Source organism: Loxodonta africana, chromosome 23, assembly GCF_030014295.1.
Source record: "Loxodonta africana isolate mLoxAfr1 chromosome 23, mLoxAfr1.hap2, whole genome shotgun sequence".
Classification (NCBI taxonomy): domain Eukaryota; kingdom Metazoa; phylum Chordata; class Mammalia; order Proboscidea; family Elephantidae; genus Loxodonta; species Loxodonta africana.
In genome coordinates this window covers 71,282,321-71,354,409 of record NC_087364.1, presented here as the reverse complement: position 1 = coordinate 71,354,409, position 72,089 = coordinate 71,282,321, and the positions used below count along the sequence as shown (strand labels likewise).

Here is a 72,089-nt window from a genome sequence, read left to right as displayed (position 1 = left end):
TTTAATTAATTTAAATTTAAATTGCCATACGTGGCTAGTGGTTACTTTATTGGGTGGCTCAACTCCAGAGAATCTAGGAGGCATGAAAGAGGGAGGGAAGGAAGGAGAGGAGAGGAGGTTTTAGTAGGCGTTGTCCTGGAGTGTGCATTGGATCTTCCTTCATCTTTCTTGAGAGATGCAACTAAGAGAAATTCACTTGAAGTTAGTTTTGATAGCTGGGGTGTATATGCATCTATAACTCAAAGCTGAAGACAGGACACATGGGGCCCTGGTTGATAATACATGGGTAATCATAAAAATTTCCTTCCATTACCGTGATGATAAGTAAGGTTTTTTATGGACCTAAAATTCAAGAGGAAAAGAGGTTATTTATATAAATTCTTTTTATTTTAAACACACCCCCATACCGTACTCCTCATCTGGAACTCGTTGTTGTTGTGGTTAGGTGCCGTTGAGTTGGTTCTGACTGATAGTGACCCTACGTACAACAGAACAAAACACTGCCCGGTCCTGCGCCATCCTCACAATTGTTATGCTTGAGCCCACTGTTGCAGCCACTGTGTCAATCCATCTCATTGAGGGTTTTCTTCTTTTTCGTTGACCCTGTACTTTACCAAGCATGATGTCCTTCTCCAGGGACTGATCCCTTCTGATAACATGTCCAAAGTATGTGAGGTGTAGTCTCACCATCCTTGCTTCTAAGGAGCATTCTGGTTGTACTTCCTCCAAGACAGATTTGTTCGTTCTTTTGGCAATCCATGGTTTATTCAATATTGTCTGCCAACACCACAATTCAAAAGTGTCAATTCTTCTTCATCTAGAGCTCAACATGACATATAAATACTAAATTTAAATATTTGATGTAGGAAGTTGGAACTAACTCTCCATAGCCTTTATATTGTGCATCAGGTTTTGTTTTCTCAAACATAACAATAACAAGAGTCCATTTTCTCTGTAGGAAGTAGATGGTTCCCGAAGGTCCAAGAACTTCCTCCAGAAGTGAAGGGAAATTACGTGTGTGTATTTTTTTGCTGGGAAGAATGTTTCTAATATTCACTAGAGATTGTTTATTGGATATTTGTCTTATTTATTTATTTTTTGTTTCCACTGCCTGACATCTGAAAGCGCTTCCACACGAGTCTCACTGCAGAAGGTGAACGTTCCAGAGAGGTGCCTCCAACCCTCTCTTGCAGCTGGGCTGTGAACACTTACTCCTTACTTTGCCAATGCTTCTGACTTGGAATTTGGAACCAGAGACATAAATATGGGGAATGTCGGGAGGTCTCTGGTGATGGCAGTCAAAGCAAGACTGAGGCCTGAGACAATGGGGACAGTGGCCAGTGGCAGCCCAATGCCCCGGGATGGTGACCCAAGGGTAACCACAGCACGAACGCTCAAAGGCACAGCAATGGTGTCCTCACTGAAAGGGATTCTGCAAAAAGATCTTGAACACTGTTCCTTCCTGTCCGCCCACCCACAATGCTGATGCTTCACCATCCCCGCGTACTCTGTGAACCGCCCGTTATCCCTTTAACGCATGGGGATCTGCTTACATTTGGCAGAATTTGCATCTAGAATCCTAAATGTACAGATACTCAACCAAAGCAAACCTGTTGTCCTTGAGTCAATTCCGATTCACAGTGATCCTATAGAACAGAGTAGAATTGCCCCGTAGCGTTTCCAAAGCTGTAAGTCTTTTTTGGGAGCAACTGCCACATCTTTCTCCCACGGAGCAGCTGGTGGGTTCAAACCACCAACTTTTTGGTTAGCAGCCGAGCGCTTAACCACTGCAGCACCAGGACTCCTACAGATACTCCAAGGTGCTTGCAGTGCCCAATGGTTAAGAACTATTCCAGAAAGCCCCATCTATCACATGACTGGACCCTGGTGGTGCAGTGGTTAAGAACTATGGCACGCTATGGCCGCTAATCAAAAGGTTGGCAGTTGGAATCCATCCGCTGCTCCTTGGAAACCCTATGGGGCAGTTCTACTCTGTCCTATAGGGTTGCTATGAGTCGGAATTGACTCGACGGCAATGGGTTTGTTTTTTTTGTTGTTGTTTTTTATTACACGTCTAGAAGACCATCACAGGTGGTATGAGTAAGACAGAAACACAAAAATCCAGACTCGAGAATATGATATATGCTTCAAATGACGTGTTTGTTCACGAGTATGAACTAGACCAAAAGGTAGACAGAGATGGCACCTTAGAAAGGGAGGTGGGAGGCTTTACTGGTGCATCGCTGGTTTTAGAAGGAGAATATTGAGACTCTGCGTTATCTCCATTTTAACCCTTTCATGGGCGAATTTCTTTTTGGAATTTTTTAGTGATGCCGTGTTTTTCACTAATGGGATGAATGCCTTGGTGCATCGCACTTCCTGGTTGCACTTGAGCCATTAACTATCTTACTCAACTTTCCAAAAATACACACGAAAAACTAAACATCACACTTGCTGCACATAATTGCTATTAGTTTTATTTAGAGCGGGCCACCACATTCCATGAAGCACATTACACACTTGGTACATATCAGTACTATCGCCCAGAAAGTAGATCACAACTGTTTTCACCCCAGAAATAACTCATTTACTTGGAGACTTCTGAATGCTGGTAACTGTACCTTCCCAGTAACCAAAAGACACAGAAGTTTCACACAATCACCCCTCTGGGAAGGATCCCCTCACACGGATGGCTCTCAACACTCAAATGTGGCGCACACCAACCTCCTTGGTTTCAGACAGTTGTGGCAGTATCTATCACTATGCCTGAATGTACTACAGTGGCTCAAATCCCTGCCAGTAATGGCCAGGGGCAGAAAATGGAACGTAAGCGTACATATTCCACGGTCCATGAAAGGGTTAGTGAACAGCTTTATAATGGAAGAACCAACTCCCTCTGTATAAGGGCGCATGGAACCAGAGTGAAATGCTGGGGTTGTGATATTTTCCTTTAGCTCAAACACGTGAATCCAATAGCACTCCGTATCTTCCATCTTCTACTCTCCTGCCTCCATTTTGATACCAAGGATGTTTCTAGTCATGACACTGTAACATTCTATCTGAAAATTCAAAGTATTTAAATATATGTTAACCTCAGTCCACAATTTGACCATGCCTCTAGATTTGTAGAAATTAGTAAAATATGTAGTCAGAGTATTTATTCTTGGAAATTGATACACAAGAAGCGAACTATGAAAGTACAAAATGCATATTTAAATGAAAGTTTCAGTTAAGAAGCAGATTGGGTTAGAATTTGAATGATGCTGGACAGTTTCATCTTGGGGCCAGGAGACTGAGCCACAACTCCCTTCTTCGAAAGCAGAATAATAGCGTTTTATTAAAGGAAATGTATTCTTCCATCATTTGCTCTGTTTACACAACACTGGCACTGCTGAGGAGTAGACGTGCATTAAGGAAAAAATGATGAGCATTCCTTTCTTTTTATACCATGAAAATTCTAAATTGCTGCTTAATCCTTGCTTATGAATAAATTCAAAGATGCATATTATATTTATAATGGAACCACCCTGCACACACGTTCTCAAATGCATTAGAAGTTGAAGCCTCCAATCTTCTCATTCTTTTCCAGAACGCCAAAGAAAAGCATCATGAAACTTGGAAAATTGTTTTTCTTTAAACTTGTATTACGAAAATTCCCAAACATATAACAAAGCAGAGAGAATAACATCGTGTACCCCGATATCCACCAAACAGCTGGGACAGCTGTCCGTATTTGGCTATAGTCACTGCATCTCTTTCTCCAACCTCCCCTCTCCCACCCCATCTTTTCTTCTCTGGTATTTATATTAGTGTTAAAGACTGAATTAGAGTCAGGTTACAACTTTTTGTTTTTTGACCAAAATACCTTGTAAATGGCACCGTGTACTTCAAATTACCTAACTCTGGAGGCAGATAATGTCTCACAACTGTGATGCTGAAATTAATCCATGAGTGTGGGTGATAACACCCTGATCCTGTCACTGTAAAATTCCATCAACGTTTCCCCTAACAACTTTGGCATCGTTGGTAGTCATTGTATGTATCAGATTTTTACTTGGGGATTGTAAAATGTTAAATTTCCAACTCTCTCATTTCTTCTGCATTTACTAGCTGGACTTTTCCTTTACAGTTGGGCTTCCTCTCATCCACTAAGACTATGTAGTTACTCTGTCAGTCTATTTCGGAAAGGCTGGATAAATGCCTAATTACCAGGATCAGTCGCCACTGAGTGGACTCCAACTAATGGTGACCCTATGTGTGTCAGAGTAGATCAGTAGGGTTTTCAGTGGCTGATTTTTCTAAAGTAGATCGTCAGGCCTTTCTTCTGAGGTACCTCTAGGTGGATTTGAACCTTCAACCTTTCAGTTAGCAGTGGAGGACATTAACCGTTTACATCACCTAGGGACTCCAAAAGCCTAATGATTTCTCATTAAGTATTAATTTTCTGAGGAAAGAGTTGGAGTCAGGAAAGGTGTGCGTCAGGGTTGTATCCTTTCATCATACTTATTCAATGTGTATACTGAGGAAATAACCCAAGAAGCTGGACTATATGAAAAAGGATGTGACATCAGGATTGGAGGAAGACTCAGTAACAACCTGCGTTATGCAGATGACACAACCTGTTGGCTGAAAGTGAAGAGGACTTGAAGCACTTACTGATGAAGATTAAAGACCACAGCTTTCAGTATGGACTACACCTCAACACAAAGAAAACAAAGTCCTCACATCGGGACCAATGAGCAGCATCATGATAAACAGAGAAAAGATTGAAGTTATCAAGGATTTCACTTTACTTGGATCCACAACCAATACCCATGACAGCAGCAATTAAGAAATCAAATGACTTATTGCATGGGGCAAATCTGCTGCAAAAGACTTTTAGAATGTTAAAAAGCAGAGACTTTGAGGACTAAGGTGCGCCTGACCCAAGCCATGGTATTTTCGATCACCTCATATGCATGTGAAAGCTGGACAATGAATAAGGATGACTGAAGAAGAATTGATGCCTTTGAATTATGGCGCTGGCCAAGAATATTGAATATACCATGACTGCAAGAAGAACGGACACATCTGTCTTTGAAGAAGTACAGCCAGAATGCTCCTTAGAAGCAGAGGATGGTGAGCTTTCGTCTCACTTAGTTTGGACATGTTATCAGTCCCTGGAGAAGGACATCATTTTTGGTAAAGTAGAGGGTCAGCGAAAAAGAGGAAGACCCTCAGTGAGATAGACTGACACAGTGGCTGCAACATGGTCTCAAACATAGCGACCATTGTGAGGATGGCGTGTTTCATTCTGTTGTGTACAGGGTCGCTATGAGTCAGAACCAACGAATCAGCACCTAACGGTAACAAGAAAACTTCAAAACCCACTGCTAAAGGGCAGAGATGCTAACTTATTATCAACAAGAAATAATTAATGAAACAAATATGCCATTTACTATTAACAGGAAATAATTAAACAAAATATACCATTTATTAAACAAGACATGCCAATAAATAATTAAACAAAATAGGCCAGAAAACAGCAAGCATTTCAAAGATTTTCTGTCTTCTTTTCACCCCCATAATGCAGAAGAGCAGTTGTATATCCTATCATCTAGTTGCTTGGTCCATGCTGGATTCTGAATTCCACTTCGAGCTTCATTAGAAAATTAGCAGTGCTTTTTTTTTTTTTTTTTCCGGTTCTAAAATGTAGCGGAATCGTGCTCAACTCTGTTTTAAAGGGTAACCAATATTTTCAAAAAAGTGTTCAAGTAAGCCTTGACGTTCTAATATACATTCAAAACACTTCCCAGAGCAGGGGACGGGTTAGAATGTAGTAGATTGGAGAATCAGAGTAAACTGTGTGTTGGTGATTAAGTTGCCCCGGATTTTCTGATCGGATGTAGAGGACACAATGCGTTTCATGCCTAGGATCAATTTTCGTCTTTTCCTTTCCCCTCCTCAAAAAATCCTTTTTTTTTTTTTCAGGTATCCTTCCCATTCAAAGCCCTGGGGATAGATCTCAATTAGTCTAAGTGAGGATGGCACCTAGAATCTACCAGGCCTGGCTGTTACTGGTGCACTGGCCCGACCAGACAGAATGCGCGCCTTAGGGTCTCCAGCTGTGGGAGGGGTTTCCTGCCTTCTGCTGGGATTGAGGAAGCTCATCGCTGGAGGTCCTGCGGGCCCCCAGACCTGACCGACCAGGAGGTGGACCAGCCTCGGGAAGGAGGAAAAGCAAAGCCAGCAGAGCGGAAAATGCAGAGTTTGCACTCCTTGTTAGCATCACCGGGCTGCTGAGTGTCTCTGGACTTCCCTTTAGGTAAGCCAAACGTTTTTCTTACTGTTAACGCAGTTTTCACAGGCGTCTGTTATTTTCGACAGAAACAAACACAAAAACAAGCTCCCTCCGACAGAAAACAAAACTCCTACTGAATAAACAGCTTATGAGTATCGCTGTAGAAGCAGTACGTTATTTATTTTTTTCCCTTCAGTCTTAGTTTGACATTGGAATTTTCTTAACCCTATCCGGTCCTTACACCCAGGTCTGGACAAATCTGTCTTCTGAGAACCCCATGGAAGCCGGGGTGCTAGAATTTAGCCTTGACAGGGGACAGTAGAAATTAAGATACAGGACATTGGAGCCTCTCTTCTGGTTTCCTTTTGTGTTTGCTCACTGCCTGGAAAATTTAGTCACTTCAGTGAGTGTTAGTGGTGTTTTTTTCTTTAATTTTTAAAAATGTTTGACTGTACTTCAGTGAATCAGTAGTTTTAAGATATGACTTGGTTATCTGTGTCCAAGGAGGAGTACTAAAGACACTGTAGGCAAATTTACACAATGCAGTGGGAATAACGCTAGAGGTAAGCCCTTGGGCTGTGGAGGAAGTAATACCAACAGTGGGTGAAACAGGAGCCCTGAGGGGAGAATAAGATAATAGTGCGCACCTGAGGAAGGGTTCTTTTCCAGGTAATTTATTCTTGTTCAGACTAGAGTGCAGCAGTCCTAAAGATATGTAATTTTTCTTGAGAAAATCTGTGAAGAAAATGTGTTGGTATCAAGTTGCCCGCCGTCCTCTCTAGTTCCATGAGCGCACTGTCCCATGGGCCAGCCTCGGTTCCCGCTTCCCCTGCTGGCAGGAAACGCCATGATGCTTTTGACCCCTCTCCTGACTCCAGAACCCCTCCAATGTTTGTGACTCAAATCAGAGCTTTACAGAGAAGTTTTTCTAATTCAAGGCATATTCATGCAGTGATCTGCAGGGCGGCACCACCAGAGTGTCTGGGGACAACTGAGAGTAAATAAGTGGTTATCTCAGAAACCAGCCCCCAACCTTTGGTCTTTCATTCATTCTCCCAACAATTGTTTTCTGAGTGCTTTAATGTGGTCCAGCATTTGTTGTATGAGGTCCAGTCCTCAAGGGGTGAAGCAGAGGGAGACAGATCCCCAAAGAAATCATTGTAATGCTGGTGTAGGAGGAAGGTGTGCGTCCCGGGCAACCTGCAGAACTCTCTGTGCTTTGGTTTTTTCATTCTAAAATGGAAACAACAGAACCTCCTCAGAGAGTTAATGTGAGAATTAACCACTGTATGTGAAGGGCACAAGACAGTAAGCTCTTAATAATAATAGTGATGATAATAGCAACTGTTATTAATTATTAGCTATGTTATGGACCCCTGGTGGCACAGTGGTTAAGAGCTTGTCTGCTAACCAAAAGGTCAGCAGTTCAAATCCACCAGCGGCTCCTTGGACACCCTATGGGGCAGTTCTACTTTGTCCTCTAGGGTTGCTATGAGTCTGAATCAACTCAATGGCAATGGGTTTGTTTTTCTTTTGATTTTGGTTAGCAATACTATCCAGTAACTGAAAATTAACATCCCATTTAATAGTGAAACGTTAGAATCGTTCTAACATTACTAATATTTAATATTTTTCTGTAAGCACTCACTGATGCAATTAAAGGACAAAAAGATACAGTATAAAAATTGGAAGAAAAGAGGCAAAATGACAATTATTTGCAGATTATTTGACTACAGATTTAGAAAACTCAGGATAATTAACTGATAAAATATTAGAGACAAAAGGTAAGAATTCATTAAGGTGACGATTACAATATTAATACACAAAAATCAATGGGTGTACAGCATACAAAACCCACAAAATGTAATGAAAGGATCACATTTATAATCACAGCCGATAATATAGAATATCTGCAAATAAAACTTAGAAAACTGTGTAAATTTTCTGTGTGCAAAAAAACCTTGGAATTTCTTATGAGCAACTGAGACAATCAGACCAAATAGTATGAGCTATTATCTTGTTTTTGGAGAGAAACACATTATGGTAAAAAGACGATGACTCTGCCTAAATCAATCCATACATTTAATGTAAACCCAGTAAAAATGCCAATGTATTTATTTTTGACCTAACTAGAGTCACTAATTATAAGGCTCATGTAGAAAGTAAACATGGAAGAATAGGTAGGAAAATTGAGAAAATAATATGTGACAAGGGCGTACTGGTTGTACCAGACATTAAAATGCATTTATTTTATTTAGTGAGTATTTGCATAGTGTTTGCTATGTACCGGACAGTGTTCTAAGTGCCTTACATACATTAAATCTTATCAAGGGATCTTTATAATAAGCCTACTAAAGCCAAAAACCAAACTTGTTGCCGTCCAGTCGATTCCGACTCATAGTGACCCTGTAGGACTGAGTAGAACTGCCCCATACAGTTTCTAAGGGGCGGCTGGTGAATTCAAACTTCGAACTTTTGGTTAGCAGCCAGGGTCTTAACCACTGCGCTACCAGGGCTCCTGTGTTAGCCTACTACTAGGAGGATGTTATTATTATCCCCATTTTACATGTGACGAAAGAGGTGCAGAGAGGTCAAGTAATTTGCTTCAGGTTGCTCAGATAGGAAATGGTGGAACCAGCCTTCAATCCCAGGTAACCTGGGTCCACAGTTTGTGTTTTTCACCAGTACACTGAGCTGCAGTAGATAAAGCAGTTTGGCATGAGCCTAAGAATAAACACAGAAGCAGATGAAACATAATAGAGTCTATAGACAGACACACTCATGTATGAAAATTTAGCATATAAAAAAGCATACAATTTAAATAAGGGAAAATGAATTAGTCAGTAAATGGTGTTGAGAGAGAAAAAAATAAAGATGGATTTCTACTAATTTTTTCACTAAATTCTATGTGGGTCAAAATTTAATGTAAAAAAAGTATAAAAATACTATAAGAAAATATAAACTAATCTTTAAGTGCTAAGACTTTTTAAGCAGTATACAAAATTCAAAGGCCATAAAAGAAAACTTTAATGCATTTTACTGTAGGAAAGTTAATGATTTCCAAAAGCATTTTACTTGTTCAGGAAATCAATCCTTTGTCATTGTGGTACAAGTATTTTCTAAATTTGACGTGGTTCTTTTATAAAAATTAAAGCAAGGTCAAAAGAGAGATTTTTTTGTAATTCGTGATATGTTTAGTGATGTGTATCTAATATGTGTATAAGTCACTCGTGCGTATCAAAAGAAAAACAGCCCCTGCTTTAATGGATTGAATTTCTAGGAATATGCTGTCACTGTTTTTTTTAGTGATTTCCGTTTTTTTCCTCTGTCTCATGAATTAGGAAAAGGTATCCATTTAATGGTATGGCAGAGGGCAAGGAAATGAAAAATTTTAAAAAATATGTCTGAAGCATAGTGGAACAATGGATAAAATATAATATATGAGATTTTAATCAGGTGTGACAATACTTTTTTAAAGTAAAGGATCAGAAAGGCTGAAACTATGTTTTCTCAGTAATATTTAAGAAAACTTGGAATTTACACCATTCTGATTGACAGAAACTCTGTTTATAATATATTCAGAACGTTGAAATGGTAAAATGGATATAAAATATTGAGGAGAAGGTAGACAATAATAAAAATAATAAGAAAACACCTTATAATCCTGCCACTATAACACACACACTATAATTTTGTCATATTTCTTTCTACTGTTTTTTCTTCTATAAAAACCCCCCAAAACTATGCATCAGTTTTATTTTATGGAATTAACCGCAGAATGTACATAAATATTTAATGACAATGATTTAATTTTTTAAAATTTATTCAACAGCCCCAGTGGGTAAATTCATTACTGTTTTTTAATTTTTAGTTTTGGATAACTAGGTTCCTGGGTGATATAAATGGTTTGTGCTCAACTGCTAATGGAAAGGTTGGCAGTTCCAACCCACCGATGGCACCATGGAAGAAAGATCTGGCTATCTGTTTCCATAAAGATTACAGCCAAAAAAAACCGCGTGGAGTAGTTCTACTGTGCAACACATGGGATATCCATGAATTGGAATCAACTGGATGGCAATGGGAATGGGGCATCCTGTATCATCATTCATTAGTCACCAGCCTTTTTTTTTTTTTTTGACCATTCTTTATTCATATTCTTTGTTCTTTTTATCAGTTAGAAACGCGATTTTCTCATCAAATTTTATGATTTTAATGAAAAATAAAGCTGCTTTTTTTCATATTCAAAGTATATACGTTGGATATTTCTAATTTATGGGACTTCAGATAATGTACGTAGTAAAATTAACCAAACAAAATTTTCATCTTTTTATCAGTTTTGTTTATTTTTGTTAAGTTTTTCTGCTGTGAACTATAATAACGTGGGAAAGTGTACAAACGGAAATTTACAGACATGTTTGAGTTGAAATCTAGAGGTTTTTACATGCATCCTGATTCACCAAAGTCATTTATATTTACCTACATATTTTCCGTTTATTTTGGTCTTCATTTCATCCCATATCTCCCAGTTTTCTTCTGGGATCGTTTCACCTTCTGCCTCACTGATATTTTTTTAGCATTTCCTTTAATGTGGTTCTCTTGGTCACAGATTTTCTCAGTTTTTGTCTGAAAACAGTTTTACTGCAAATTCATTCTTGAAGGATATTTTTGCTGAGTTTAAAATTCTAGTTTTGCAGGTGTTTTCTTTTTGCACATCCAAGATAGCATTTCATTTTCTTCTGGTTTCCATATTTGCATAATAATAATGTTATCCCATCTAATTCCTTTGAGGGTACTGTTTTTCTTTGGCTTGCCTATTAGTTGCAATTGCTGAGTAATAAATTCTGACAAACTTAGTGCCTTAAAGCAGCACACATATATTATCTCACTATTTCTGTGGGTCAGGAGTCAAGAAAGGGTTAGCTGGGTCTTCTGCTGAGGCTCTCGCAAGGCTGAAATCAGGGTGTCCGCTGGGGTTGCAATTTTGTGTGAATCTGAGGGTACTCTTCCAAGGATGCTCAGGTTTTTGGCAGAATTCAGCTTCTTTTGGTTGTAGGACTTAGGTCCCTGTTTTCTTGCTTGCTGTCAATAGGCAATGACTGACAACTCCTAGAGGTCACCTTTAGGTCCAAGCCACATGGCCCTTTCACAACATGGCAGCTTACTTCTTCAAAGCCTTCAGGAGAATCTCGCTCCAGTTTCCAACTACAAAATCTTATATAACTTAATCAAGGGAGCCACTATGCCATCATATTTCCAGATCTCACTCAAGGGCAGAGGATTATATACAGTGTGTACACCAGGGAATGGGAACCATCTCAAAATTCTGCCTACCACAGCTAATTTTAATATTCTTTGTCTTTTGTTTTCAATGGTCTCATTATAATGTATCTAGATGTTAATTAGGTGCCCTGGTGGCAAAATGGTTAAAGCGCTCAGCTGCTAACCAAAAGGTTGGCAGTGCAAACCCACCAGCCACTTTGCGGGAGAAAGATGTGGCAGCCTGCTTCTGTAAAGATTTACAGCCTTGGAAAATTGTGATGCTGTTTTACTCTACTCTGTAGGGTCACTATGAGTTGACAACAAGTTGGTGACAGTGGATTTAAATGTGAATTTATTTTTATTTATCCAATTTGGATTCACTGGTTTTTAATCTGTTGATTAAGCAGTTTCATTAGCTTTGAAAAAATTTTAGGTGTTATCTCTAAATATAACTTCTGACACATCCATTTTTTGTTTTCCTACTGAAACTCCAATTACTCGCATGTAACTTGTTTCCAGTAGATTCTCTGTATCTCTCAAGTACTTTTCTATGTTTTCCATTGTTTGGTAACTCTCTTCTTCATTCTAGATATTTTCTTCTGACCTATCTTCCAGTTCAGTAATTCTCTTTTCAGCTAAGTCTAATCTAATGTTGAAACCACACACTGAGTCTTTAATTTCTGCTATTGTAGTTTTTCATTAGAGATTTTCCATTTGGTTCTTTTTCACATCGGCCATTTAATTTTTTATAGTTTTTACTTCTTGCCACAGTTTATGTCCTTGAACATAGTAAGAACATTTGTCTATCTAACTGCGTAAACTGTCTAATCTGTCTGCTTGTCTGTCTCTCTGTCTACCTGTCTATCTAATCTAATCTATCTATTGGCTTAAAACAACAGTAATTTGTCTGGTCACTGTTATGGAGGCCTGAAGTCCAAAGTCAGTTTTCCTAAGCTGAAATCAAGGTGTCAGCAGAGATGCACTCTCTCTAGAGGCTGCAGGGGAGAATCTGTTCCTTGCCTCTTTCAGTTTCTGGTGGATCTTGGCATCCCTTGGCTTATGGCCATATCTCTCTCTGGTCTGTCTCCACATTGCCTTCTCTTCCTTGTGTTTGTCTTCTTCTCTGCCGCTCTTTTATAAGGATAGGTTGCATTGTATTTAGAGTTCACTTGGTAATCTGGGATAAGTTCCTCCTCTCAAGATCCTTAATTTGTTTACATTGTTTGCCATATAAGGTAATATTCACTCTTTTGCCATCAAACCTCATTGCCTTTGAGTCAATTCTGCCTCATGTTTTAAAGTCCATGAGTGATGATTTAATATACAGAGCCCTTATAAGACTTCTTTGGTTTATTATTTTTACTGTTTCTTGTTCATTTGTATTCTCTCCTCATATATTCGATTATCTTTGATTTTATACTTTATATGGTATTTGAAAAATTGTTTGTAGAAATAATTTGAGGCCAAGGATAATATTGGAAACCTTGGTGGCATGGTGATTAAGTGCTATGGCTGCTAACCAAAAGGTAGGCAGTTTGAATCTACCAGGTGCTCCTTGGAAAATCTATGGGGCAGCTCTACTCTGCCCTATAGGGTCACTGTGAGTCAGAATCAACTCAATGGCAGCAGGTTTTTTTTTTTTTTTTAAGGATAATATTATCTTCTTCCAAAGAGTTTTTTTTTTTTTATTGTACTTTAGATGAAGGTTTACAGAACAAACTAGCTTTTCATTAAACAGTACACATATTGTTTTATGACATTGGTTAACAACTCCACAACATTTCAACACTCTCTTTTCTTGACCTTGGGTTCCCTATTACCAGCTTTCCTGTCCCCTCTTGCCTTCTAGTTCTTGCCCCTGGACTTTAGTCTCATTTTGTCTTATGAGCCTGTCTAATCTTTGGCTGAAGGGTGAACCTCAGGAGTGACTTCATTTTTGAGCTAAAAGGATATCTGGGGGCCATACTCTCGGGGTTTCTCCAGTCTCTGTCAGGCCAGTAAGTCTGGTCTTTTTTTGTGAGTTAGAATTTTTTTCTACATTTTTCTCCAGCTCTGTCAGGGACCCTCTACTGTGATCCTTGTCAGAGCAGTTGGTGTTGGTAGCCAGGCACCATCTAGTTGTACTGAATTCAGTCTGGTGTAGGCCATGGTAGTTATGGTCCATTAGTCCTTTGGGCTAATCTTTCCCTTGCATCTTTAGTTTTCTTCTTTCTCCCTTGCTCCTGAATGGTTGAGACCAGTGGAATATCTTCCATGACTGCTCATAGGCTTTTAAGACCCCAGACACTACTCACCAAAGTAGAATGTAGAACATTTTCCCAAAGAGAAATTTTTTATCTGATTCTTCCAGCCTCAGTTAGTTAGCCTTAATAGCAATTCCAGATCATTTAAATTTAATTTCAAGAATGAGATTTGGAGAGCTATCTGTATAATGCAGAGGTGGTCTTCAGTCCATATTCATTCTTGTTTATCTCCGGTTCACCATTACTATTAGGGTACAGTGCCTCATGATTTCTCCCTTAGTGCTTGTTGTATGTCCAGTTTTGGTCCCTATCGCTCTGAGCAAAGGCAAAAGCAGCTTCAAGTGCTGGGCCCATCCTCTTTCCCTGGATCTAGGGCAGGTAATTCTTCACTATTTTCTGGCCTTGCCATGCCTTCAGGCATATGTTTTGAAAATTACCTGGTTCACTATTTTTAAGAATAGAATTCCCCAACATTTATTTCCTGAGAGTATTAAACTTAGAAAGTTCTCTTCTCTAGAGGTTTTACAAACATTCAGTAAAAAAAAAAAGTATTAATATGCTTTAATTCATGTATCTATATCTCTATATGTCTTTAATCCACTTGCTAACAATATTTGGGTATATAATTCCCTGTTAATTACTCATATATTTGACATAGGGGATTACTAAATTTATCATTGTATTAAAATCTCAGCCTGCACATTTCTTTAATTACTATCTGGGGTATTCTGTTATCTCCACTCCCCAATCTCTAATTTAGATATTGTGCATGGTAGTTTAAGTCAGAACTTGGGTTTGCACCCCAGCTCCGTTGCTTACTGGTCAATGAGCTTAGAAAAGTTACATAACCTCTCCCTGTTTTTTAGTTTTCTTATCTGTAAAGATGTCAATAATAATAGCACCTAGCTCATGGGGCTGGGAAGGCTGACTGAGATAGAGCGTTAGTTGCTTGGCAGACTGCCCGGCACTCATTAATATAAACAATTATTTTAATCATTATAATTTAAACATCAAAGCCAAAAGAGACCATTAAGGTACATTGATTTAATCCCTTAATTCTACAGATTATAAAATATAGTTACTGAGCTATTCAGTACTATTTCAGAGGACGTACAATCAAGCAGAAGTAGAATTCAAACTTGGGGCTACAGACTACAAGGGATGAGTTTTTTGTTCTACTACTGGAAAAATTTTTGAATAAATGAAAAAATGGACAAGTGAGTATTGTAAATACCTTTTCCAAATTTGCAAGATAATTTTAGGTATATGAGTTGATTCTAAAATGTAGCAAATGAATCAAGATTTCCTGAATAGGTGAGATTCTGAAAATTTTTAGATTGTCACAACCATGAGTTGTTTAAATAGGGCTTTGGGACACATTTGTTAATTGAAATGTCTATGGGGATAAAAAAGGAGCAGAAGAAAGGTGATATATAACAGTAATTTTGAAGTGCTGATACCAAAACCAAACCCACTGCCATCATGTCAATTCTGACTCATAGTGACCCCATAGGGCAGAGTAGAACTGCTGCATAGAATTTCCAAGGAGCACCTGGCGTATTTGAACTGCCGACCTCTTAGTTAGCAGCCGTAGCACTTAACCACTACACCACCAGGGTTTCCGAAGTACTGATAGTACTTTCTTTATCTTCCATAAGATTTTGCAAAGGTATCCAGGATAGAATTAGGGGCTGGGAGGTTAATTTAAATGAACATTGAATTGGTGGTATGCCAATACTTCCCATCTGAAGAAGGAGATCATCATGTGGACTTATCAGTGCTGACTTATGACATCAGCCATGTTTGTATTCACTAAAATCGCTGGGATTCCATGATATTTCACTGTGCCCCATGGTGCCATTGTCCTTACAGTCTTCTTTAAGGAGCTAATGGAGGGAATAAGTAAGCCCTGTGCTGCTGGGGGGAAGAGGAAAGAGAGTGTGTTAAGAATTAGGGAAAAGATGGACAGAGCTTTGACAAAATAGCCCTGGGAACACCCAAGAAAGTAGCCTAGAGCTTTCTCTAGTTGGTGAACTAATGGAACAGAGAACCCTACTTGGAGAAGAGAAGTGGTTTTGTTGACCAAGGTAATAGAATAATTGGAAAGAGCGGAGTGAGAGAGAAAGTGAAGGGGGAAGAAAAGGAGCAGTTGTGTACTTTGCTTTTAACTTCTAACTTTAAGACCTTAGAGAAGATTGTTTATTTTTTGCATGAATCCACTACCACAGGAATATAAGCATTATTCTTCTATAATCAGGTCATTTAAAGATACACACTAAAAAAACTGGGTAATGCAGATCTCAGGAAGAGGTCCTGTACTGAATGACCAGGGTATTTAGTGCACGAGGAGTTGTGTTATTGCAGCTCGTGGTGAAGACAACACAGAAGAAGACGTGGAGGCTCCATGTCTGTTTCAGAAGTCTCCTTTCTGTTAAATGTCCCTCTCAGGGACCCACTAATCCCAATTAAAGGATAATTAACCCCCATAAAATATGACTTAAATTCTTTGACATAGCAGGAGTGTGTTGTAATGCTGGACACTGTGCTAAAGGTTCAGACGGGCACCATGCCTCAGCAGCTCTATAAAACGTGGGGCATGAAAATAATTTTACTGAATCTTGTACATAAATTGTGAAAGTTAAGATAGGGTGGTATGTTTTGTGTCTAAAAACAAAGTCAAGATTGTTGACTTCTCCCTTGACTCCCTCCAAGTAAGAGATGCCTTCACTCACAACATTCTGCATTCTTTCCTTTCTCCAGTTGGTTCATTCATTGGCTACATTTATTCATTTATTAACCAACATTTGTTGAAGGCGTGCTACCAAGCTCACACTCATGCTAAACTCTGAGGAGATGATGGGAGACAGCCACTAATCCCATGCGTGTAAAATCAACTGTGACATGTGCTCTATGGGGCTAGAAGGAGAGCATGCTTTAGGGAGACCCAGCTCCTTCAAGACCAAGTCAGGGAAGGCTTCTCTGAGGAAGTGATGTTTGAGCTGAGACCTGAGAGAGGTGATTAGAAGGTAATCAGACAAAGTTGGGTGGTTTGAGGATATGGAGGGAAGAGGCACAAAGGGACGGGGATGTTTGAGTTTGGGCAAACCTTAGGTTCTGCATTGCTTAGTGGGAAAACCATGGGGCACACAGTCCATAATGCTTATGAGGACTCTATGCCATAGCATGGCAAAACACCCTGACCTGTGACCTCACCTCATGTATGTATTTTATTGTTTCCTGTGGGCTCTTGTATATATTTTATATGCCAAGTTTATATGCTCCAACTTTGCTGTCTACTTTGTCTCCTGTCCCTTACCTCAACTAAAAATTATTAGTTTTTCCTTTTTACTGTTTGTTACAAAGGAGAGTGCATCATGGAGGTTTAAAATCTAGGATTTTCTGGTGTTTTGCAGGATTCCAGACCACTCAATAGATTTACATATTGTAGGCCCTAGAATTAAACTCTTTTAATCATGGACTCATTTACCCCAGAGATGCACATATTATGTCTAAAACCACCAGTGGTATAGAAAACTGAACATTGAAAATGTTCCCATTCTCTGGAAAAAACTTTTTATTTATTTTTTTTGTTAAGCAGCTCTTTTCAGAATGACCTAGAATTTCTTTCCCTGCTGATTTTTTTTCTCATTTATTTTGTACATTTCAACAATTTCTAAGCTGACTATGGGCCTTGAACTAACAATTGCAAACACTTTCATAAGTCTCAGCTACGAGCTTATGAACCATTATGTAGCTCAGCAAGAAAGACTGTGACAGGGGTGTACAATTACCCTTCCACTGAAGTCCCATTCTCCTGCCTCCCTTCCTCAGTTGAAGGTGAAAAGGCTCTTGAGGTCATCAAATGAAAAAACATTCTATCTCTCTAAAGACAAGGTACACATGTTTCTGATGAAAATGCTTCCCGGCAAAAGTGGAATGAAATTGTTGAAACCATGTTCCATATTTGGTTTAGGTTCTGCCAAGATAGCATTTTCTTTTTTTTCTTCCCCCACAGTGCTGGGGAGGCAAACATGTCGGAGCTAGAAAAAACGAGAATCCCCGCTGGAACCACGCTCAGAAACCTGCCGGGTAATGATGCCCTTTCCCTTTTATTTCTGTTTGAGCTGCGGATAAAGCTGGCAATTCTGAAACACAAAAGCCAGGTTCCTGCTGTGACTTCCCAAAGTGTTTCTCAAAATACCCATGCAGCAGCTGACTCTTAAAAAAATGTCCCCAAATGTCTGGATGGCTTCCTGGACCCTGTCTGAAAGCACGTACCCCAGTTTTCAGGTAAGTTTGATTTATGATGCTCTGCAGTCTTATTTCTCGAGTCCTGATTTTCCTGCGTAGGTTGAAGGTGCATTCTAGCCTGCCTGATGTTCATGGAGCTGGGCATGCCCTAGAAAAATCTGTTCCCGACTTGTTCAGGATTGTTTCCTCGTTGTTAGGTGCTGTTGGGTTTGCTCTGACTCGTGGTGACCCCACGTACAACAGAGCAAGACGTTGCCTGGTCCTGCGCAGTCTTCATGACTGTTGGTGTGCTTGAGTCCATTGTTGAGGCCACTGTGTATTTTGAGTGCCTTCCAGCCTAAAGGACTCATCTTTGCAGGACTGTATTGGACAGTATTCTGTTGTCGTCCGTAGGGCTGTCACTGGCTAATTTTGGAAGTAAATCATCAAAGCCTTTCTTTCCAGTCTGTCTCAGTCTGTAAGCTCTGCCAAAACCTGTCCACTGTGGGTGACCCTGCTGGTATGTGAAGTACGCTGTCATGGCGTCTAGCTCCATAGCGACATGCAAGCCACCACAGTATGACAAACTGAAAGACAGGCGGTGAACTGCTTTCCTATCTAGGAGCTAATCAGGGAGGGTGGGCAGAATCTGCAGAAGCCGTCATGAGTCCATGGTTCCGTAAAGGCTCTGCTGCTAAGTTGATGTTCAGTGCTGGTCTTTTACTAGGTGTCAGCTTTCTCATCTGTAAAATGAACAATGGGGTGACAAGTGTGGAAGCCTGTACGATAGAAGTACAATCAGCTAGAAATCTGCCTTGTTGTCAGAGCCATCTAGGCTACAGAAAAAAGGCTACAGGGAGGGTTTATTCAGGCCAAGATTCTATCAATAAAAATAACTTGAAGAAATCTTTCAATCAAAACTTTAAGAATGCATCATAAGGATTAGTTGACAATGAATGAGAACTATGTGCACGTTACATTTCTCTTAATTAACACGTATAAACACGGGTTTCTGATACCATGGTGGTTGGGATAACCCTTTTTAGTTTCTCCTCTATAAGGAATTTTTTTTTATGTGTGAAAGAAACTAGACTCCACGTTTACCTGTTTCTCAAACCTAAGCCACCTCTGAGATTCTAATGTAAGTCTTGCTAAAAGCTATTCTGGAATGAGATAATACGTTTGGAAGTTTGCTTTCTTTTCTTATTGTTTTAATTATCAGTGGTAAAAAAAAAAAGTGTCGGATCCTATATTATTATTGAAAATTTCCTCCAAATACAAACTTCTGATCTGGGAATTTCTAAGTAATAAACAGAAACCAAAAAACCCACTGCCATCGAGTTGATTCCAACTTGTCTAAGTTATATACTCCGCAGAATGCCAACTACCTGCTTTGTTGGTCTCTAGAAGACTTCCTGTCTGCCCGGTGTTGCTTTGCTGCTTTCTTTGCTAACCACGAATGTTTACTGCGCTGCTGGACTGGGCACTGGACAGGGCGTTTACATGTGTCACTTCATGTAATGGATCTAACTCCATGGATTAGGTATAATAGTTATTCCCATTTTATAGATATGCAAGCTGAGATTCAGAGGTGTTAAATAATTTGCATGGAGTCTCACAGCTAGTAAGTGACTCACAACTCTTACCTTACTCCAAAACTCAAAAGGTGAGATCTCTTTCTGAACTAACCTGTGACCTTTTAAACTTTCTGTGTTTCTTCCTGGGGTTCTGCCTCCTTTGTTTTCTGAGTGCTGTCGTGATAAGCAATGACTTAAAACCACTTTGGGTAGAAAGTGTAACTTCCTGATTAGGGGAACAACTGGAAATAAATTCCGCCATTGGCAGTCCTGTGGCAGCCATGACATTTCCTGTGTAACACCATTAATGGTCCTTCCTTGCTGAAGCAACCACTCAGGATGCTGCTATTTAACCTTTCAACACTCGCTAACATGTAAGCAAAAAGGCACAGTAACAAAAGTCACTATTCAAACGTATAAAGCAGTCATTTTCAAAGTGGGAATGCATCTTACTAAGGGCACTTTTGTATGTCTACCTCTCTTTCTTTTACCAAGCACCACCTACCCTGCAGTTTCTGCCCAAAACTCCTGAGTTAGAAATATCCTTTGGGTTGAGGCCCAGTAACTAACGTGAGTGTTTATCCTTGTGTGATGGGAAGAAGGCTGAGATCCCCTGATGTGTGGCAAATCTTCCCACCACCCTCAGCATAAAAATGAGGTGCACTGGCTGAAACTGAACCAGAGTTTCCCACACGGAAGGTGAGAATTCTTCCACCAAACCATTACTGTCCCCCATTTTATACTTAGGAAGCAGCATATGTCTGCATTAAAGGAGATAGAGAATTGATTGCCTTTTTTGAGGGTGAGAGGGCCCTGAAGAGAATAGGAATGCGATGGATGAAAAATTTTAGCTACTCCCCATCTACCCCCCCACCCCCGTCAAATGTCATATTTTCTTCACAATGACATATATCACAGAGAGACAGGGAGTAGATTGACAGTCAAAAGTTCTTTTCCATTTGTGCATAGCTGCTCGTGTGTTGCACCATCTGGTAGTTCTGAAAATGTGGTGATGCCATGGAGATTGTATGTAAATATATCCACTCCTGGACGTAGGAAAGCAGCAATATTTTAGTAAGAACAGGCTGCATGAACTGGGAAGCACTTTACATGCTAATGACATGTTAGTGCTGTCATTTTATTTTCCTTTTTTTTTGAACAAAGGGAAACGTGACTTTTGCAGCATCAAGGCAGAGCCCAGAGGGTGGCAGAACTCTAGGGCATTGCCACGGTTGACACAAAAGTGCCTTGTGGCTTGGCTGCCACTTCCCCATGTGGCAACCTCTCTGAAGTCACAGCCTTTCTTTCCCAGAAAGGAGGAAGCCATGGCGTCTTTGCCCTGCTGTTCCTTTAGAGCTAAAATCCCTTGGACGTGCACGTTCTGAACCAAATCTTTTATTATCTATGTCCACTGAAATTAAGCTTCCAGGTTGCTCAAAATTTCCATGTCTCCTCTCCTCTCCTCCCCCTTCCCACAGCCCCAGGACACTGTCTACCATCCAAGAAGAGGTACCCATACAAGACTTGTTCTCTGGAGATGGTACTGTCATTACCTGGCAGATAGAGCAGTCACAGGAGACACGTTGTGCTTGTAGGCTTTGGGGAAGAAACCTGTAATGAGCTTTAGGGTATTTTCAGGAACTACTGTATCTATTTCAAGTTTGCTTCTAAAATTACAATGTGTAAACTTGATTTTGAGTAATTTTTTATAGGACAAGCCAATATTGAACACTGGTCAAGTTAGAATTTGACAGTATAAAAAAAAAAATTTTTTTTTTTAAACATAACTTAAAATTCCAACCTGAGGTTTGGAGGAATTTAGTTCAAGTAATTACTAATTTAAATCTTTGGGGTAAAAATAGCTCATTAAATAAAATTAGAAGAAATGCTCATTAATTCTAGATTCATCTAATTTTTGATCCCTAAAAGATTTTATTTTGGTTTTTATTTTTATGATGTGAGATTTAGATAAGTTTAATCAGATTTTTGGATGAAATAATTCATTTCCTCGTACAAGAATTAAATTTCCTCTTGAAAAAACCAGAAGTCATTGAGATGAATTGTCCTATATAAATAAAAATTTTCCCCAGAACACAGTATGAGTAGGAGTACTTCTGGAAAAGAAAAATACTGAATGATTTATGGCTTGGAGGAATATTTTATGTAAATTAACTCCAGCCGCCTATGGGCAAGAAATAAAATTGGGCAGCTGAAATTTTCCCATAGAATCGGTGTGAAAAAACTTTTTCAGTGGCGCTGTTGAAACCTGGTATGTGTGCGGGCAAAATGGTAACAAAATCCGTATCTTGGTAACTTCTTTAAAAATGGTTGCAGTTCTTACTGGGGGTGATTGTAGGACTTGTGAACAATGATTTGATTATAAGGCTTCATTCCCTATTGCTCCGTATTAAAATACGCATTGTAAGAGTTCAGACTGTGTCGTGGTCTTTCGGCACTTCGGAAGTAAAGGATGCTGAAAAATTTAACCTGGCAACCAAATTATACATGTAAAGTGACAGGAACCCTTTTCAATTTGTTGGTCACACAGAATTGGATGCCTTTTAGAGGAACATCGTGTTTGAAAAGGTGGGAAAAGTTTTTTTATGACTGCCAGGACTGTTAGCAAAGATGGTAAAATGAGCTAACTGAGGCAAAGTGAGCTGGTTTTAGACCCGGCCCTGGCTCCAGTGCCTGGAAAACTTGGAAGACACTTAACCTCTTTGGGCTTCATCTGTAAAATGCACGTTCTGGACTTCACCTAAAACAAAAAACCCAGGACTTCACCTACATTATAGGAAAAAAACCCAGTTACTATCCGTGGACTTGCTTTGAAAAATATAAATCCGTTGCTGTCGAGTCAATTCCGACTCATAGCGACCCTGTATAGGTGCTAGAAAACCATATTATTATGTTATTAAGTTAAACCATATTTTATAAGTCAGAAATGGTCAAATAGAGGCAGTATTATAAATGAAGTGTTTTAGTCTGTCGGGGCCATAATACATTATTGCTATACTATATATGGAGTCCCTGGGTGGTGTAAATGGTTAACAAACTCTGCTGCTGACCCAAAGGTTGGCAGTTCAAGTTTAACAAGAGGTACCTCAGAAGAAAGGCCTGGCAATCTACTTTAAAAAAATCACCCATTAAAACCCCCGTGGAGCACAGTTCTACCCTGACACACGTGGGATCACCATGAGTCAGAGCTGACTGCACAGGAACTGGATTTTACACTGTGTGCTTGTTTGTCAGTGTGTCACACTGTGGAGGGTTCCCTGTTGCTGTGCTGCTGGAGACTAAGCCACCAGCATTCAAATACCAGCAGCGTCACCCATGGTGGACAGGTTTCAGCTGAGATTCCAGCCTAGGAAGAAGGACGTAGTGGTCTACTTCTGAAAAGAATTAGCCAGTGAAAACCTCATGAATAGCAACAGGACATTGTCTGGTATAGTGCTGGAAGATGAGCCCCCCAGGTTTAGAAGGCATTCAACATTCGCCTGGGAAAGAGCTAGCTCCTCGAAGTGGAGTCGACCTTAATGATGTGGATAGAGTCAAGCTTTTGGGACCTGCATGTGTTGATAGGGCATGACTCAAAATGAGAAGAAACAGCTGCAAACATCCATTAATAATAGGAATATGGAATGTATGAAGTATGAATCTAGGAAAATTGGAAATCATCAAATATGAAATGGAACACATAAACATCAATATCCTAGGTACTAGTGAGCTGAAATGGACTGGTATTGGCCATTCTGAATCAGAAAATCATATGGTCTACTATGCCTGGAGTGACAAATTGAAAAGGAATGACGTTCATTCATCATCAAAAAGAACCTTTCAAGATGTATCCTGAACTACAGCTCTGTCAGTAATAGGATAATATCCATATGCCTACAAGGAAGACCAGTTAATATGACTATTATTCAAATTTACACACCAACCACTAAGGCTAATGATGAAGAAATTGAAGATTTTACCAACTTCTGCAGCCTGAAATAGATCAAACATGCAATCAAGATGCATTGATAATTACTGGTGATTGCAATGTGAAAGTTGAAAACAAAGAAGAAGGATCGGTAGTTGGAAAATATGGCCTTGGTGATAGAAACAATGCTGGAGATTGCAGGATAGAATTTTGCAAGACCGATGACTTCTTCATTGCAAATACCTTTTTCAACAACATAAACAGTGACTATTCATGTGGACTATATCAGGTGGAATATACAGGGATCAAATCGACTGCATCTGTGGAAAGACACAATGGAAAAGCTCAATATCATCAGTCAGAATAAGGGCAGCGGCTGACCATCAAGTGCTCCTATGCAAGTTCAAGTTGAAGCCAAAGAAAATTGGAACAAGTCCACAAGAGCCAAAATATGACCTTGAGTATATTCCATCTGAATTTAAAGACCATTCAAGAACAGACTTAACACACTGAACGCTGATGATCGAAGACCAGCTGAGTTGTGGAATGACATCAAGGACATCATACGTGAAGAAACTAAGAGGTCCTTAAAAAGATAGGAAAGGAAGAAAAGACCAAAATGGATGTCGGAAAAGACTCTGAAACTTGCTCTTGAACATAAACTAGCTACAGAGAATGAAAGAAATGATAAAGTAAAAGAGCTAAACAGAAGATTTCAAAGGGCAGCTCGAAAAGACAAAGTATTATAATGATGTGCAAAGATCTGGAGTTAGAAAACCAAAAGGGAAGAACACACTTGGCATTTCTCAGGCTGAAAGAACTGAAAGAAAAAATTCAAGCCTCGAGTTGTAATTGCGAAGGATTGTTTGGGCTAAAGAAGATAGGAGGAATACATAGAGTCACTGTACCAAAAAGAATTTGTTGAAGTTCAATCATTTAAGGAGGTAGCATATGATCAGGAACCCATGGTATGAAGGAAGAAGTCCAAGCTGCACTGAAGACATTAGTGAAAAACAAGACTCCAGAAATTTATAGAATACCAATTGAGATGTTTCAACAAACTCATGCAGGGGTGGGAGTGCTCATTCATCCATGCCAAGAAATTTGGATGACAGCTACCTGGCCAACCAACTGGAAGAGATCGATATTTATGCCTATTCCAAAGAAAGACGATCAAACAGAATTGGGAAATTACCAAACAATATCATTAGTATCGCACACAAGTAAAATTTTGCTGAAGTGGCCATGGAATTTCTGTAGACACTTCCAAACTCCCTGAGGGACTGAATTACTGGGCTGAAGTCTGCGGGGACCGTGGTCTTGGGCAACATCTAGCTCAGTTGGCATAACATAGTTTATAAAGAAAATGCTCTACATTCTACTTTGGTGAGTAGCATTCGTGGTCTTAAAAGCTTCTGTACAGCCATCTAAGATACTCCACTGATCTCACCCTGTCCGGAGCAAGGCAGAATGAAGAAAACCAAAGACACAAGGGAAAGATTAGTCCAAATGACTAAGACCGCAAGTACTATAATTTCCACAAGATTGAGTCCAGCAAACTAGACAGTATCCACTGACTGCCCTGACAGGGATCACAATAGAAGACCCTGGACAGAGCTGGAGAAAAGTGTAGAAAATTCTAACCCACACACACACATGCACCCACACACTCACAAAATGGACTTACTGGTCTGACAAAAACTGGAGAAACCCGGAGAGTATGACCCCTAGACACCTTTATAGCTCAGTAATGAAGTCACTCCTGAGGTTCACTGTTCAGCCAAAGATTTGACAGGCCCATAAAACAAAATGAGACTAAATGGGCACACCAGCCCAGGGGCAAGGATGAGAAGGCAGGAGAGGACAGGAAAGCTGGTAATGGGGAACCTGAGGTCGAGAAGGCGAAAATGTTGACATGTCATGGGGTTGGTAACCAAATGTATCAGAAACTTTTTTTTTTTTTTAGCCAAGTTAAAGATGGCTTTCTGAAAAATCTGAAGTTTTAATATGAATTTGGCCAATTTTATCTCTTCCACTTGTCTTCTGCAGTACCCTTAAGAGGGCTCTTCCAAAGGGATGAGTGCAAAAAGGGGCTGACAAACATGGAGTTAGGCCGTTAAGGGGACATCTTCGCAGCACAGAACCTCCCCAGCTCAGCTAGTTTGGACAGGGGTGACCCAAGCCTTAGTGTTTGTATTCCTGCCCTGGACTCTTGACACCACTCAGGTCCATTCTCCAGGGCTCCTGGAAACTAGCCCTGAGTTCTGGCTTCGTACTGAACCACTAACCCAAGCCTAGGGATGACCTCAGGTTGCCCCAAACCAAAACCAAACCAAACCCGTTGCTACTGAGTTGATTCCAACTCATAGCGACCCTATAGGACAGAGTAGAATTGCCCCATAGGGTTTCCAAGGAGCAGCTGGTGGATTTGAACTGTCTACCTTTTGGTTAGCAATCAAATTTTTAACCTTTGTGCTGCCACCAGGGCTCTTAGTTTGCCTCAGATAGCTTCCAAGAGTGGCAATTTAGTTGCTCCCTTGAGTTTTCCTCCCCTCACCTACTGAATGGTTACTGTGAGTTTGGCGAGGAAAAGCAGATACTCAAATCCTTTCATCAGTCCAAGGGGTGGGGTGGGCCTTGTTGTAGGGTCCTACTCTACTGAAATGACTTATTGGAGAAATTAGCTGGTTATAATTGTAAAAAAAGTCAAACAGCTGACTGTCTACATGTTCTGCCTCATGTCCATTGATGCCATCAGTGAAGCGGGTATCTATCTGAAAATGTAATATTTATATGTGGTTTTTAAATACAGCACTCGAGTTTAGCAAAAGGCTAACATGTTTGATTCACTTTGATTTATATCCACAAAGAAATGTAAAGTGTCAGAGACCCAGTTAGTCTTTTGAAAGGGGCTTCCTTTTTTTTTTAAATTTGCTTATTTGTGCTAAGAGGCAAGATTTATAATATTTGTTCTTGGACTCACCACAATGTGGCACTCTAGTAATTTCTATATCCCTGGGTGCTTCTAGTTGCTAGAGATGACTTGAAAATACTGGACTTCTGGCAAGCGTTCTCTGCCTAAAAGTGTGAGTCATTTTCAAAAATCTCCATGTATGAAGTCATGGAAGGCCCAGTTAATTAAATACGTGCACTCCACTTACAAGGGCGTTTCCCTGTGCTTTGCTTAAAACACAAGAGCAAAAACAAACACTCCCCTCCCCCCATATTTTCTTTATTCCTTAACCATTACCCTTTCCATTTCTTTTTTGGAAGGCAGTAAAAAACAAACAAACAAACAAACAAACCAAAAACAAAGACCTTGATGTAGTGACCATGAAAGCAAATCTAAAAATTAATATATGAATAAAGAGGTGTGGTTTGGACGGCACTCTCTGGCTCATGGAAGATACTGAAGTACATAGGAGAGCTGAAACCTTATTTCAAATACAGGAAAGAATAGCAGTGTTATTCCAGGAATTTTGATGGGTTCTCACCGGATGACTAGACACAGAATGGTGGCCTCTTCATGACCTAGAGGCTTGACATCATCACACTGTTTAAAAAAAAAAAAACCAAACCCACTGCCGTCGAGTCATTTCCAACTCATAGCGACCCTGTAGGACAGAGTAGAACTGCCCCATAGAGTTTCCAAGGAGCGCCTGGCGGATTTGAACTGCCGATCTCTTGGTAAGCAGCCTTAGCACTTAACCACTACGCCACCAGGGTTTCCATCACACTGTTTAGGGAGAGTTAATTAAAGAGGCTGGGAAGGCATTCAGGTGGCTAACAAACATGTGCAGAGATGCTCACGATCATTAGATGTTAAAGTGATGAGAATTAAAACTACAAGGAGATACCATCTCACCCCGGCAATAAGGAAACTGATCAAAAAAAAAAAATACAGAAAACAACAAATGCTGGTGAGGTTGTAGGGAAATTGGAATTCTTACACACTGCTGGTGGGAATGTAAAATGGTACAGCCACTATGGAAAACAGTATGGCGCTTCCTTGAAAAACTAGAAATGGAAATACGGTATGATCCAGGATTCCTGCTCCTAGGTATGGATCCTAGAGAAATGATAGCCGTAACAGGATTAGACATACGCACGTCTATGTTTATTGCCGCGTTGTTCACAGTGTGAAAAAGACAGAAACAACCTAAATGCCCATCAGGGGACAAATGGATAAACATACACACAATGGAATACTACGCAATGATAAATAATAACAATGAATCCCCGAAACATCTTACAACGTGGATGAATCTGGAGGGCGTTATGCTGAGTGAAATAAGTCAATCACAAAAAGACAAACATTGTATGAGACCACTATTAAAAAAGTCAAGAATAGGTTTACACACAGAAAGGAACATTCTTTGACGGTTACCAGGGATGGGAGGGAAAAATCATTAAATAGATAGTACACAAAAGTTAGTTCTGCTGAAGGGAAGAGTAATGTACAATATGGAGGAAGTCAGCACAGTGTGACCAAGGCAAAGGCATGCTCTTAGCGGTATGTAAGAAGAAAGGGCAACTATGGTAAACGCTATAACCTATATAATCCTAAACGCTATAACATATATAACCCTACAATAGCAGCAGTAACAAGCAATAATTTGTGAGTAGATATACAGGTAAATATACATGCTGAGTAGGTGAGGAGGTCATGTGGGAGGATACTCGCGTATAGTTATGGTTGTGGATATTTCTACACATGTATTTGTAAATGCTGCATATATATGGTTATATACAGTAGAGCACTTGGGGGCACAGTTATAGAAACTACTTAGACATTGGGACTGAAAGCTAAGGATCATAGTCTCAGGGGACATCTAGGTCAATTGGCAACACACAGTTCATAAAAATGATTTTCTACATCCTTGTCTGGTGAGTAGCATCTGAGGTCTTAAAACCTTGTGAGTGACCATCTAAGAAGCAACTATTGGTCTCTCCTTGTCGGGAGCAAATGGGAATGAAGAAAACCAAAGGCTCAAGGAAGCAATTAGTCCAAAGGTCTAATGGCCCACAGTCTCCTGTAATCTGAGACCAGCAGAACTAGATGGTGCCTGGTGCAGACCACTCTGACCAAGGACCACAATAGAAGGCCCCAGTTAGAATAGGTAAAAAATGTGAAACAAAATGCAAATTAAAAACAAACAAACAAACACCAGACTTAGTGGTCTGAAAGAGACTGGAGGAACCCCCAAGACTATTGCCCTGAGACAACCTTTTAACTTGAAACAGAAGACACTCCCGGAGGCCACCTTTGAGCCAAAACAGTAGATGAGACTGTAGACTAAACAATAACACCCATGAGGAATGTGCTCCTCAGAACAGTCAACTGTACAAGACGAAAAGGACAACCTTTGCCCAAAACCAAAGATGAGAAGGCAGGGAGGCACGGGGAAACCGGACTAATGGCAATGGGGAATTCAGGGGGGAAATGAGGAGAATGATGACACCTTGCGGGGATTACCCCCAAAGTCACAGAACAGTTTGTGTATGAATTGATTGGAAAACTAATTAGCTATGTAAACTTTCACCTAAAGCACAATAAAATGTTAAAAGAAAAAAGAAAAAAAGACTCACAGTAGTAAGTCATCGACATAACCCTTTGTTGGTACTGCTACCTTCATTGCAAAGGAACTTCCCATCTTCTCCTTCACTTTTCTTCCTCACATTTACATGTTTAAAAAAGGAGGTAGAAGGTAGAAGGATGAAGGAAGAACCAAAAGAGGGAAATTCAGAATAAATTTTTCTCAGCTTCTAGAGTTTTAGACTCCTTTCCATTTGTGATCACAAAACTAAAAAGAGTGAAATAGCCAGGATTTGCCAAACCAGGGCAATTACCAGGCATTTCCCAAATGCTGCATTTTAAGAGAAGTGACAGCAAAACAACAACAACAAAACCCAAAACAGATGTCAAATAGGTATGTAGTTCTACAGATAAAAATGTAAAGGAATTAGGGCTTGAAGGACAAACCTCCTTGTCCACACCACTAGCAGGCTGTCCTTAACGTTTCACGACATTTTCTTGAGTATGGACCTTGAGTCACTGGACCCGGCCTGTTCCTCATTGTCAAGAAGCTGTGAGTTACTCTGCAGTTTCTGGCATATTCCTCTTGATTTCTTGCCAACCAACTGTGACTAGGGATGGGCCTGTGCTACATTTCCAACATCTGGAATTAAAAGATTGCAAAATTTCGTATATTTTGAGTATCCACATATTTGACTTGAACATCCTCTTAACTCTTCCATTTGTCTGATTCCAAGCTTTCACCCCAGCTGCTCCTCTCCTCTCAATACTGCGTCTGCTTTTTGTACTGATTCTGACCTCTGGTCCTTTAACATAATTTTATTCTACAGTTTATCTCCTGATGACATTTCACTTCCTTTTCTACCAGGGCTGGACCGAGGAGAGAGTTTGCCTCAGACAACTATGGCCCTCTGACCATGCTTCATATCTGCTTTTCCAGTCTCCAATCACAAGCTTTCTACTTTTCCCAGCAGAATGTCATAAAAAGCACATGGTCAATGAAGTCAGACGGACTCGAATCAAATATCAACTCCACTACTAACTAGCTATTTGCTGTCAGGAAAAAAAAAAAAAAGATTAAATGATTTAATACATGCCAGGTGATGTGTCTGTCACCAACTCTAAACAGTAAAGTACTAATACCTTCTCAGCATGATTATATGGTTTCAATTAGAAGGTACCTGAAGAGCTCCCAGCACAGAAAAATTTGGACTTTTAGCCTACTTCACTGTGAACAAATAAATTTCTCTTTGTTAAAGCCATCCACTTGTGGCATTTCTGTTATAGCAGCACTAGATGACTAAGACACTCTTATTTTGTACAGGGTTTCTGGTCACCAGCAACAGAATCCACTCTATATGGCTTTCTTTCCTTCTCGTCTTCTTTTCTCTCTCTCTTTCCTTCACTCCCTTTCTTTCACAATAAATTGAGACGTAGCATACATATAACCAATGAAGTTTTGCATATGTATACACTCTGTATCCAGGATTCTGACCAAGCTACAGAATAGTTCCAGCAACCCAGAAGCCTATCTTGTGTCCTTTCCCATCCATACTTGTCTTCTGAAATAACTACTGTTTGGGCTTTTTTTTTTTTAATGTATTTATTGTGCTTTAGGTGAAAGTTTACACAGCAAGTTAGTTTCCCATTCAACAATGCATACATAAATTGTTCAGTGACATTGGTTGCTGTCCCCTCAATGGGTTAGCACTCTCCCCAATTCCACGCTGGCTTCTGTGTTTCCATCCCTCCAGGTTCCCCGCCCCTCTTTGCTTGTGGGCAAATGTTGCCCATTTGGTCTCATATAGTTGATTTTTCTAAGGTGCACATTCCTCGTGGGTGTTATTGTTTATTTCATAGGACAACTTATTGTTTGGTTGAAAGGTGACCTCCAGCAGTGACTTCAGTTCCACGTTAGAAAGATGCCACGGGGCCATAGTTTTGGGGGGTTCCTCCAGTCTCTATCAGTCCAATAAATCTGGACTTTTTTTTTTTTTTTTAAGAATTTGTATTTCATTCTATAGTTTTCTCCTGTTCTAACTGGGACCTTCTATTGTGTCCCTGGTCAGACCAGTCCATCGTGGTAGCCGGGTACCATCTAGTTCTTGTCTCAGGATAGAGGAGGCTGTGGCTTGTGTGGGCCATTAGCCCTGTGGACTCATTGTTTCCTTGAGTCTTTGGTTTCCTTCGCTCTCCTCTGTTCCAGATGAGAAGAGACTAATTGTTGTATCTTAGATGGCTGCTCACAAGCTTTTAATACCCCAGATGCTACTCACCAGACTAGAATGTAGAACATTATCTTAATGAACTGTGTGATGCCAATTGACTTACATGTCCCCAGATGTTTTGACTTCTTTCACTAGGGATGAGTTTTGTCTTTTTTTAAATTTCATAATCATCGAATCATATGGTAAGTACTTTTCTGTTTCTCGTTTCTTTTATTCAAAAGTGTCAGTGAGATTCCTCCATGTTGTAAGTTGTAATGTGCGGCAATAGTTTTTATTTTTAATTGGTGTATGATATTTCGTTATATGGATATATCACAATTTATCCATTCTATTTTTGATGGACATTTTGAGTTTTTAGTTTTTAGTTATTATGCATACAGCTGCTACAAGCATTCTTTTCACATCTTTTGGTGGATATGGAGCCCTGGTGGTGCAGTGGTTAACTGCTTAGCTGCTAACCTAAAGGTTGGTGTTTTGAACCCACCAGCCTCTCCTTGGAAGCAGAATGTTGAAGTCTGCTTCCTATAATATTGGAAATCCTATGGGGCAGTTCTACTGTGTCCTATAGGGTCACTATGAGTTGGAATCGACTCAGTGGCAATGGGTTTGGTTTTTTGGTAGATACAGATATACTAATTTTTCTTATGTATATACCTAAAGAGTGAAATTGCAGGGCTATATGTTAGATGTAGTTTTTAAGCTTTAGTAGGTACTCCCACTCTGGCTAATTTAGCCAGGAAGGGATTTATTGAGGAATGTAGTAGTTTCCTAGGGCTGCTGTAAGCAAAATGCTGTAAAATTAAATGGCTTATAAGAAGAGACATTTATCGTCTCACTGTTTTGGAAGCTGGGAATCGAAGATCAGGGTGTTCGCTGTGTGGATTCCTTCTCAGGTTTTAAGGGAGAATCTATTCTATGCCTCTGTCCTAGCTTCTGGTAGCTACAGGCATTCCTTGGCTTGCAACCGTAGGGTCACGTGGTGTCTTTCCTCTGTTTCCCCGTCTTTGTGCATCTTCCCTTCTTTTTTAAGAACACTGGTATCATAAGGAAGACAGAAGAACTGACGCCTTTGAATTATGGCGTTTACAAAGAATATTTTACCATGAACTGCCAAAAGAATGAACAAATCTGTCTTGGAAGAAATACAGCCAAGATGCTCCTTAGAAGTAAGGATGAGGAGACTTCATCTCATGTCCTTTGGACATATTGTCTGGAAGCACCAGTCTGTGGAGAAGGACATTACGCTTGGTAAAGTAGAAGGTCAGTGAAAAAGAGGAAGACCCTCAATGAGATGGATTGACACAGTGGTTGTAACAATGGGCTCAAGCATAACAACGACTATGAGAATGTGGCAGGACTGGGCAGTATTTTGTTTTGTTGTACATACCATCGCTACAAGTCAGAACCAACTCCATGGTACCTGATGACAATAGTTTTACAGGATTAGAACTCAATCAATGACCTCCTGTTATAACCTAAGTGATAACATCTTCAAAGACTCTATTTCCAAACATGGTCATATTTACAGGTGCAGGTTTAGAATTTTAACATATCTTTTTTTGTGGACAAAATTCAATCCATAACAAGGGATATCAGTAGTTCGTGGATGTGATGAACAAACAGGTTCTAAGGCGGAACTTCCAAGTACGTGATCCAGAGGCACACTGCAGAGTGGATCTGGTGAGGACATTGCTGCTGCAGCTTACCCAGAACCGTGCTGCTTCTGAGGCAGTAGGAAGTGTCCATCATTGTCACCAACCCTGGACACTGTTGGGTTGAAGAGGAGGATCACCTTGCTGTGCTGTGTGGTGGAGGCCAACTCCTGCGTAAAGACTTTCAACCAATCTTCCTCTGTTTAGCTTCATTTCATACTCCATGTCTCAGGAGTCCTGGTACTTCCAGTTTCTGAGACTTGCGTAATAAAAGAGTATGAGGCCTCCTTTTTCTCCCAGTATAGGCTTATGTTTCAGCTTTCTCAAAATTTTTAGGTCAGTTACCATTCATCTGTCTGCTTACTACTTTTCAAAATTTTGTTGAATCTCTGATCTTCTCTTTTTCATCCTCTCTAGTTAGCTTTAATCTTGTAGGTTATTGCCTATTTTCATTCCTTTATAGTGTTTGGTAGAGATTTGGGAAGGAAATTTCCTGTATACAGTTCACTATTTTTAGCATTCCTCAAAAGGCCGTGCACACTTTTTCTGTTCTTGTAAATCTCTATGCCACTACTTCCCTCCCACCACGTCTCACGGATGCCCCAGACTGTCTTCTCCATCCACCTCTTCTCCATCTCCAACTTCTCAGTATTGTCATCTGTTTTATGGGCATGAGGAATCAAGATGAAAAATCTTCCTTTCCCAGGCTAATACCTTCCTTCGTTTTTACCTGTGACCAAGTATCCTCCTCTAGGCTCTTGTTCATACCACGCACACCTCTTTTAGTTTGGGATATGCATTTTTGGAAATGGAGGTGCAACTGAATTAGTGTTGTGGTACAGTGGTTAAGAGCTTGGCTGCTAGCCTAAAAAGGCCGGCAGTTCAAATCCACTAGTTGTTCCTTGGAAACTGTATGGGGCAGTTCTACTTTGTCCTGTAGGGTCACTATGAGTCGGAATTGACTTGACGGCAATGGTTTTTTTTTTTTTGGTTTTCGAAGTCCCTATGGTATAGTCTCATTGGAAATTGTTCCCAGCATTGTTTTTTGGCAGAATAACTTCTGTTTTTTTTTTTCAGATTTCCTGAAGTCATGACTACCTGGCCACAGTTTTTTCCAGGTACAGTTCATGTAGTGGGTGGTCAGTCCTCTTAGGCTGCAATGAAGTTTATGAAGTCCTTCCTAATTGTCAGTGGTCTGCCCCCAACATTTACTTGACTTCCAATCACTGCCTTCTGTTAACTTGATCATTTCATTTCCTTGATGGTGTCTGGAGCTGCTGCAAAACTTTTATGTCCATATAACAGCTTGCTTTTCTTTCTTTGTTTCTTTGTGGCAGTTCTAGACTCATTACATTTTTGTCAGCCATTATGGGTCAGAACCATGGGGAGGTCCCTTGATATCCTCCAGAATATAAAAGAAATGTCAAAGAGACAGGCTGTAGTTGACAAACACCACAACTCAGGTAGTTGAGAGAACTAAAACACATTTGATGAGTAGTGGATGGGAGCCTACATGGCTCTCAGAGAATGGAAAGATCTCTATTTTACACAGATGTTTCTGTGTGTCATGTAAGCATGCACACACTTTTAAAATAAATTATTTCAGAGACAAATAGCCTTATAACCTTGAGACCTGTTGAATAGAGCATGTAGAAATTATCTTTCCCTCTCCCCTGGATATTTTCCTTTTGCCTAAGAAATGTTCAGGTCCTCTCTATGTGTGAATAAAAACTTCATCTACCTCTATTCTTCATCTTTCTCCTTTTAGAATTCAGCTATATCATGGAACAAAACAAAACTAAAGGGGCACACAAGCCCTGCGGCAGGGACTGGAAGGCAGGAGGGAACAGGAAAGCTGTTAATAGGGAACCCACGGTTGAGAAGGGAGCGTGTTGACATGCCGTGGGGTTGTTAACCAATGTCGTAGAACCATGTGTGTACTAACTGTTTGAAGAGAAACCAGTTTGTTCCGTAAACCTTCATCTAAAGTACAATAAAAAAAGAAAAAAATTAATAATAAGCAAAAAAAAAGTATAGGTTTCAACTATATCAAAATAGAAACTTGCTTTTCATTTTTATATCCCTTGCTCTTTGACTCCTTGGAGTTTTCCGCTTACACTCTTACTTTCACCTCCTACCACTCAAACTACCTTCACTAATGGCAGTAAAGGCCCCCTGGTCTGGGAATCCATTGCCCTCTTTACCATGTTCACCTCCTTTACCTCCGAGCAGGAGCACTTTTCACTTCTGTCCTCTCCTCCCTCAGGAAAATCTCTTTTCCCTCATCTTCCGTCACACTTTTGAATCCTAGTTTTCTGCATCACTAACTGATGTTTGCCCTTGTTCTTTCTCTTAAATATGTGCTTTTCCAAATCTTATATCTCCTTTCTCATATCCACAGCCCCCTGCTCGCATCCCCCATTTTTCCTTTGTATGCTTAGCCGCACTCTACTTTCTTGTCTTCAACGATGACCTCTGTGCAAACGTCAACATCAGTTCCTACCTTTCTTGGAATCTACATTTTGGTATTTCCAGCTGTTTGGTGGATTTCCCAGTCCCACCCCACAGTGTATCACTACCCTATGTCTGAAACAAATCTTCTTTTGACCCTACAATTAAGTTTTTTTGACATCCTTATTTGGGCACCCCAGTCTCAGAAATTCTAAGTTACACTTACCTGTTCTCTCTCTCTCTCTTTTTCCCATGTTTAATCAACTGTGAATATCCTGTGGATTTTACTTCTCCAAATCACTCCATTTCCTTCTTTCTGTCCCTACTGAACTCTGATGCCACTCTTGTTAATTTTACTTCAGTAAATGGGTATGTTTCTTAACTGGTCTTATTGTCTTCCTCAAACAATGAATTCTAGATAGTTCAGCCTGCTTAACTGCCTTAAAGCATAGATTTAGTTGTATCTTTACCTTGCTTTAAACTCCTGTGTTTAAGTTAACACACTTTCAATGATAGGTACCAGAAACCCTGACACAGTTGACTTAAATGATGATATTTATTTCAATTAATTAGAAGTTAGAGATAGGGTAGTTACAAGGCTGGTTAACTTGGTTGCTCATTGATGGACTCAAGAACTCATTTTCTTTCCATCTTTTTATTTTGCCATCCTCAAGCTGAATCTCCTAATGGCTATGAAAATAGATGACTGCCTCCATACAGGCTTGTTATCTAGATATAACAGCACTCAGCAGAGAAACCAAACATTTCTTGACATTTTTCTTTTTTTGTGTATGTGATGAAAACTTTCCAAGATTCACCCCCAGTAGAATCCATCTCACATTTTACTAGCTAGAATGGCATCCAATGTGGCTGCCTACACAGCTAATTGACAAGGGCAATGGGATTATAATATGGGTTTAGAATAATCAGGATTTGTCTTCATATGACTATGGGATGAATTCCTGAGCAACCTTAGAGCTTTTCTAACAAAGGAAGAAGAGAATAATGGACCTTGGATAAAAATCAACAGGTTTGAACTATCACCACCATCTCATTCCTTTTCTTTCTCTACTCTTCTACTCACCTCCTTTTTTTGATACCATTTCCACTGGTTTTTTTTTTTTTTTTTTTAATTCCTCATTTTACTTTCCTCTTCTTTAGTCTGCGCTTCATAGTGTAACTCTGGCGACAGCCATGTTTGATGAAGTTTCTGATCCATGAAAAGAGTTGCAGGGAGAGGGGGTGAAAGAAAAGGGATTTCTTAAAAACATTATTTTACAATATGTATTTTGCTGTTACCTAATAGATTAGTCAATCAACCACATTCTTACTGTCATCTATCATCCACCAAGCCCGTTCTCTATACCGTAGGGGAAAGAGACAGGAGTAAGTCAAGGTTATTCTTTTCCAGGAATTTGAGATTGAAGTGGGTGTATGTGATATTTACAGATGAAAAGTGTGACCTGAAAGCACGTTTAAATGTCTATAAAATAGTGAGACAACATTGATATTTGACATTCAAATGGGCTGTAGCAACATCTCTCTTTTGAATTGATGGTAGTTGCTGGCAAAATTTATATCAGTGAGACAATAAATTCATGTCCCTCAATCCCTTAGGTGTAAAAGGACAGACAAATTTTAAAGTCTCTTCCAGAAAACAGGAGAAGTAAGGAGAGCTTTAAGGAGAAAAAAGGAAGTCAAACAACCTGGGAAATTTTATTTCATCGTCAAAAGGTAGAATAACCTCAGCTGACATCTGTGTTATACATATAAGCACCCAATTAATTAATTTAGGGGGAAAATGGGACCAGTTTATGACTGCATAAAGTAAAGCAATCTATAAATATCATTTCTCATTTCTCTCCTCTTTTGTTTTAACCTTTGAGAGTAATGTACTGAATTAAAAAAAAAAAAAAACACCAGCTTTAGAATTAGTCTGTACTACCTTAACATTTTACCTTAACATCTTAGCTCTGTCTATACTCGATGTGTGGCCGTTAGTAAATTTTCTAGCCATTTAGGGCTTCATTTTTCTCCAGAGTCAAATGATCATAACAATATTTGCCTTACAAGGGTTATGCAGGGCACAACATCTGGCAGATAGTAAACACTGGATTGTCATTGCTGTCATTGTTATCTCTAGTAATAAATGAGAGCAGTTATTGTGCCCTTACTATGTGCCAGGTATGCTTCTAGCATTTTACTTGATTTATCTCATTTCATACTTATAGCAACACCATAAGGTAAGTGAAAATATCTCTATTTTACAAATGAGGAAATGGAGACAGGATGGCTGGCAACTCTCCCAACATGACATAGTCAGAGTCCAGGCCAAGATTTGAAATGAGCCGAGCCTGTTCTCCTAACCAAAATCTTCACAACTGGACCAATAAGCAACCTCATGATAAACGGAGAAAAGATTGAAGATGTCAAGGATTTCATTTTACTTGGATTTACTATCAATGCCCATGGAAGCAGTAGTCAAGAAATCAAATGGTGTATCACATTGGGCAAATCTGCTGCAAAAGACTTCTTTAAAGTGTTCAGAAGCAAAGATGTCACTTTGAAGACTAAGGTGCAGCAGACCCAAGCCATGATGTTTTCAACACATGTGAAAGTAGGACCGTGACTAAGGAAGACTGAAGAAGAATTGATGCCTTTGAATTATGACGTTGGCAAAGAACATTGAATATACTGTGAACTGCCAGAAGAATGAGAAATCCGTCTTGGAAGAAGTACAGCCAGAATGCTCTTTAGAAGCAAGAATGGCAAGACTTTGTCTCACATACTTTGGACATGTTTTCAGAAGACACCAGTCCTTGGGAAAAGGACATCATGCTTGGTAAAGTGTGGCTCAGTGAAAAAGAGGAAGAAGACCCTCAACGAGATGGATCGACACAGTGCCTGTAACGATAGGCTCAAGCATAGCAACGATTAAGAGGATGGCATAGGAGCGGGCAGTGTTTTGTTCTGTTATACATGGGGTCACTATGAGTCAGAGCATGACGACACGTTTCAGTAACAACAGCAGGAATCATCAGGGTAGACAGCCCTGAGGAGATGGCCTTCAGGTATGCATGGTGGGATCTGCGAAGTTTTCTGAGTCGTGCTCTACTCATAAGCAAATGTAGGGTGTCAAGAATACCTGTTGTTTGTTGGAATGGGAAGGTAACCAATAAGAATGGCAGAGGGCATGTCTAAGGTATTGGTGGGAGTAAAGTAAGAAAGGTAGGTAGGTGGTGGGACCTTGGGCAAGAAATTGGTATGTGTGATGGGGTTGAGATCTGAAAAAAGCATATTGTTTTGAACTCCTGGGACATCAACAGGCTGCAGGTCTGTTGGGTAAACCAGTCGATTGGCTAAAGTTAGCTAAAAATGGTACATCTTGGACCCATGACCCCAAACCTTAGTGGCTGGATGATCTCGTCCTTCAATTGCGCAAACTGAACTTCTTTCACTGAGGACTTACATCTGCAGGTCATGTCGGCAGTTGCTTGGAAGCGATCTAGAACTAAGGACCATCATTTGAGTTATTCTACTTACCTTTTAACAAGAACAGGTGAATTCAGAGTCAGCAGAACACAAAAGATGAAAAGGAGGGAAGTGAAGGAGAGAGCCAGTGCAAATAATCAGTTGGTCCCACAGACAAGCCATTCACATTTCAGTATCTCTAGCTTTGTCCACATACCCCTGACCAACATTCTCTCTGCCCGTGACTACTTTACTTTTCTGGGTTTCATTGGTGTGATAGATCAAATCAGTTTTGCCTTTTTCCATACTCTTTTGGCTCTATTACCTGTAAGCCGCGCTGGTGGTGCAGCGGTTAAGTGCTCAGTTGCTAACTGAAAGGTCAGTGGTTCGAACCCATCAGCCACTTTGAGAGAGAAAGATGTGGTAGTCTGCTTCTGTAAAGATTACAGCTTTGGAAATCCTATGGGGGGCAGTTCTACTCTGTCCTGTAGGGTTACTATGAGTCAGAATCGACTTGATGGCAATGGGTTCGGTTTGGTCACATAATCTGTAAGGAGCCCCGGTGGTGCATTGGTTAAGTACTTGGCTGCTAACCAGAAGGTCAGCAGTTTGAACCCACCAGCTGTTCCTTGGAAACCTGCTGGGGCAGTTCTACTTTACAGGGTCACTAGGAGTCAGAATTGACTTGACGGCAATGGGTTTGGCTTTTGGATATTATCTATAACCCTTGCTAAGCACCAAGCCATACTCTGCCTCATATTATTGTGGGTGAAGACTTAGACTCATGTATTCGAGGTGCACTAGTTCCAGATGAGATTATGAGACACACCTAGGCTAGTTCTTTGCTTTCATATCACTGTCATTTATCTGAGCTGAGTTGTGCTGAAATGGAACACTGTGCCTCTACCTTGTTTTGTCTGACTGGCTCTCCCATGTGTCTGTCACAGGCATGAAGTTCAGCACACTTGTGAGTGGCATTGAGAAGAGGTTCTATAAATCCTGACTGAAGAAGTGAACACAATCACACTGAAAAGTAGTCGCATAAAAAGTGAGTGTAAGGTGTAATAGGATGACATGTTCAGAAATGCACTTGACATCACCTGCTAGCTTTCTAGATAAATTCATACTGTTGGGCTGTTAGGATTATATTATTTTCCTCCTCTCTCATCCCTTGATTTCAGTTACCTAATTGACATTTTTTTCCACCGCATTCGTGTCCCAGCTTTTCCCATGTTGTTTTACCAGCCAATGTTTGTAAACTTGGTTTTGCGAACAGTTCTAAAATACAGCAGAAATATCATAGAGATGAAGAGCTGACTTGAAGTGCATCCGAGTCCTACTTGTGAGTCAGATTAATTAACATAAAAATAACAACTATAGTCATTAAAGCAGGATCTCTCCTCTTCCTAAAAGAACTGTCTTCTCTAGAAAAAGAATTTTAAGCGTTTTGTTCTACCCTTTCAACTGGAAGGGGCCTTAGAGATAATTTAGTCCTCTGATGACCATGCTTTAGTTTTTCTTCTTAGTGTTGAGTTCTACTCTGAATTATAAAGCTTATGGAAAGGTACTGCTAAAATCCTTTAATGGTTACGAGTAGATAAACCTACTACTCAAATTCCCCCTCCTGGAGGTTTATTGGCAGGCATTTGAGCCACTCACGCGCTTTCTGGCATTGTGGCAGATACTCATGCAATTGCCTAAAAAACAAGGAAGTTGGTCTGTGTCACATTTGAGTGTTGAGAGACATTCATATGAGTGGTTGCTTCCCAAAGGTGTGATTGTATGAAACTTTCTTGTCTTTTGGCTTCTGTACAGCAAGATGAGGCTTGCAAGTATGTTTACTACTTTGTTTGTGTTATTGGGAAGATAACAGTTACCAGGATTCAGAAGTATTCAAGTAAGTGAGTTATTTTGGGGGGTAAAAACAGTTCGTGGTTCTCTTCCTGGACCATGGTACTGATATGTACCACGTGTGTAGTGTGGTTCATGGAACATGGTGCATATCTGGCCCACTCCAAATAGAACCGATAACAATCATGTCCAGCAAGTGCGATGTTTATTTAGTTTTTCGTGTGTATTTTTGGAAAGTTGAGTAAGATAGTTGATGGCTCAAGTGTAACCAGGAAGTGCGATGCCCTTCGTGGGCCATGGTACTGATATGTAATGTGTTTGCGGTGTGTTTCATGGAACAGGGTACCTATATGGGCCGCTGGCAAGTGGCACCCCATTTTTTCAAATAAAAAACTACCAACAAACCATGACTGAGCATCTGTTCCCTTAGTGGAAAAAAAAAAAAAATGGCATCACCAAAAAATTCATCCGTGAAAGGGTTAAGTCAAAATTTCACACAAAAAAACAAGATCTTAGCTTGCAAGGTTATAGAATGCACTGATAAAAGTGTTACAGGGTTAGTAACTACATAAAGATTTGACTCTCTCCAGAATTGCTGCTCTCTCTGCCTAAAATGAGTAGAAATGGCACACTTAAGCAGAAATCATTTTTCACCCAAACGTGTCTAACACATAACTTTTAAACACTGAGTTCCTTTTTAAAGTAATTATGGATGACAATAGATTTGTCTGTTTTCATTTTCTTTTTACTTTCTCCAGTAAACCATGCATGTCGTATGATTTTTTGAGAGCCCATAAGCCCCAAAGAAAGGGTCAGAGATGCCAGTGAATGTTAGAGCTGGTGACCTGGAGCAGGTGCTTACACAGGTGGCGTAGCAGCTCAGCCCTCAGATGCCTCGATTCTTGGCTGCTTCCTGTTGAATCTTCAGAGCTCTTCTCCTTCAGCTCGTGGGAACCTCTTTGCTCTTCCCAATGTCATACAAATCTCAGAGATTAGACTTCAGCCTAATTGTTCTTGAATCTGCTCCGGGGCTTCTCTTCCCTTCAAATATGCTTCTCAGGAAGTCGTAATCCCTTCATCTCTTTCCCCCTTTTCCATTTCCTTTTTAACCACCCTACAGCATACAGAGAATCTCTTTCATTTTAGGGGACTTACTGTTAATTATTAGAAGGAAAGTGATATAGGACAACAAAAATCACACACACACACATTTCTCAGAGTTACTGAGATAAAAGTACGAGAAAGTAGAACTTGCAGGGCACCCGGGTAAAAACAAGCCTTGATGAAAGACTCCCCAAGGAAGGCTGTTTATATTGTTTTGCCTATTTTGGGCATCAAAACCTCAAATGTAGTAATTAATAATATAGGATGCATCTGGTTCAGGAATTTACATTTAAGAAAATTGAAAGAGTTTTCTAATTCTTGACTTCATAAAAAAGAGAAAAGAAATTTGTTGAGAATAACTAAGTTCACACCCTCTAAAGAAAATTTAATAATTATGGTCAGACTATGAACTGTCAAAAATATATATGATAATAATGGCTACCATTTAATAATCCTTATCACTGCAGGGATTATTCTAAGTGCTAATGATCTTCCCCATGAACACCTGACACCATTCACATCCCCTCACTCTTCCTAGATGACCTTGCCACCTTCCTCACAGAGGAAATAGCAATCACCTTGATTTCCCACCACTCAGCCTACACATTTTCATGAATCTTTGTGTTTTCCTGTTACAGTTGAGAAGGTATCCCTCCTTTTGAGGCCAATCCTGCAGTGTTCTGATAAAGCATTTCAGCTTTCTGGAAAAAAAAATAAAAAAGCCCTGTTTTGTAGCACTTGGTGGATTTGAAGCCACCGATATAACGCCACTAAATGATGGATGATAAGAAATGTGCGCATAGGCTCTTGTGAGTCAACGAAGCAAGCTCTAGCACACCACAGGGTCAAGTCCTCTTGTCATCTGAAGAAGCAGTGGATCCATCCACACACGTACTGTAGGGCCAAACTTGCCTGGGCTTGTGACCTGGTTATATCCCTAATACATCTATGGTTTTAGACAATACTTATGATTCCTCTGTGCCTCAGTTTTCTAACTGATGAAATGGTGATTAATAAAAGGACTAATACACCATAGGGTATAACAGAGCCCTGAAGGTGCAGCGGTTGAGAGCTACGGCTGCTAACCAAAAGGTTGGCCATTGGAATCCACCAGTCGCTCCTTGGAAACCCTGTGAGCTAGTTCTACTCTGTCCTATAGCATCGCTATGAGTTGGAATCGATTTGATGGCAATGGGTTTGGTTTTTTTGGTTTTCTCTTCTAGTTATTACTCTAGTTGATTTCTTTTTATTTAGTCATTTCTTGAGTTCCTACCTCCTCCTTAATGCATTTCCATCTGGCGTCTGCACCCATTATGCAGACAGCTGTGGCTGTGACAAAGTAGCCTTCTGTATTAGGTTGGGTTTTCTGGAAACAGACTTTTAGAATGAAATTTTTGTATGTAGGAAGCTTATTGTGGAGTGGATTTGGGGACAAATCTAAGAAAATGTGGAAGTTTGGGCTAACTGAGGCATTTGTCTCTAATGGGAGCCCTGGAACTGTGGTGGTCCTTTAGCACTGATCTGAATTGAGGTGAGGAGGCAGATCCTTTGCTTACTGAGTCAACCAGTCCTTGGAGGGGAAGGAGAGAAAGCTAGGGCAAGGAGGCTTCCTTTGGTTAAGAGCACTGCCTGGACAGGATCACAGATGTGAGTCACCAGCAGCGAACATGGCCATTAGTCAGCTGGGGCGAAGGGTGAGTGCCTCAGCTAGAAGGCGGACGGTTTGGGTGGGACATTTTTGGTCTCTTTTCCTGGGTAAATTGACAAGATGAAGGTTACAGGATGAACTACAGCCTCAACTGTTACAGCTGGTCTTGAGGTTACAACTAATTCTTATTTTTTCCTACTTCTCATTCCTCTCACCATAGTCACTTTCTCAGTCTAGGGTTGCTGCACTTGTCTGTTCATCTTCAAATTTGGACGGGAGCGTAGCAAGAAATATCCTAGAGGATCACCTGGTTGCCAAGCATATTCTCCGCAGCTGCATTGTGGAATAGCCCCTGCACCCTCCTGATAATCAGGGTCAGTTACCCCATCAGATGTTCACTCCTTTCCTACCTGTTGATCTCTTGATACAAGAGACCTGAAACAACTACGTAACAGCCATAGTTCAAAGCTGAGTGAAAGTCCTGCTGTGTCCTCTTGTGGAAGTGTTTCCTCTTTGGGAACCAGTGTCTCCAGACTCAAAAAGTTAAAAAAAAGGAAAAAAAAGAAGTGAGGGCAGGAAGCAGACATTTCCCAAGTGAGTCACTGGGAGTGATGGTAACTGAGACCATACCTACTATATGCTTGGTTCCTGGATCCATGTATTCTACCTACTGGGACATAACACCATAGAATTTTACTGTAGTAGGAAGTATACCACATCCTGGTGGATGGCGCCCACAACCTGGTGGATGGCACCCCCACATCCTGGTGGATGGTGCTCCACACCCTGGTGGATGGTGTCCCTAGATCCTGGTTGATGGCACCCCATCTTCATAGAGTTTCGTCTTCAATCAGTGCCTCAGATGCAGCTGGAAGAGATTGTTCCATGATTCTATTGGGCTAACAACTTCTGGTTGGTGCAGTGTGTTAGGATCAGTGATGTCATGCCCACTGCCACACCTCCTTTCCTGTAACATGGGCCCCTTGGTTTGAGATGATGTAATCTGACCCAAGCCATGGTGTTTTCAGTCACCTTATGTGCATGTGAAATTCGGACGATGAATACGGAAGACCAAAGAAGAATCGATGCCTTTGAATTTTGGTGTTGGCGAAGAATATTGACCATCCCATGGACTGCCAAAAGAATGATCAAATCTGATATGGAAGAAGTACAGCCACAATGCTTCTTAGAAGCAAGAATGGCGAGACTGCATCTTACGTACTTTGGACATGTTGTCAGGAGGGATCAGTCCCTGGAGAAGGACATCATGCTTGGTAAGGTACAGGGTCAGTGGGAAAGAAGAAGACCCTCAATAAGATGGATTGACACAGTCGCTGCAACGATGGGTTCGAGCCTAACATTGATTGTGACGATGACACAGGACTGGGCAGTGTTTCGTTCCATTGTACATAGGGTTGCTATGACTTGAAACCAACTCGATGGCACCTAACAACAATGACAACAATGAAGTATTTGCTGTCAGTGAATCAACACTCTGTAAGCACTCAGATAGTGGTGCTAGCTGAACCCCTGTGGGCAAAGTCAAATCCCTACCCAGAATATATGCCAAGTTCAGGTAATTGCTGATCTTTTCACTGTGGAAGAAGTCCAAACAAATTAATTTGCCACCAAGTGGCTCAAGGGATGGTGCTGTTGGGGGCTCAGCATTGATTTCTTTTGCTGGCCAGCTGAACATTCAGCAATGGGAGAAGCTAGATTTTCTTTTGTGCATTGAAGACCAAACCATTGGACCTGTGTAGTCACCTATCTCTGCTACCACAGCTGCTCCATTCATGAGGCATAGTGCCAGCACTGGGGTGATCATTGGAAAAGGCTGGCTGACATCAATTGACTGAGTTATTCTCTCTCCCTGGTTATTTAATGTCTCTTTCTTGGCTCGTGGATGGGTATTAACATGTGATACAAGAAACCTATAGAAAGCAAGCAGCCTTGCACAGCCTTTTAGCACTACTCTGACTGTAGGGTCGCTATGTGTTGGAATTGACAGCAGCGTTTTTTGTTCTTGTTTTAAATAGGTGGAAAAGCATGGATTCAGTTGGCAAACACAAAATATGGTTTGCATAGGCCCAGTCCCAGCATCATGAAGCACAGTACAGAAGGGCAAGTTTGGAGCTGAGAGATAGGTCCCAAAATAATTGGGATAAATAAGGATCACCATCATGGATTCTTTGATTCTTTAAGGGTAGCATTGATCTCTGTCATTACCTTTACTTAGTTTCCCATGTTTATTGATAATTCAACCTCAAATATTTCTCCAATTGTTTAAATCAGGGGTTGGCAAACTTTTTCTATGAAGAGCTACCTCCAGTTATGGGCTTCTTATTGCAAGCTCTCATTTTATAGTCTGATCCCTAGGGCCACTCTTAGCACTAATTGCCTTAGGTTGGATTGAAACAGACTCTGAAATAAAATTTTAAATACAGGGAATTTATTGTGGTGTGTTTCCATAACCGGCAATAACTGTAAGGGCACAAGGGAAGAAGAATTGACAGAGGAAGAAGTTGAATGGTGATGTAGCCACACCAGAGGCCTAAGCTGATCCAATGGGAGTTCTGGAACTGGGATAGCCTTTCTAGGTTGTTCTGAATTGAGGCAAGCAGGCTGATCCCTTGTTCTGTATTAGCCAGTCATTGTATATAGGCTGTCCACAGGAAGTGCCTCTTCCTGAAAGGAAGAGCTGAGTAGTACACCAGGTCATCCATCTACTGTCTTTCATTTCTACCACCACAAATACTCCAGTCTAAGATATCATCGTCTCTTTCGAGATTACTGTTATGGCCTCCTAACTGATCTTTGTCCACTCATGTTCTAGTCCAGTCATTTCCCTCTACATCAGCCAGGTTAATCTTCAAAAAGCTCAATTCTGATTATGTGACATACTATGTAGACATATTATGAGTATGTCTTACTTGAAATTTGTGTATGCCTTCTCATAGCTTTTTGGACCAGAAGCCTTAACCTAGTTGAGGCCTGTTATAATCTTTTACTTCCTCTTACCACACATTGTCCTTTGCATTTTCCATGTCTACAGATTCTGAATTTCTTGAAAGTGTCATCCTCCCTTCCATCGTTAAACCTTTGTGTATGCTGTACTGTCTCCCTGGAGTACTTGCCCCTACCCACGCCCCTTTCACTTACTTAAATCTTACATTTTACATGTCAGCATCAATATCACTGCCTTGTGAAAATGTTCTCCGTCAGTGGAAGTGATAGAGGAGGCTTGGGAGACATTTAACATGAAGAATTTCTTTGTATTTGGAGTAAACAGAAGATGGATCCCTCCTTGGTGAAGAGCCCCGGCACTTGGCCGTGTAACACTACTGAGCATCATCCAGCCAACTGTAGAGGAGGACATTGCTGTTTAATCATTTCCTAATTAATATCATGTGGTTACAAACACATCTTAAAAGTGCCAGCCAAATACTAGTTCTTATTCATATTTACATGATCGTGATTCTCATGTGGATAAATATGTTGTGAAAACTCTTAAACCAAGAGAGCTGGAATGGACAGTGAGTGGCCTGCTTTTCTTTCTGTTGCTTTTCATTTCCATCGGTCTGAGTTCTAATCAAACATAAATACTTCATATCAGTGTTCAGTGCCTTTACTGATGCCATTTTCTCTGCCTGGAATGCTCTCAATTCCAGCCCCCTTCCCTCCACACGCCCTCCCCAACTGTGCACATATCTCGGACCTTCAAATCCTATCGATCTTCACTTTTTCTATGAAAACCTTTCTCATTCCCTACCCCAGGATTCCTCCCATCCCAGTAATTCCTCTTCTCAGGACTCACATTCCTGTCCCCCTCTTACAGGATGTCCATAGTCTTCTTTGTATTTTATTCTGATGTGTGCATGTTTTATCTTTATGATATTGTGAAATCCTTGGAGGAGACATCCATGTTTGATTTGTTTTTTAATTCCTCACTGCACCTGGCATAGTGCCTTGATCAAAGAAGATGCTCAATAAATGTTTTGCTGGATAAATAACTCTTTTAAATTATTGTACTTTAAATGAATATTTACACAACAAACCAGCTTCTCATTAAACAATTAGTACACATTTTGTTTTGTGACATTGGTTGTCAACCTCACGAAACGTCAGCACTCTCCCCTTCTCAATCTTGGGTACCCTGTTGCTAGCTTTCCAGTCCCCTCCTGACTTTTGTCCTTGCCCATGGGCTGGTGTGCCCCTTTAGTCTTGTTTTGTTTTATGGGCTTGACTAATCACTGGCTGAAGGGTGAACCTCAGGAGTGAATTCATTACTGAGCTGGGTGCCACACTCTCAAGGTTTCTTCAGTCTCTGTCATGCCAGTAAGTCTGGTCTTTTTTGTGTGAGTTGTTAGAATTTTGTTCTATATTTTTCCCCAGCTCAGTCCGTGACCCTCTAGTGTTATCCCTGTCAGAGCAGGCAGTGGTGGTAGCTGGGCACTATTTCGTTGTGCTGGACTTAGTCTGGTGGAAGCTGTGGTAGTTGTGGTCCATTTAAATAACTAATTTTAGTGAACAAAAGTTCTTAGCGAGGAACTAAAGATCACGGATGAGCCAGAGTTTAAAAAAAAAAAAGTTAAGGGTTGAAAGCTAGATACAAAAAGCCAAGACAGAGATAGAGAAAGCCCTCTAGGAAAAGTAGACCTTGAGACCAAAACTCAACATGAGATGATTCAGTTAAAAAGGATGGGGTTATGTAATTTGAGGATTAGGGGGCCAGTTAGGTGACTCATGTGTTGAGTCATGAAGACTCTCCGCTTGAGAAAATGGTGCTGATCCACTGGGTTTATTAAGTTGTTTTTAATCATTTTTCTTTCCTGTCTAAAGTGAGAGGAGGAAAATGTTCTTTCTTTTGAGTGGGAAGACAACTGGGAAACATGAGGATAGGAGCCATTTCGGCAGTAAACCAATGTTGGGAAGTAGAATGGTAGACTTAAAAAAGGAAGGAAAGGTGGGCCTAGAACTTTGCCAGACTTCTTAAAGGTAAGTGGGAATGTAATCACCCACTCAGAAACTTTGAAGCCCCAAAGAAAGAGAAGGTACAGGATAGAAAAGATTCTGTGAACTAAATTCGACAGAGGCCTTGGGAGTCAGAAGGGGTTAAAAAAAAAAAAAGGAGGGGGGGTAGAAACAGCAAAGAATAAGACATAAAAGAAACTTTTTTGTGAAGATTTAGAATTTATATTTTTGGTGTAATGTAGTCAACACTTTCAGGTTGACTAAATTCAGTTTTCATCCTGATGTTCTGATATTATGTAGGCACAGCTAAAAAAAAAAAAACCACAGAAAACAATACCAACTATATCTTTAAAAAGCACTGACTTGATTCTTTTATGTGTTCCTTTGATTACAGTCATCACTTTGGACAAAAGGTATCAAAAGTTAGAAGATTTCGACTTCAGACAACTCTAACCACATCACTTAGTCTTGTGGTCCTTACACACAGAAAGTCAGGGGAGATAAAGATCTTCATTTGACATCAAGGCATGCCAATTTTCAATACCTCAGTTCACACTAAAACATTTTATGCATGAGCTCATCTCTTTTCTCATATTATACGCATTCCTTGGTGCTTGTAAAAGTTTTTCAACACAAGACCCATTGTATCGTACCACGCTTGCAGTCTAGAATGCCGCCACCCAGATAGTAATGATCTCATAGTCGATGAATCAAGTCTTAGATGTAGCATAAAAAGGACATAGTATTGCTAGGAGAATCGGGGAACATGCGATGCAATCGTATTTTTGAATAATATTGTATAATTAATGTATTACTGTACATGTACAGATATTAGATTGTACACACCCCAAAGAGAAGCTCAATTTTATGCAATAGCCATGATCATACATGAGCATGTCTTTCCTTTTCCTTGAAGGAAGCCTTACTGGCATGCATATTATATACTTAGCAAAGCAAAATTTATAACATTAAATATAAGCCAAAGAACTGCAGTGATCCTTAGAAAAAAGTATTTTAAATTGCGAAGTATTTTTCAGGAAACAAGAGAGCTTTGGTTACAACTTGGCATTCGGTCGACTTGGGTAGAATATTGTATGAATCTGTTAAATGTCAAAAGAGAATGAGACTAGCTCCAGCCAATACTTTCCTTTGTCTATAATGCACATATTGTTTTTATATTGTATTTAAAGTTTTCTTTTACCTTCCGATTGGCGTTAAGTTAATTCCAGCTCACAGAGACCCTATAAGACAGAGTAGAACTGACCCGTAGGGTTTCTAAGGCTGTAAATCCTTACAGAAGCAGACTGCCACATCTTTCTTCCTCGGAGCAGCTAGTGGGTTAGAACTGCCAACCTTTTGATTAGTAGCTGGGTGCTTAACCACTGTGCCACCAGGGCTCCTCTTCTGTTACCTACCCCAGAGAATTCTCATTTCCCTCAAATAATCCTAGGATATCTCCGTCTCTCTGTTTTTATAGGCAGAAGAGCTGAAACGGAAAGATTAGCTTGTAGTGTCAACACAAATAAATAACATCCAACATTATCTGAGACTTCGTGGAGAAATAATTCCAAGGATATCTATTACATTTAGTCAAAATAAGAGTCCCCTGCCATCAGTGGAACTTCACTGTTATGATATAATGACAAATGTTTTCCGATGGGGTGCAAAGATCAGGTGAGGTATTAGTATTGAATAATTATTCTTACGAAATATTTGTGGAAGAATTGAAAGCACACGAGTTGCGCATTGATCAGGGCTGAATACTCTCTAAAATGACGCTTGGTGTTTTATGAGTGTTTTTTATATAATACTAGGACCAAGCTTTTTTGGTTTTAATGTTTTCCAAAAGTGTACGTGTACATAATTCAAGAATCAAAGAATTGTACAAAGTTTGTTTCCACCATGAGCGTGTCACCTCTTTTTCTTTCCTGCTCTCCAGAGGCAGCCACTCCCACCTCCTTTCCCTGACTGCCTAGGTGATCACCTCTGTGTATCTAAACAATATGCTTTCCATTCCATTCTTACTCCTTGATTTTTCAGTTTTAGGCATTACCTATTGTATTTCCATTATGTATGACAAGGATTGTGGGCCCTGGTGGCACAGTGCTTAAGAGCTCGGCTGCTAACCGAAAGGTCAGCAATTCAAATCCACCAGCCGCTCCTTGGAAGCCAAATGGGGCTGTTCTACTCTGTCCTACAAGGTCGCTATGAGTCAGAATTGGCTCGATGGAGGTGGGTTTGGTGGTTTGGTTTTCTGACAAGGATTGAGCTCTTTTTTCTTGCCAAGTCCTTACTATTCAGTATCCTTTTCCCACACCCCTCTAGTTTCCCCAAGTATTGTAATTTTGCTCAGATAAATATTCAACATTTATATTATTGTGGAAATTCCTGGTGCTGCACATGGTTAATACCCATGGCTGCTAACCAAAAGGTTGGAGGTTTGAGACCACCGAGAGGTGCCTTGGAAGAAAGGCATGGCAATCTACTTCTGAAATATCAGCCATTGAAAACCTATGGAGCACAGTTCTACCCTGACACACATGGGGTCGCCATGAGCTAGAGTTGACATGACAGCAACTTTTTTTTTAAATATGTATGTTCATGACTACATAATGTAGTTCACAGCTAGCAATGTAGTAAACTAGTTTTTTTCCTTTTCTATACAGCTTTTTATTTTCTTTAGAGTTAATTATCTTTCAGCTTCTTCTGCTTAGCTTTTCATGTTCTTATCACTAATTCAACCTCAAACTTTTCTCCAATTGTGTAAATCAGGCGATGGTGATTTTTTTTCCTATAAAGAGCTATAAATCTTTTAGGCTTTTAATTATTCTGTTGTGTGCTATTGAGTTGATTTCAACTCCTAGTGACCCTATGTGACAGATTAGAATGGTCTCATAGGGTTTCCCAGTCTGTAATCTTTACGGGAACAGATCACCAGGTCTTTTCTCCCACGGAGCTGCTGGTGGGTTTCAACAGCTGACCTTTCTTTCGGTTTGCAGCCCAATGCTTAACCAGGGCTCCTTTTTAATCCTTTAGATCCTTTAGACCACGTAATCTCTGTCACAATGGCTTAACTCTGCCCTTGTAGACTTGGCCCACAGGCTGTAGTTTTTCGACCCCTGGTCTAAATCATCTCTCAAGATGTTTAGCTGCCTCTGATGGTCCATCAATTTATTTTCTCCAAAGAAGTTACTTGTTGAGACTCCAGGTTACTCTCTACCCTGTGTCACAGCTGCCATCCTGGTGGCTCTTTCAGCACAATTCAGTGGGTTTCCTTTTTTGCTTTTCCCTTGTTGGGTTTTGGTGGATAAGCTTTTCTAGAAGCTTTTTTTTTTTTTGTGCTCTAAGTGAAAGTTTACAAATCAGGTCAGTCTCTCATACAAAAATTTACATATACCTTGCTATACACTCCTAATTGTTCTCCGCCTAATGAGATAGCATAGTCCTTTCCTGTACTCTCTCTCCTCGTGTCCATTTGGCCAGCTTCTGGCCCCCTCTGCCTCTCATCTCCCCTCCAGACAGGAGATGCCAACATAGTCTCAAATGTCCACTTGATCCAAGATGCTCGTTCATCACCAGTATGATTTTCCATCCCATATTCTAGTCCAATCCCTGTCTGAAGAGTTGGCTTTGGGAATGGTTCCTGTCTTGGGCTAACAGAAAGTCTGGGAACCATGGCTTCTAGGGTTCTTCTAGTCCCAGTCAGACCATTAAGTCTGGTCTTTTATGAGAATTTGGGATCTGCATCCCACTGCTTTCCTGTTGCCTCAGGGGTTCTCTGTTGTGTTCCCTGTCAGGGCAGTCATCATTTGTGGCCAGATACCATCTAGTTCTTCTGGTCTCAGGCTGAGGTAGTCTTTGGTTTATGTGGTCCTTTCTGTCTCTTAGGCTCATAATTACCTTGTGTCTTTGATATTCCTCATTCTTTCTTACTCCAGGTGGATTGAGGCCAATTGATGCATTTTAGATGGCTGCTTGCTAGCATTTAAGACCTCAGACGCCACTACCCAAAGTGGGATGCAGAATGTTTTCTTAATGGGTTTTATTATGCCAATTGACTTAGATGTCCCCTGAAACCATGGTCCCCAAAACCCTCCCCTGCTACACTGGCCTTCAAAGCATTCAGTTTATTCAGGAAACTTCTTTGCTGTTGGTTTACTCCAGTTGTGTTAACCTGTCCTGTATTGTGTGTTTAGAAGTTCTTTGAGAAAGGAGCGTAAGAGATAATGCAAATGTTTTCTTAACACACCATTTTCCAAGAATCACTATAATGTGAGATGTTTTTGTTTGCTTGCTTCTTTTTTTTTTTTTTTTTTTTTACCACATTTCCCATTGGACTCATTGGAATTTGACCAAGAAAAGGTAATTAAAAAGCTACATGAATTTTATGTAAAACATTTTATTTTATTTTCCTTATTTTTAAATTTGATTTAGAAAGAAAAAGGGTCAAACAAATGTCTGGTACTTGTAACTACCACACTCGACAGACTCATTATAGATTTCTTCTTTAAGGAAAACCACCTAAGAGGCTAAGGAAACCTGATGGCAGGAATGTGGGAATGGCAATGTATAAAAATTGGGATGTCATCAGATTACCAGGAATTTGTTCTTCCTTTAACACTTGGATAGCTCTAGAGCTACCTTCACCGTGATTTCTATTACAATGCTGAACTAAATAGTTTGTACTATAATTGCACTAGGAAACCCTGGTGGCTCAGTGGTTAAGAGCTATGGCTGCTATCCAAAAGCTCAACAGTTCGAATCCACCAGCTGCTCCTTGGAAACCTATGGGGCAGTTCTGTTCTGCCCTGTAGGGTCGCCATGAGTCGGAATTGACTCAACGGCAATGGAAATTAATATTGATGCCTCAAACCAGTGTTTCCCCTGAGTATTTGGGATCGGCTGTGCATTTTTGGATCTTAAGAAAGAAGTCACTTAATTAAATTGAAAATTTTCACAGCATCTAGGTAATTGTAGGTTGCATTGTTTTTACTGAATATATATTTTAAGCATTTGGTGCTTAAGATATTTTAAACTAAAACAAATTAAAAACAATGTTGTGGCAATTAAATTGGAAAATCCTCAGGGGAAGGTATGGTATTCTTGATACCAATGAAGCCTAGTTAGTAATGTGTCTTTAAATTAAGGAAGAGAGCACTCATGTTCCCAGGAGATCTGTTCAGACATGTTCCCAGCATGGATGTATTAGACAGGAAATAGACGTATTCTTGAGCACCTCTATTCTTTACCGGCACACTGGCGGGTTATTTAAATACAGAACCAATTAGAAGCCTGGAGCTTCTGAAGCAGACAGATGGCTTCACCTTTGACCTTTGTGGCCTTGGTAGGTTTCTTTTTCCTTAAAGTTATTTTTATATCCTTTAATTTTAGGTTCCACATGAGTCTGGATGTACCATGTAATTATGGCTGTGCTATGGTAATTGCTCAGCATAATAGTAATTTCCAAACCAAACCAAACCAAATCAAACGACAGTACCACCAAAAAAATCCCGCAAAGCAGTCGTGCATGTAAGCTAGACCTCCATCTTTTGTTAGGGCTTTTGTCTGATCTATTTTTAATTTATGTGTTTCTTTATGGTCTGAAGCCAGGCTTAACAGCCGTCTCCCTAGTCTGTCCTCTTTGTGGTGAAGAATGAAGCTTCTGAAAACCCCATTGTTCCAAAAATGCCTTGCTACTTTTCGATTACATTTTTGAAAATCATCTCTGGAAAGGCTGTTTTTAACCCCAGTCTTTCCTTTAGATGTAGGTAATGTAATTCCTGGGCAATGACCCTATTTAGAATATTACTGAAAACAGCACACTCAGTAAGCTAGGGTTTTTTTTTTTTTTTTTTTAAATAATGGTTTTAATTACTTTTTGGGTGAAAAAATCCCTCTCAAATTTGACAAATCGTGGATAAAACTGGACCATGTTTCTCAATCAAAAACCAGTTCTTGCCAAGTTGACTCCGACTTACGACGGTGCTACGCGTGTCACAGCAGAACTGTGCTCCTTCGGGTTTTCAACGGCTGATTTCCGAAAGCAGGCCTTTCTTCTGAAGCACCTCTGGGTGGACTCAAACCCCTAACCTCTTGTTTAGCAGCCGAGCACCGCATTAATCCCTTGCACCACCCAGGGTCTTCCTTTCTTTTGTGTTGTTGTTAAGAGCGGTCAATTTGGTTCCGATTCCCAGCGACCCTGTGCACCACAGAACGAAACGCTGCCCGGTCCTGTGCCGTGCTCACAACCGTTGTTATGCTTGAGCCCATTGTCGCAGCCACTGTGTCAGTCCCTCTCGCTGAGGGCCTTCCTCTCTTTCACTGACCCACTACTTTACCAATTATGATGTCCTTCTCCAGGGACTGACCCTTCCCGACAACATGTCCAAAGTATGTGAGACACAGTCTCGCCATCCTTCTTAGAAAGGTAAAATTGACCAATAGTATTTAAGAGTCCAAAGAGTCTGTAAAGATGTACTGATAGAAAAGAATGACAAATTTTAAGAACATGGCTTGGAAAAATGTAATCCACTCCCCCAAAATTGGAAATATCTGTTGCCATATGAAAAATTTCAAGTAATTCACAATAGCTAACTTAATATGCAGGGCGATTTTCCAGTCATCATGTTGCTCTAGGTATTTTCACTCTTCTTGTGACATGGCTGACTTGCACCCTTGTTCTAGTTGAGGATTCTACCTCAAGTAGTTAAAAAAAAAAAAAAAAAAAAGTAGTTATAGAGTGAAAATTAAGTTTTGGCTCAGTAATATCATGAATTAGTAAAATGGTTTTATTGCAAAAAAAAACTTATCCTTGCTCCAGAAAATGAATAAAGATGATACCATGAAACCCTCATCTGTCTCGAAGTTTGCAAATACAAAGTACTTTGAATTTCTTAAAAGGAAACTTCCATTTTATTGAATAGACCAAACAAAGACCATTCCTTAATTCCTTTTATCATTTTTCATTGGCTCAGTGTTACCAAAGCACTTTTTTTTTCTTTTTTTGCGAACTAGAAATAAATTTCCTCTGCAATATAAAAATGTCCCCAAACGACACTCTTGTCACTGGATCCGAAAATCTGTTGTGTTAGAAATGGGTTAACTGAAAAAAAGAAAAGAAAACAAAAATCACGTGTGCGAGCCCCGTACACTAATCGTAGTTCACTTTCCTGAAATAGTACTCTTCTGGCACGGCAGGTAACAGTAATTAATACGTGATAAACAAAACAATAAAATGCCAGTCTGTAACTAACCTTGCCCGAGACTCCTGCTGTCGTTCTAACCCCTACTAATCAGTCAGGCTAATTAGGAGATCAGACGGTTAATGTCTTCACGCCTGAGAGGAGAGTAGCACGTTCTGATTAGCACAGAGTTAAGGGGCTGTGATGAGATGTGATCATCTAAGGGAAGAAACCAACAGTGAAGGAGAAAACCCTTCTCCAGTGGTTTCTTCACGGCCTGCTCCTTGCACCTGTTTCAAACAATGTGCTTTTCAGATTTTATCGTTAGCGGCTCAAGCAAAGTGTATAAATATGACAATTACTCAGTTGTGTGTTTTGAACTGGAATGAATATGCTAAATGTTTTATCTCTTCCTGCTTTCATGAATATTCCTCTAGATGGCTTATAACTGTAAGCAGTAACAGCCTCCTATCTACCTCGATAGCCCTCATTCTAACAGCGAAGAGTGCTATTGGGTTCCTTGCCTTTCTGCTTGTGTAAATTACCAGCAATGAGAAATGATGGACTTATTCTGTCCAGTAGACTGTGAGTGATCAACAACGAATGATTAGAAAGTAGAGTTTCCCAGTGCCTTCCTGAGACATTTTTGGGCTGATGTCTTAGACAAAATCGTTTCCATCTTGAATGTGGTGGACACACTGGGGACCTGACGTGTTCTCAGCATCAGCTCCCAGCTCTGAACTTCTGCACCAAATACGGACAAGGTGTTAATGAAGAGAACCGCCAATCCCAATGAATAATGGAGTGCTGGAAACAACGCAGCAAGGGCTTGACCTTGTGCCTGGAAGAGGTGCTCCAGTGCTGCAGTCTCAATTCGGGAACTATGACTACAGAATCATGGGGACACGGGAGGGGAGAAAAGAATAGTGGCATTTCCGTGAACTCTTTCAGCTACTCCCTAATTAGTTTTTAAAGACTGTCAGGCAAAGTTCAGTGAAAGGCTTTTCAGGAATAAAAAATGAATAAAGGTCACAGCACATGCTATTTCTTCAACCCAAAAGGATACCAACTAAATACTAAGCGAGACTGGATACTTTGTGAGGGCTCCTCCTGAATGGTCTGCATTAGAGCAACATCATCAACCCCCCTCTTCCTGACACCCTCTCGGACCAAGTCAACCCAGCCACCTCTGCCCAAGTGTGTGGGATCGGGTGGAGAACAGGGAGGTCTGTGGGAAGGTGGTATCCGGGGTCAATCTAAGCACGGCCCCTTTTGCTAGAATAGCCACATGACCCATACGTCTCTGGCAGAGAGGCCTGTGTGTCTGTTACTTAATTCAGACCAGTCCGAATCAGAAACCATTAGTCAGGTACCTCCTCCTGATTCTACTTGAAAATTAAGTTGGAAAGTCTTCTGGGCTATGGGGTTGTTCCTGCTTAATGGGGTGACCTAGTTACCGTTTAGTCAGGCAGTGCATTATAAATCCCTGGGGTATTTAAAATATTCAAAAACCTAAATCAGTACCTGTGAAGATTCTTCTGAAGTTGCTAAGCACCTTCAGGCTGTGAGACTAAGAAACACTTTAGTGAGCACATGAATTGCTTTCAGGAGTAGCCTTGACTTTGGAAAATCTTTTTCCTCATCTGGGAAGGCTCCAGGTCAAACAGAGAATGAGATAGAGGGGCATCTTATTATGAAAGTGAACAGCATTTGTTGAAGGCGTACTATGTGACAGGCACTATCTTTTTTTTTTTTTTTTTAAATAATTTTTATTGTGCTTTAAGTGAAAGTTTACAAATCAAGTCAGTCTCTCACATATAAACTTATATACACCTTACTACATACTACCATTTACTCACCCCCTAATGAGTCAGCCTGCTCCCTCCTTCCAGTCTCTCCTTTGGTGACTGTTTTGCCAGTTTCTAACCTTCTCTACCCTCCCATCTCCCCTGTAGACAGGAGATGCCAACGCAGTCTCAAGTGTCCACCTGATACAAGTAGCTCACTCCTCATCAGCATCTCTCTCCAACCCGTTGTCCAGTCCAATCCATGTCTGATGAGTTGTCTTTGGGAATGGTTCAGGGACCATGACCACCGGGATTCTTCTAGCCTCAGTCAGACCATTAAGCCTCGTCTTACGGGAATTTGGGCTCTACATCCAACTGTTCTCCTGCTCCCTCAGGGGTTCTCTGTTGTGTTCCCTGTCAGGGCAGCCATCGGTTGTGGCTGGGCACCATCTAGTTTTTCTGGTCTCAGGAGGATGTAAGTCTCTAGTTCATGTGACCCTTTCTGTTTCTTGGGCTCATAATTGTCTTGTGACCTTGGTATTCTTCATTCTCCTTTGCTCCAGGTGGGTTGAGACCAATTGATGCATCTTAGATGGCTGTTTGTTAGCATTTAAGACCCCAGACGCCACTATCCAAAGTGGGATGCAGGATGTTTTCTTAATAGAATTTATTTTGCCAATCGACTTAGATGTCCCCTGAAGCCATAGTCCCCAAACCCCCGCCCTTGCTCCGCTGACCTTTGAAGCATTCAGTTTATTCAGGAAACTTCTTTGCTTTTGGTCCAGTCCAGTTGAGCTGACCTTCCCTGTATTGAGTGTTGTCCTTCCCTTCACCTAAAGTAGTTCTTATCTACTATCTAATCAGTAAATAACCCTCTCCCACCCTCCCTCCCTCCTGCCTCTCGTAACCACAAAAGAATGTGTTCTCCTCAGTTTGAACTATTTCTCAAGATCTTATAATAGTGGTCTTATACAATATTTGTCCTTTTGCATCTGACGAATTTCACTCAGCATAATGCCTTCCAGGTTCCTCCATGTTATGAAATGTTTCACAGATTCATTACTGTTCTTTATCGAGGCGTAGTATTCCATTGTATGAATATACCTTAATTTATTTATCCATTCATCCGTTGATGGACACCTTGGTTGCTTCCAGCTTTTTGCTATTGTAAACAGAGCTGCAATAAACATGGGTGTGCATATATCTGTTTGTGTGAAGGCTCTTGTATCTCTAGGGTATATTCCGAGGAGTGGGATTTCTGGGTTGTATGGTAGTTCTATTTCTAACTTTTTAGGAAAACGCCAGATAGATTTCCAAAGTGGTTGTACCATTTTACATTCCCACCAGCAGTGTATAAGAGTTCCAGTCTCCCCGCAGCCTCTCCAACATTTATTATTTTGTGTTTTTTGGATTAATGCCAGCCTTGTTGGAGTGAGATGGAATCTCGTCGTAGTTTTAATTTGCATTTCTCTAATGGGTAGTGATTGAGAGCATTTTCTCATGTATCTGTTAGCCACCTGAGTGTCTTCTTTAGTGAAGTGTGTGTTCATGTCCTTTGCCCACTTCTTCATTGGGTTGTTTGTCTTTTTGTGGTTGAGTTTTAACAGAATCATATAGATTTTAGAGATCAGGCGCTGGTCGGAGATGTCATAGCTGAAAATTCTTTCCCAGTCTGTAGGTGGTCTTTTTACTCTTTTGGTGAAGTCTTTAGATGAGCATAGGTGTTTGATTTTTAGGAGCTCCCAGTTATCGGGTTTCCCTTCGTCATTTTTGGTAATGTTTCGTATTGTGTTTATGCCTTGTATTAGGGCTCCTAACGTTGTCCCTATTTTTTCTTCCATGATCTTTATCATTTTAGTCTTTATGTTTAGGTCTTTGATCCACTTGGTGTTAGTTTTTGTGCACGGTGTGAGGTATGGGTCCTGTTTCGTTTTTTTTGCAAATGAATATCCAGTTATGCCTGCTCCATTTGTTACAAAGACTATCTTTTCCCCAATTAACTGACACTGGGCCTTTGTCAAATATCAGCTGCTCATATGTGGATGGATTTATATCTGGGTTCTCAATTCTGTTCCATTGGTCTATGTGCCTGTTGTTGTACCAATACCAGGCTGTTTTGACTACTGTGGCTGTATAATAGGTTCTGAAATCAGGTAGAGTGAGGCCTCCCACTTTCTTCTTCTTTTTCAGTAATGCTTTACTTATCCGGAGCTGCTTTCCCTTCCATATGAAGTTGGTGATTTGTTTCTCCATCTCATTAAAAAAAGTCATTGGAATTTGGATCAGAAGTGCATTGTATATATATAGATGGCTTTTGGTAGAATAGACATTTTTACTATGTTAAGTCTTCCTATCCATGAGCAAGGTATGTTTTTCCACTTATGTACGTCCCTTTTAGTTTCTTGCAGTAGTACTTCGTAGTTTTCTTTGTATAGGTCTTTTACGTCTTTGGTAAGATTTATTCCTAAGTATTTTATCTTCTTGGGGGCTACTGTGAATGGTATTGATTTGATGATTTCCTCTTCAATGTTCTTTTTGTTGATGTAGAAGAATCCAAGTGATTTTTGTATGTTTATCTTGTAACCTGAAACTCTGCCGAACTCTTCTATTAGTTTCAGTAGTTTTCTGGAGGATTCATTAGGGTTTTCTGTATAAAAGATCATGTCATCTACAAATAGAGATAATTTTACTTCTTCCTTGGACAGGTACTGTGTTAAGCCCATATTCAATCATCTATGACAACCTAATAAGCAAAGTGCCCTTATTATCTTCATTGTACAGATGAGAAAACTGAAGCATAGAACACTATCTCATTCAAATGTCTGGTCTTAGGCATTGATCTTGGTGTCCAGGGTGCCACGGGTACATTGTGGTCACTTGTTTTCACCCAGGCTCAAGATACTGGTTTTGGAGTCTTCAGGGTGTTTTACTTGGTTTAAATCCTGGCCTGTATCCAGACTCATAGGAAGACCTAGCTGTTCCTGCTCTACTCCAACATACCTTTGTGGACAAACTCAGCAGTCACACACACCTCAGCTCTCAAAGCAGAACCATATTTATTAGAATGAGGAAGAAAGCAGCACCTCTTCCTCACCCTTGGTCCCAGTCTATCCTAACTTTCATAACTAAATAACCAGTTGTCAGTGGAGACTGAAGCAGTGGTAGTAATTTTTCTCCACTACCCGTCTGTCAGTTTGTTGTGCTGTGGTGGCTTGCATGTTGCTATGATGCTGGAAGCTATACCATCAGTATTATGAACACGAGCAGGGTGACCCCTGGTGATCAGGTTTCAGTGAAGTTTCAAAACTAAGACTATGAAGAAAGACCTGGCGATCTGCTTCTGAAAACCTGATGAATTACAACAAGTATTGTCAATTATAGTGCTGGTGGATCAGCCCTTTATGTTGGAATCAAAAAAAAAAAACCAAACCCATTGCCATTGAGTTGATTCCAACTCATAGCAACCCTAAAGTACAGAGTAGAACTGCCCTTTTCCGAGGAATGCCTGGTGGATTCGAATTGCCAGCTTTTGGTGAGCAGCTGTAGCTCTTAACCACTACACCACTAGGGTTTCACTCAAAACACACAGTGGCCGCACCAATAGACTCCAGCACGTGGATGATAGTGAAGAGGGTTCAGGATCCGCAGTGTTTCGTTCTGTCGTGCATGGAGTTGCCGTGAGTCGGAGTCAGCTCAGTGACAGCTGACAACAACAACAGTAGTTTCTGTAGGATCACAGCTTAGCCATTGTTGAGTCCCTGGAAAAGATTCCTGTCTTGTGGACAAAACAAAGTGAAGTTTGGTTTTAGGGTGTTATCTAACCCTCTGGTGATGTAATTATTTTCTCCTTTGAATTTTTTATTGATACCGTGTGTTTTCATTAATGGGAGGCATGCTGATTAAAGGACAAATTCAGAACTTTTGTTATGAGTTATGGATTTTGATGCTGTTATCTGGGATCCCAGATGTCCCAGCAGACCCTGGACGTAGTAAATCCTACCAATGTGAGCCAATGATAAAATCATTAAAAAAAGTTTTTTTTAATTTAATTTCTTGAAAATTTTCAAACCATGAAGGCACCTGGCAATGACAATGCATGCATTTCGTTCTGGTCTCCTTCTTCTTAGCTTTTTTATTATTTTTCACCAAATTTTTCAAAACATGCTACAATGCATTCTTCCTTATTGCAAAAATAGTACTTACAGCCCAAATAAATAAAGCCAAGGGATTTTTTTATCTCAGGAAAATTACCACTACTAAGTATTCTTCATTATAACAAGAGCAGTACTAACAGCTAAGAAGCAGAAACAGCTGCCTGGAAAGCTGCCCAGCTGCTCACAGGGGTGCATTCCACCTGCTACACATGGAAGCAGCGATTGGGCCTTAATATTGAATGCAGAGTTAGGATAACTTATAGGAGTTCAAGGCTCTTGAAAAGTACCACTGCAGTGCATTATTCCTTATTTCAAAGGCATCATTTACTGTTCAGAAGCTAGAAAAGCAGGGAGCCAGTAGCACCTGGAGACAATGAACGGTGTTAGGGAGAAAATGGCCACTAGGACTGAATGAAGCCTGGGGATAGCTTCCTCTCACAATAAGTACGTTCTCACAAGAACACAGTAACTGGGAAACATAGTGAGGAGGCTTATCTCACAGAAATAAAGGCAAACTTGTCACAAGTTTAGAAAATTCACACATCCGGGGGCATTACCTAAGACAATGCTCAACCTACACAAACATGAGGCTCCAATTCAGGATTCTTGAGTTTCATACATTTCAAAAGGCTTCCATCTTGAGGCCGAATGCGTTAAAATTGGGCTACCTCCTTCCCAAAGAACTCCAGAGGCGTAAAAAGTGGCTGGGATACGTATGTCCCACAGATCACCAAAGGGCTAAATAAACAATAGTTTTCTAGGCCTTAGTCAATGACTAGAGCTTAGTAAATGTAGACTCCATTTTCCCTGTTTCTGTATTAGAACTCCAACTGCTTAATTTTCCATCTTGTTCAAGGGTCCTCTATCAACTTAGAGTCTCCACAGTTTCTTTATACCCACAGTATACTTTATATCTACAATAGAGTTGTCAGATTAAAAACACATGACACCCAATTAAGTTTAAATTTCAGAGAAATTCAAATATCACAGGGCATCTTGTACTTTTATTTGCTAAATCTGGCAACCCTCTTCTGTAGCTAACTTATTAGGAATGAGAGGACTATGGATAAACCATATTGTTTTGTGTAGCTTAGTTTAATAACACTGGAAGCTAAAACATTCTTGTGGTTAGTATCCATGGATGGCTGCAGTTTCCCCTCAGCCATTTATTTAAAACTATACATTCTCAACCAATTACATTCAGAATCTAAATCTAAACATATTTAGTATAATTATAATGGTTGCATTTCCCAGAGTAACGTAATCACTATAATCTCTTTCAAGAATTTCCTCCAATAATGTAGAATTAAGTGGCCCCATAAAGATGAATTTTCTTGAACATTAATGATTACACCCTTTCAGCACCAAAACTTTAAAATTCCTTAAAGATGACAGTCTTGGAAACCCAGCAGGGCAGTTCTACTCTGTCCTATAGGGTCGCTATGAGTCAGAATCGACTTGACGGCAGTGGGCTTTATGTACTTGAGGGTGACAGGTATGCTGAACCTGACTTCCTCTGGAAAATTCAGTTGTCATTATTAACGTCAGTTCCCTTGACCCTGAATACAGTAATAGACCCCAGCAGCTACTGCGGCTTATAGAACTATATTCCCTATCTGCAGACGGCCTCACTGCTGTGCTCTTGTCTGCATGCTGCTGTTCCCCGTCCTCTCCATACACCCTGGAAGACATACCTCGTCACTGCCAGTGGGTTTCCACTTCTGACTTGTAGCCTTAATTTAAAAACATTAATGAAGAGTTTTAGTGTTACCGACTTTGCAGTCAGCCTAAACTTGATTAGAATCCTGACTCTGATAATTATGTATGCCTCAGTTTCCTTATCTGCACAATGGGGCTGGTAATCAAATGACCTTGCAGAGAGGTGAGCATTAAATGAGATAATGTGTGAAAAGTGTTTAGCATGGCACCAGCTTGTACTAAGCGTAAGTGTTAATTATTGATTGATATGGAGAGTAGATCCTGTTATTCAGGTGTCTCAAGTGGCAAGTGTCGTGTGGGCCCAGAAGGAACATGGAAATATCCATAGTATAAGAGGCAAAACATAACTGCTGAACAGACGAATCCATAGGAGCTTTGCCAGTGTGTGAGTAAATGGCAGTGGCACCAGTGAGCCCACGCAAGGTGACATCTCTCTCTCTCACACACACACATGATAGAAGCAGAATTTCTATTTAGACAACAAAAAATGTAACAACAACAACAGAAGAAAAACCATACAACAACTGCACCATATTACATTTTGTGAACTAGTGTCTTCATCATCACATGTCCTTAGGTGCGATATCTGCCCTTAATTCCACTTGCCATGCTAAATAGCTGCCCTTTTAATGCTCTACCTGTTGTTGTCGAGTCGATCCTGACTGATAATCACCCTATAGGACAGAGTAGAACTGCTGCATAGAGTTTCCAAAGAGTGGCTGGTGGATTCAAACTGCTGACCTTTGGGTTAGCAGCTGACCTCTCAACCACTGTGTCACCAGGGCTCCTATGATGATGTAGGTTAACACAAGTATCAAATTCTTTGTGCCTGAAATCGTAATTCATTTATGCATGCCTCAGCCTCCAATTAAACCATGAGGTTAAGAAATGCTTTTTATTTAAGTCAGAAAAATGGCTCCTGAGGGGCACATACAGCCCCTTTAGTTAAAAAAGAAAGAAAACCAGTTGCTGTCGAGTCGATTCTGACTCATAGTGACCCTATAGGACAGAGTAGAACTGCCCCCATAAGGTTTCCAAGAGTGGTTGGTGGATTCCAACTGTCGGCCTTTCTGGTTAGCAGCCCAACTCTTAACCACTGTGTCACCAGGGCCCCTTCTTCTAGTTAGGGTGATCATATTTTCCAAACCCAAATCAGTAAGTATGACTGGATAAAGGTTTACAGTGTCACCCGGGCCCCTTCTTCTAGTCAGGATGATCATATTTTCCAAACCCAAATCAGTAACTATGACTGGATAAAAGTTTACAGGAGGGGTTTCCAAATTCATTTTGGGAAGTTCTAGGGAAAAGATTGACGCTGTCAAGGATTTCGTTTTACTTGGACGCACAATCAACAGCCATGGAAACAGCAGTCAAGAAATGAAAAGACGCATTGCAATAGGCAAATCTGCTGCAAAAAACTTCTTTAAAGTGTGGAAGAGCAAAGATGTCACCTTGAGGATTAAGGTGACCAAGACTCAAGCCACCGTGCTTGGCAAAGTACAGGGTCGGTGAAAAAGAGGAAGACCCTCAAGAAGATGGATTGGCACAGTGGCTGCAACAGTGGGCTCAAACATAACAACGATTGTGAGGATGGTGCAGGACCAGGCGGTGTTTTGTTCTTTTGCGCATAGGGTCGCTGAGTTGGAACCGACTTGACCACACCTGACAACAACAGGGTTTCAAGGCAGGACTGCTGATGGCATTACACGGAGACAGGGGTTGAATTGCCAAGTGGCCAGGGGCTTTAGACCTCCCTGTTCATCTGAATGAGAATAAATGGGCTTTTATTTGCTGTACATATTGGAATTTTTTTTAATCGAGATAGAGTTCATGTAACGTAAAATTCAACATTCAGTGTTTTTTAGTATATTCATAAGGTTGTGCGTCCTTCACCATTATCTAATTTTAAAACGTTTTCATCCACCCAAAAATAAATTCCGTGCCACTAGCAATCACTTCCATTTCCACTCCCTCCCCACCTCCTAGCCCTTGGCAATCACTAATCTACTTTCTGTTTCTATGAGATTTGCCTGTTCTGAACATTTCATATAAATAGATTCATGCAATATGTGGCCTTTTGTGTCTGGCTTCTTTCTCTTAGCATATTTTTAAGATTTATCCATGTTTTTGCATGTATCAGTACTTTTTTCCTTTTTATGGCTGAATAATTTTCAACTGTGTGGATATGCTACATTTTGTTTATCTGTTCTTCAGTTGATGGACATTGGCTTGTTGGCTTCTTGGCTGTTGTGACTGATGCCGTTATGAACATTCAAGTACAAGTTTTCTTGTGAATATATGTGTTCAGTTCTCTCAGAAACATACACGGGATTGGAATTGCTGAGTCATAAAACGCTGGTGGCATAGTGGTTAAGAGCTATGGCTGCTAACCAAAAGGTAGACAGTTTGAATCCAGCAGGAGCTTCTTAGAAACCCTATGGAACAGTTCTACTCTGGCCTATAGGGTTGCTATGAGTCAGAATCAACTTGTCAGCAATAGGTTGGGTTTTTTAATTGTAACTGTTTAACCTTCAGAGAAATTGTCAAACTGTTTGACACAGATATTGTACCATTTTATATTCACACCAACTGTATGGAGGTATATATTGAAATTCTAATTTATGGGTAAAAATAGAAAAGTATTTGAAATCAGGATGATCTAGTAATATCCCGACATGTTTATCAACTGCCTGGACTCATAGTTAGTACTTTTTACCGTGCTGATATCTGACTTCTTCATGAACATTCTATTTTCTCTAGTCAGACTGAAAATAGCACACAGTTCAAATTTCTTGGTTTAGCTAACACAGCCTACACTTTCTCCCTGCCCCAGCCCAGTCCTCTTCTTTCTACTTCTGTGAATGTTATTTGATTTTACTCATTCATCAAGGTTCAACTTAAACCTCCACTAGGGCTTTCTAACTAATCCAACTCCTGGTTAGGTATAGATATTCTTCTCTACTTAGTACCTAATATTGTTTTATGAGCATGGAAACGCTGTCTTCCTAATGCTGAGGATAACACCGTATGTAATACATTTATACATGTTGTTGTTGTTGTTAGATGCCATCAAGTCAGTTCCGACTCATAGTGACCCTGTGTACAACTGAACAAAACACTGGCTGGTCCTGCGCCATCCTCACAATGGTTGTTATGCTTGAGCCCATTGTTGCAGCCACTGTGTCAATCCATCTCATTGAGGGTCTTCGTCTTTCTCACTGACCCTCTCCTTTACCAAGCATGGTGTCCTTCTCCAGGGACTGATCCCTTCTGACGACATGTCCAAAGTATGTGAGACGTAGTCTCGCCATCCTTGTTTCTAAGGAGCATTCTCACTGTACTTCTTCTAAGATAGATTTATTCATTCTTTTGGCAGTCTATGATATATCCGATATTTTTCACCAACACCATAACATATAGATCATATATATATGTAGTTTTCCCAAGGTGTATATTCTAATATTTTGATCTTTGTATGCTCACATGCTTTGTATCATAATCAGATGATTGGTTAAAAAATGATTCTTGAGCAGTGAATGGGCATTAACATTTCTGGAGGGACTTTTAAGTGTTAGGTCCTAAACTAGGGCTTTTTCAGTTAATTCTTGTCATAATACAACAAACTGGCCATCGATGGTTTCTTATTCATCTGGGGAAATTGAGGCCTAGAGAGTTTTTTTCCCCTAAATTACAGAGGTGGTAGATGACAGCAGTAAGGCTTGAATTCAGATCTGACTGCACCATGCTGAAAATATTCACATTTTAAAGATTCCAGAAAACTATTTAGAAAAGCTCGTTAAGAGCGCCATGGACTCCTACTCATCTGGAGTAGTTTAAATGTGGGAGTTTCTGGAAGCAAGGGAAGGAACTACACAAGTCTTTAAGGCTGTCTGTAATTTTCAGAATCTGGTTTTAAAAGATAATGTTAAAACTCTTTTTCCTAAGCAGAAGCTAATTTTGAAAAAAGATCTAATGGATTTGGAATATTGACACAATTAAAACTATTCAAAAATTTATTTCCTTTACAAAATTTTTTTTAAAAATTAGATTAGTGTTTACAAAGATACAGCTAATACATGTATTATAAAATCTATGCACCAGCAGTTTTCAGTGACCAAAGATAGTTTTCCTATGTTGTTAAAAGTTATTTACACTGCTTTGCACATCACCTTTGGTTGATAATCATGACTCAAGAACATCTTGACATGTGAATACAACATATCAACATAATTTATATATTTACAATTTTGAAAGACCAAGGAAAGCACCCTGATACAGTAGAAACAGAACTGGGTTTGGAGAAGGGAGACTTGGGGTTTGTCTTCATACTGCTACAAACGTGTAGATTTAGGTAATTTCTTTCATCTCTCTGGAGCTCAATATCTTCAATTATAAAATTAGAGGGTTAGACCTGATTATCTGCAGAATCCTTCCAGTTTTAAAGTTAATGATCATCTCAGTGATGGAACCCCAAAGAACAAATACTATACACTAAAGAGATTTTTATCCATAAGGTTTTTATTGGCTAATTTAAAGGTCACTTGTTAGAAAAGGACATCATGTTTGGTAAAGCGGAGGGTCAGTAAAAATGAGGGAAACCCTCAATGAAGATGGATTGACATAATAGCCTCAACAATGGGTTCAAACACATCAAAGGTGGCGCAGGACTGGGCAACATTTCCTTCCATTATAGACGAGCTCACCATGAGTCAGAGTCGATTGGATGGTAACGACCAACAACAATGAAGAAGTTTTGGGAGCTCTGAGCTGCCTTTTAGAAAGTTAGCGATAGCCTTTAAATCAACCATAAACCAGAGGGCAGAGCTGAAATGTGTGAGCTGAAAAGCTTCTTGGTCTTAATTTTTGGGTGCGTGTCCAACACTTCAGGGTGGTTTCAATGGCTCTGAGTGTCCTAATGCCACACAGAGCTCACATCGCTGTAATCGTTATGAAACCTTCACAGATGTGCATGGCAAAGATTTTCCATGGAAGCTGGAAATATGAAACTATAAATGCCTTCCAGCTGGCGTGCCTAAATATCCTTTATCTCGTTGGAGACGTGTTCAGGTTAATTTCAGGTGATGACTGATAACTCATCCAAATGTTACTCAAGAGAATGTGGAGCAGTTTTTCTTTCCTGGTAATGAACCCAGATAAGAGGGTGATTATTGGGGGAAAAAAAAAGTAGCTAACGTTTCTTAATAGAAAAAAAATGATACCATTACAATAACCCAAACTAAATTGTATCATCTTTTAAAAACAGGAATAAGACCCAAGGTCAGGACATAAAAAGAATAAAGCCAATTACACACGTGAATGTGGCGTACATTCTGGTTAAGTTCTGAGAGAGTTAACACCTTTGTGCCCAGCTGGTTTAGGTCATGCCATTCACATCCTGCTGTTCACAAAAATGATGATAAAAAGTGCGCTTTATGCTACCACTCAGTGCCAGATAGAGACCATATGGTGACAAGGCAACATCAAATTAAAAAATAATAACAGTTATCTGGAGATTTAACATACTGTGATAGCTCAAGACACGCAACCTATTGCACGTTTCCTTAATTCCTTTAAATTCCTGTTCCAGCCCTGGCATTTCTACTGGCAGCATTTCAGCTCGATAACGTGAATGTGAGAGCAGGCAAAGAGCGTGATTACGGAATCACATACTCCAGAATTCAAGTTCTTTAAGTTGGATGATTTCCCCCTTTAAATGATAGCTACTCTCGTTATAGTAACAACAGAATTCCAGAAAGAAAAACACAAAGAGGGAAGACAAGCTATTCAGCTGCATGTGGAGAGAAGCACAAATAGTATGAAGTCATTTCTTAGAAGTGGGGATAAAAGTAATGGAATCATAGGATGTTAAAGCTACAAGGGGCCTCAGAGCTCTGTAGGGTCATGCCTTTATCTTACAGAAACTAAGGCAGAGCTGTGTGACGTGACTTCCCCAAGAGCACATGGGCACTACTGATACAAACCAGTGTAATTTCAGCCTGTAGGCTTCCATTCCAGTGTTTTAAAAGGTTGCGGGGGGAGGGGGAGGGGGACTAGATGGTATGTTGATGGAGCTAAAAATAATTCGATCTCAGAGAATTAATTATGATGGCTGATTGAGAAATTATTTTAGTGTGTAACAAGTAAGCAGACTCAGGAATACATGACTAAAAACAGTCAATTTCTACCAATGTCTGTGTATTTTGATTTAAATTGAATACTTCTTTAATATGATTTTATTTGTTAATTAAATTAGTTAATTGCCCTAACCAATTCATTCATCAACCTTTTGGGGGGCTTGGTGCAGGCATTCCTAGGAGATATTGCCGGTTCCACCACTGCAAAAAAGCGAGTATCACAATAAAGGGAGCCACATGAACTTTTTGATTTCCCAGTGCATATAAAAGTTGTGTTTACACTACATAGTAGTCTATTAAGTGTGCATAGTATTATGTGTAAAGAAACAATGTACAGATTTTAATTAAAAAATTAACAATGCACATTCCTTATTGCTGAAAAATGCCAACCATCATCTGAGCCTTCAGCCCGTCATAATCTTTTTGCCGGTGGAGGGTCTTGCCTTGATGTTGGTGGCTGCTCACTGATCAGGATGATCATTACTGAAGGTTGGGATGCCTACTGCAGTTTCTTAAAATAAGACCAATGAAGTTTACTGCATCCATTGACTCTTCCTTCACGAAAGATTTCTCTGCAGCATGCAATGCTATTTGATAGCATTTTACCCACAGTAGAACTTCTTTAAAAATTAGAGTCCGTCCTTTCAAATCCTGCTGCTGCTTTATCAGTGAAATTTATACAATATTCTAAATCCTTTGTTGTCATTTCAACAATGTTCACAGCATCTTCACCAGGAGTAGTTACCATCTCAGGAAATCACTTTCTGCTCGTCCATAAGAAGCAACTCCTCATCCATTGAAGTTTTAGCATGAGATTGCAGCAACTCAGTCACACCTTCAGGCCCCACTTGTAATTCTAGTTCCCTTGCTGTTTCCACCACATCTGCAGTGACTTCCTTCACTGACGTCTTGATGTCCTGAAAGTCATCCATGAGGGTTGGAATCAACTTCCTCCAAACTCCTGTTCATGTTGATATTTTGACCACCTCCCATGAATCATGACTGTTCATAATGGCATCTAGAATAGGAATCCTTTCCAGAAGGTTTTCAAGTGACTTTGTCCAGATATACCAGAGGAATCACTATCTATGGCAGCTATAGCCTTACGAAATGCATTTCTTAAATAATAAGACTTGAAAGTCGAAATTACTCCTTGATTCATGGATTCCGAATGGATGTTGTGTTAGCAGGCATGAAAACAACATTAATCTCCTTGTACATCCCCATTAGGGCTCTCGGGTGACCAAGTGCCTTGTCAATGAGCAGTGATATTTTGAGAGGAATCTTTTTTTTTTTCTTTCGTGAGCATCAGGTCTCAACAATGGACTTAAAATAGTCAGTAAACCATGTTGTAAACAGATGTGCTGTCATCCAGGCTTTGTTGTTTCATTTATAGAGCACAGGCAGAGCAGATTTAGCATAAGTCTTAAGGGCTGTAGGATTTTCCGAATGTTAAATGAGCATTGGCTTCAACTTAAAATCACCAGCTGCATTTGCCCCCAACAAGAGAGTCAGCCTGTCCTTTGAAGCTCGGAAGCCAGGCATTGACTTCTCCTCTCTAGCTATGAAAGTTCTAGATGGCATCTTCTTCCAATAAAAGGCTGTTTCACCTACATCGAAAAGCTGTTGTTTAGTGTAGCCGCCTTCGTCAGTTATCTTAGCTACATCTTCTAGATAACTCACTGCAGCTCCTATGTCAGCACTTGGTGCGTATGTTATGGAGACAGCTTCTTTCCTTAAACTTCATGAACTAACCTTTGCTAGCTTCCCCACCTCTCTCAGCCTTCACAGAATTGAAGAGAGTAAGGGCCTTGCTCTGAATTATGCTTTGGCTTAGAAGAATGTTGTGGCTGGTTTGATCTGTCCAGACCACTAAAACTTTCTCTATGTTAGCAATAAGGCTGTTTTGCTTTCTTATCATGCATATGGTCACTGGAGTAGCACTTTTAATTTCCTTCAAGAACTTTTCTTTGCATTCACAACTGAGCTAAATGTTTGGCTCAAGAGTTAGCTTTTGGCCTATCTCAGCTTTTGACATGCCTTCCTCACTAAGCTTAATCATTTCTAGCTTTTGATTTAAAGTGAGAAATGTGTGACTGTTCCTTGCACTTGGACACTTAAAAGTAATTGTAGGGTTATTAATTGCCCTAATTTCAATACTGTTGTGTCTCAGGGAATAGAGAGGCCCAAGAAGAGGGAGAAACATGGGGGAACAGCTGGTCAGTGGAGCAGTCAGAACACACATATTTATTGAATAAGTTTGCTGTCTTAGGGGCACAATTCGTGGCACCCCAAAACACTTACAATAGTAACATCAAAGATCACTGATCACAGATCACCATTACATATATAATAATAACGGAAAAATTTGAAATATTGCAAGAATTACCAAGGTGTGACAAGAGACATGAAGTGAGCACATGCTTTTGGAAAAATGGCACTGATAGACTTGCTTGACGCAGGGTTGCCACAAACCTTCAATTTGTAAAAAACACAATTATCTTTGAAGTGCAATAAAGTGAAACATAATAAAATGAGGTATGCCTGTACTGATTTCATAGTCGTGCTACAAATCTTCCTCCACACACAAACTAAAAATACTGTATTTCACAAGGTCTGATGAGTGATTTTTTTTTCCTATAAAATAGGCCTACATGATTTCAAAGGTCCTTTTCAGCAGATTATGAA

General features: G+C 40.2%; 1 long non-coding RNA gene across 1 annotated transcript; it reads left to right on the top strand.

The window, feature by feature from the left end:
* The first annotated feature begins 17,797 nt into the window (after positions 1 to 17,797).
* LOC135228551 (uncharacterized) lies at positions 17,798 to 37,091 on the top strand. Its single transcript, XR_010319077.1, has 3 exons — positions 17,798 to 17,871; positions 34,008 to 34,048; positions 36,999 to 37,091. It is a non-coding gene; the product is annotated as an uncharacterized LOC135228551 (long non-coding RNA).
* Positions 37,092 to 72,089: the final 34,998 nt, after the last annotated feature.